This window comes from Vipera ursinii (genome assembly GCF_947247035.1).
Source record: "Vipera ursinii genome assembly, chromosome: 13".
Classification (NCBI taxonomy): Eukaryota; Metazoa; Chordata; class Lepidosauria; order Squamata; family Viperidae; genus Vipera; species Vipera ursinii.
In genome coordinates, this window is record NC_139526.1 from 19,589,472 (window position 1) to 19,651,430 (window position 61,959).

A 61,959-nucleotide genomic window follows, 5' to 3' on the forward strand; every position below is an offset into this window, starting at 1 on the left:
ACTGCTGAACATGGCGCTAAGGGCCACCCTGTAGTTGCAGATGGAGAGCCTGGCTTTGCAAACATAAAGGGGAAGCAGAGAGATCAGCCACCGTAACTGGAAGCTCTCACTTGAGCTTTGGAAGGGCGACGTGAGTTGAGCGGAGCTGAGAATGTGGGATCAGCCTTGCAGGGTCAAAGCAGACACCCACCATCTCTGGGTTCCTGTCAGCAATTGCTGGCAAGAGGCTCCGGAAGCCGGTGGAGTAGACTGCCTCTGAACATGGAGGGGCCATCTTTCAGCGGTACAGAATGTGTCCTTCAAACATTGGAAGGATGGTATTAAAATAGGTCACACCAATTACATTGCCCTTAATTTCATCTGTGGATCTACTTGGGACCAGCTGTGTTTCAGAGAGAGGGCTTATCCAGGTCACTGGCTTAGATGCGCCCGAGGTGACCCAAAGCATCCTGGTTTTCCTGAAATGGACTGTCCCACACAAGGACAAATTGGCCTGGCTTACAATAAAACTACATTTGTTAACAGGAATCCAAACCACATAAACCATCTCCACTTAGAAAGTATGTTACGTGTGTCTGTGGAGGGGAAGGAAATTCAAAGCCAGAATCGACTCTTCCCCCCCCCCATTTGCCCAGAGGAGGCCTGGAAGGCCATGATGGGACCCAGAGACAATTGTAGGGAGCATCCCGAGTGCAGGTGCCAACTCAGCCAAGCCCTCCCCAGAGCCGCCAGACAGCAGCTGACAGGCAACAGAAGCAACCTGGGCACCTGATGCCATGCTAAAGGCTGCCTGGGCCAGAAGCCCCTGAGCTGCAGAGGATCTCTCTGCTGAAGCAGGAAAGCTGCCGATGGTACCCCAAACCAGAAGGGGTCAACTTGCACGCTTTATTAATTTTGCTGTGGTTTTTGTCTCATGCTTTAAGCCTTTGGGAAGCCAGAATGCACCACCTCCACGAGAAAGTTTGAAACCCAGTAACCTTTTTCCCCCATTACAGCCTGAAGCAGCGTATGAAGGAGAGAGAGAAGACGACTTTTCAGCCACACAAGCAAAACGTATGTTTATTCCAACTTCATCTTTCCCTGGAGTAGAGGTGGGCTTGTGGCATTACCTTTAGGTCCACCAGGGATTGGTGGCTGTTTGTGCTGTGGATGGGAACTGATGGCCCATGGGACTCCCCCCCCCCCAAAAAAAAACACCAGGTTCCATGCTCTGGTTTTTCCCAGCCTCAGCAGAGCTTCTCATTTTCCTGACTTAGCCGGCCTTTTGCCCAATCTTGTATTCCTGCAGTAGTGCAACTCAGGTTCAAGACCGCTCCAAAGGTAGCATCAATTCTCTTTTCTCCATCGTTAAAGATGATCGCTTGGCGGGTTTTTCTTTTCAGTAGCAGTTAGTCAAGGCAGCCTTATGGATATTTTAAAAATATTTTCTATAAGTTGATTGAAGTAAAAATAAATTCCAAATATAACTTTTTTTCGGTTATAGGCTCTAGCAGCATTTGTGGGAGGCAACTAACATCTGATTTTGAAAGGTAGGTGAAATCTCACTGTCCTTGTGGGAGACTCTCTCCCACTGCACCGTTTGCCCTCTCAGTAATGGCAGAGGAACTCCTCTGGGGGGGCCACGCAAAGCTGTGAGGACCTGGCTGGGGCTGGGCTCCAGGTGTCGCTGGTCGGGCAGCTTCACCTCTCTGGGCATCATAAAACAATCGCAACAGTTCTTCAGACTAGTTAAGGTCCAAAGAATTTTCTAAGGTGGATGTTTTCCCATCAGGGTAGGAATGGGCACATCTGGAAGTGAAAACACTTTTTTCTCATCTAGCAGTGTAGGAAAATTCTGATTTTTCTTTATTTCTACAGTTACGACCTGCCTTGTCAGGTGCACAGACACCCCTACTATCCACATCAAACTCCACGAAGCGTGTGTCAAGATGAGAACTTACACCAAAAGCATCACCCGTGTCCACCTCCTTTATTAAGGACCACCATGATTCGGCCAAAGCACTCCTACTCCTCCTCTTCCTCCTCCTCCTCCTCCTCCTGCTTGCCGCTCCTAAAACACTTGAACTTGCACTGTCATGTGGCTACAGAAGCTTCCTGGGCAACACCAGATTCCTCGGACGCTTCCGAAACCAGCAGCTCCGATTCTTCTTCCTCAGAATCAGATGATCTTTATTTTCTGAAGAAAAGAAAACAACGTGGGCCATCATTTTTCCCTTTATTCCCGGAAAGACTTCCTGAAATAAAAAGCACACCGCTGCTTCCGGAAAGTCATCCTGAAATTAAGGGAGTCCCGCAGATGTCCTTTGCACAAATAAGCTTTGTCCAGAACTCCACTTTTGAGAAGGAGGATCATGTCATTTTGATGGAGAAATCTCTTGAAATCCGCATGGGACCCCTGCCGGCACCCAGGGCCACCACCTCCCTCCCTGGGCTGAGGATTGGGGATAAAGAGGAAGCAGGGGAGAAACCTTCGCCTCTCCCCTTGCTGGATCAAATGGCCATCCAGTGTCTTGACTTCAGGGTGAAAGAGCAGAAAGAGGAACTTGCTAAAACAAGGGAGAAATCTGCCACCGAGCCATCTTCTCAAAAAGAGGAAGAGTCCGCTCAGCCGAAGGCTACCGCAGGCCCTGCGGGCAGCAAGCCTCCCGATTCAGAGGAAGCTCCAACTGTCCTAAAAGCAATGGATGAGAAAAGTAAAAACGTCTTGGACTTTCACATCAAGAAGAAAATGGTTCAGAGACGGTGTGGGGTTCCCACTGTGGTCATCAACTCTGTGAACCTGTTTCAATCTCTGAAAAAAAAATCCTTCCGTGGGGATCTTAAAAAACCAATGCAGAACATTTTACTGAACGCTGAAGCTCCAGCACGGCCTCCCCTCCTGCCCAGGAACGCTCTGGCTGTCTACATGAAATCTTTTCAGGAATCTCCAAGAGCCAACGGGTACTACATTTTTCACAAAGTAAACCCAGAAGAAATTAGAAAAGCCGGCTTCCCTGCTCCAGAGAAGAAGCTAGGCCTTCAAACAAGAGATTCCCAGAGAAGCCAAAGAAATTACGTTCTTTTCTCAATGGAGCCAGAAAAACTCCGGAAGCTGCTCTTCCATTTAACAGTGAAAATGGTGGAAATTCAAAAGGGAGCCTTCCCTGAAATGGTCGAGAACTCCCTCCGCACCTTCAGTATCCTTTCCGTAAAGCCTCTGCCAAAGCCGATCCGTTTTGGCAACAAAATCTCAAGGCCCAAAGACCTCTCGCTGGCCTTCGTTGCCAAAGAAGCGCTTTGTATCATTGACTTCAACATCAGCCACAAATACATGGTCTTCACCTGGGGAATCCCAAAGCTGCATTCCAGACCCACGGAAAAGGCCACCCCGGCCCTTTCAGAGGCAACGCAGTGTCCCAGTGGCCCAGTGAAAGAAGTTCCGCAGAAGCCCCCTGCTCCCATACTGGTCCTGAAGACCCCCGGGAAGGGGGCCTCACCCCCCGGGGGGGCTGCGTCAAAGCAAATTCTCTTGCTTCCAAAGCCCCAGGCCCCACGTGTCATCCCCCTGGCTCCTGCAAAAGAACCTCAAGATGTGCAGTTCACAGACCTCTTTAAACAGAGTTCTTTGGCTCCCAGCATGCCCTCCAAAAGGGCCAAAGGCCTGCCTCTCTGGTCAATGGCAGTGTTTCTCAGAGATGTCCACACCCAGGAACGTGTTGAAGCAGAAGTACCAGGTGAAGGGATCCCTCCTAAGAAAGTGGCTCTTGCCGTGCCTTCTTCTGAGAGTCAGGGAGCAGTTGATAAAGACAGCACCAGCATCAAGCAAGAAGCTCCGGGGGGGAAAACAACGGACGGTGGAATCAGGACTCTGAAAGCTGCAAACTTACAGGAGGAGTTGAAAGACCGACCGTGCTCTACAGATGTCCCAGCTCCCCTTAAGAAAGGAGCAAAGGCAGATGGAAAAGAGGCAGGAAGCAAGGAAGATGGGGACCGTCAGGAAGGCGCACTGCATTACAGGGGTCTTCCACCAACCACCAAGAAGGGAGCAGGAAACGAAAAAGATGGGGACGAGCTGGAAGGAATGATGCCTTACAGGGCTGTCCCACTCTCCCCTGAGAAGGGGGAAAGCGAAAGAGATGGGGGCCGACCGGCAGAGCTGGAAGGAACGATGCGCTACACGTCCACCCCTGAGAAAAGAGCAGGGACTGGAAGCAAAAAAGATGAGAATCCACAGGCAGAGCTGGAAGGAACGGTGCATTACAGGCCCCTCCACACACTGTCCCCCGAGAAGGGGGCAAGCAAAAAAGATGGGGGCGAGCAGGGAGAGCTGGAAGGAACAATGCGTTACAGGGCTCTCCCCTGGACTCCCAAGAAAGGAGCAGCAACAGGAAGCGAAAGAGATGGGGACCGACCGGCAGAGCTGGAAGGAACGATGCGCTACACGTCCACCACCCAGACGGGAGCAGGGACTGGAAGCAAAAAAGATGGGGAACATCAGGGAGAACTGGAAGGAACGTTGCATTACTCGGCTCTCCCACTGGCCCCCGAGAAGGGGGTGAGAGATGGGGACCGACCGGCAGAGCTGGAAGGAACGATGCGCTACACGTCCACCACCCAGACGGGAGCAGGGACTGGAAGCAAAAAAGATGGGGAACATCAGGGAGAACTGGAAGGAACGTTGCATTACTCGGCTCTCCCACTGGCCCCCGAGAAGGGGGCGAGAGATGGGGACCGACCGGCAGAGCTGGAAGGAACGATGCGCTACTCGGCTATCCCAGAGGAGGCAGGCCAGGCAGAGGGAGAAAGAACCGCAGCTGGGCGGGCCAGGAGCGCGCGGAGATTTCCCGCCAGGGCTGCCCCGTCTTCTCCCAGCCCGAGGGGAGCCGCTGCCGGCGAAAGCCAGGCCAGAGCCAAGAGCAGAGGCCAGGCGGACGGAAAAGCAGCGGCAGAGTTCAAGGAAACGCGCGCCTCTCGGAAGGGCAGGGAACGAGCACCACGCGGCGATGCCCTCGCCCTCTCCCTCGGCGTCCAGGCGGCGGGCAGGCAGGGGGACGCGCCCATCACGCGGGCCAGCCTCTTCCTCCGGCTGGACCTGACCAAGGAGAAGCTCAACCTGCACCTGGAGAAGCGGCTGGAGGTGGCGCTGCGCCCGCGGCAGAGGGCCGGGCTGAGCCTCCGCGTGAAGACGGGCGCGGGGAAGGGATCCCGCCCCTTCTGCTACGTCTGCATGGACCCGGAGCGCCGCGGGGACGCTCTCCGGACCGGGTGCTGGGCGCTCCCGCAGCGCATCCTGGACATGAGCGGCGGCCGCGTGCCGCGGGTGGCCTCCCTCGAGGAGCCCCGGAGAGGCGGCACGCGGCGCCCGGACAGACGGCGGCTCCGGGGCGCTGGCCAGGCCCGCCAAGGGGAGGGCTCGTCGCGGGCCATTAAACCGTTTGCTTGACAGCCGAGTCCGCGGGTGCCTTCCGGGCGGGCGGCGGCGGGGCCTCCTGAGCCGGAGCTGGCCCCCGGGCTTCCGGCGGGCTCCGCCGGGCGAGATGGCTTCCCGGCCGGCCACGAGCGAGGAGCAAAGGCTGACCCCCGCGGGAACGCATGCGCACGAAGACGCCTGCTTTCGTGCGTCTGCGCAGCTTGGTGCCGCGACGCCCGCCCTGCCCTTACTCCGAAGCCCGCTTCGGGGCGGTGCGTCTCTCGCAGGCAGGGCGGGGACGTGCGCGCGCGGGTCTCGGGAGCACCGCCAGCCTAGATGGGAGCTAAGCGACCCGTTCAACGCAGGCGCGGTGGCCAAGTGGTAAGGCGTCGGTCTCGTAAACCGAAGATCACGGGTTCGAACCCCGTCCGTGCCTCGCGAGTTCCAGTTACCCCTCGGCTACCCCGGCGGGAGCGAGAGGAGGAATGGGAGGGGCTCATTTTTAGGGCGGTCCGGCAGCGGCCGTGGCACTTTCCACGTGCAGGCAGACACGGAGCTTTCCTCGCTGCGCGGGCCTTCCAGAGAGGAGGGGACTTATTTCTTGTGCAACGCTCCTTCAAGAAGGACGAGGATCCCGGAGCCCTCCGTTCTGCCCACGCGTGTCAAGGGGGCACCCGATGTCCTCTTCTTGGGGTGCTCCGGCTCCACCGTGCTGCCAGACTCTCCTCCTCCTCCAGGGGGAAGCATCCCGCGCTTGCAGACATCGGGAGGTCGGTGGACATCCCACGCGGGAAAGTGGACGGGCGGCAGTCTGTATCGCGCCCCCACGCGGCGGAGGAACAGGCCTTCCTTGCCAAGCAGCTAGTCCTCAAGGGGCTGTCTTCCTTCTCTCGCGGGCGCCGTCGGGCAGGGGCAGTTTCCCGGCGCAGCGAAGCCGCCCGGCCAGCCTCCCCGCGGCCACACCCCCGCCAGGCAGTCGCTGCCCCGCGGGCGAGGAGCGCCGGCCGAGCCTGGCGACGGAGCAGCGGTAAGTGCCGCCGTGAGCCCGGACGGGTGCCCCGACAGCCAGGGCCTGCTGCCGCCGCCCTCCCGCACGCGGCCGCCCGAGGAAGCCGCGCGCGCCTGGGGTCGCTCGTGTGGCCGGGAGTTGCGCGGGCGGGCACGGAGGGGGGAGGGGCCCTTCAGCGAGGCTTCGCAGTCCCGGGGAGGCTCCGCCCCCTCCCAGGCTGGGAATTCTGGGAGTTGCAGTCCAAACGCCCGAGGGGCTGCGTTGCCCACCCGCCTTCAGCTCTGCTGCTCCGGACGTTTTACTCAATTCGTTTGATTCCGTTGCTTTGCTTGAGCTCTTGAAGCGCCGTTTCTGTCCCTGTTCCCCTGGTAGAGAAAGGGAGGAAGGGCCGAGAGATTGCGCCTTTCCCTGCAGTTACCAGGTCTGGAGGGAGGGCGGCCCCAGGCGGGAGGAGCTGGCGGGGTCCCAGCTGGGAAGAACCGGGACTGACGCCCGCCCGGCTGCGGCGCCCAGAAAGGATGCGCCTTGGGTGGGAGCGAAGTAGGGCCAACCGGCTCTTCTAGGGGAAGTGGCTTGCCGGGGGGGGGATTTTGTCTCTGGTGGATCTGGGAATGTTGTAGGAAGAATTCCCTGTGGGAGGCTGTGAATCCAGAGTCGGGGTTTTGGGGGCGAGATGAGCTTGCTTGGTACCCAACTGGCCCACAAAGTCCCGCTTCTGGGTTCACCTTCTTCTGCAAAGGAAGCCCAGGTTTCTCCTCTCCGGCGCTGATGGAAGGGCGCCCTCCTTTGCTCCTGCACGGAACAAGCGGCGGCTGTGGGGGCTTCACTGTTCCCCATGGCCATTGCCACCTGGAGGGGGACGTGGACCTTAGAGAAAATGGGGGGGAGCAGGGTGTGTGTGAGGAAGGGGCAGCCCAGTCCCTATGCAGATGGAGGGGGACTCCACGTGTTCAAGGTCCCAGCCAAAGTGGAGACTGACCTATGGAAATCAGAGGGGGGTGGGGGGGGTGTGATGGTAAGATCGGTAAAGTGGGCTTTGTGAGTAGCAGCAGAAACGGGGACTGAGAGCCCCCTTGTGGGGAGGAGAGAAGCTGGTGGGGATCTCCTCAGTCCTTGTTTGAATGGGCATCAGAAGGCATATCCGAGTGAGGCGTGTCTGCATGTCATGGGGGACTGGAGAGGTCATGCGTGCATCGTCTGCACAGGGCTAACCCTTCCCTTACCTCGGGGCTAGGCAACCTTGGCTCATTTGTGACTCGTGGACTGCAACTCCCAGAATTCCTGAGCCAGCATGGCTCAGCTTGGAACCCTCTCCCTTTCCCCCTCAGCGTGGTTGGCTCAGGAATTCTGGGAGTTGAAGTCCACGAGTCATAAAAGAGCCAAGGTTGCCAGCCCTTGCCTTAAGTGGAACTACTGGAAAGTCAGCTGGGGGGAGCAGGTGGGAGCCCCCAGATGACCCTTTCACCAGTTGCTCTTTGCGCAGGGAAAATGAGGGGCTTTTGGGGGCAGCTGTGTTTTCCATGCTACCATAATGCCCCTAAAAATCCTTATTGCTCTTGCCATATCTCAAAGCTGGGGTCAAGGAGTGTGTGGACGTTGCCTTTTTTTCACCTGGGGGGCACTGCTGGGATGGTAAATGGCAAGCGTGTGACCCCCTGGTTGTTTGAATTGCAAACTGCAGATTGTTGGGGGCAATAAGCTGACTTTGTAATAATGCCGCTGGGGGGGGGGAAAGCCCTAATAAGCAGGCATATACATAGGATGAAGGCTATTGCAAAGCACATTGGTTTGTGCTTTAGATTGTAAGCCACCCTGAGTCTTCGGAGAAGGGCGGGATATAAATGGGATTAAAAAAAAATCCTGGGAGTGTCTGTCTGGGATCCTGATGATACTTTGGGGGTCGGAGCAGGGGAGATAGAAGTAGTGAAAGGCACTCCCTTTCCAGATCTCCCAGGCGTTGGAGGCATTTCCTGAAACTTCTCCTCCGGGATAAGAGTTACACTTCCCCAGAGCTGCAAAGGGGCTGCTTCTCACTCTGCACTCCAGCAACTGGGAACGTCAGAAACATTCAGGACTGAAGGAGACATTCACCAGTGTGTGTGGCCTGCAGTTCAGTCTGGCCAGAGGGAAGTCAAATAACCCATCTCGCCAGCCTAAGATGCCAGGGCACGTCATACTCCAGAAGCCCCTTGCCAGGACGCAGAAGGGAGGCCGGTCAGCAAGCCTACCCAGGCTGCGACACTCCCCTTCCCAAGGCGGTTTTTCTCTCTTCCCCAGCTGGTGCCTCTGTGAAACAGCTGCGCTTTGGGGGATAGGCACTGCTCACCTCCATTCAGGGGCAGCCGCTGAACTTCCTACTCAAGGACCAGGCAGACTTCAGAATTTGCCTTGGACAACTTCCTGGCCCTTCCTTCCTCCCTCCCTCCCTCCCAGAATTCATTGCTAAAGGGGGCTGCCAAAAAGCAAATATTTCCATCATTTGTCAGAGGCGTGAAGGCTGAGGACTGGGCATCAATTGGCAGGGGCTATCAATTTCTGCAAAATTTCAGTTTTACACTAATCAAACAGTTTGTACGCTCCTTGCACCCCTAAGGCCACACTGGCAATCTGGGACTCTGCAAGAGTAAGTCCACAATTAACATCAATTCCTGTCTGTTTCATTAAAATTCCAACACAGCTTAAATAGGTTGAAAAGGAAACCTCTCAGGAGATTCCTGGCAAAAGCAGCTTGAGAACAACTTCAGAGCAGAAGGAACTGTCCCCTTGACCCACGGTGATATAGGGCAGAGAACTGACCCTGCCCAGGTTTCCCTCCTGTCTGGACAGGGATGCAGAGCAGTGCCCGCAGCTTTCTGGTGGCTGCTAGAAGAGAGGTGAGGAGTAGGTTTTGCGCCATCGAAAAGGAATGGCCTGCTGGCTCCCAGTTCTCATTCTGCCAGCAGCAACGGAAAGTGGGAACTTGAGGGAGAAACTGCAGAGAGTTTCTCGTGGGGATACTACCCTTCCCAAAGGAAAATGGCCTTCTGTGGCCTTGCCAGCTGCCACGGCACCAGCAACAACTGCATTTTCTCCACCAGGAGCCAGACTGGCTGGCTTTTTCTGCAGAGGGATGCCTGGCCCTCCCTTTAATGATCGGCCTTCCACAGGAGGAGCAGCGTCAGTGGGGTGGCCTTTGCTGCAGCGGGCTAGGTGCTCATCAGGCAAACAGAAGCCACTCCAGGTGGAGGATTATATGGCCACGGGGAAAAAAGGGCCCAGCCTTAGAAACATAAACACAGATTCTTAAGAAAAAGATTCTTTAATTTTTCACTTTATGGAAATAACATTTTTCATTCCACGATACAAAAATGTTAAATATCAAACCAACTTTATGAAATCTACCAAAGCGGATTGATTTTTCAGACTAACAAAAGCTGGTGAAGCTGCTGGTTTTAAGTATAGAATGCAAGTCATAAATCAAGGGAAAAGGTGCCCGAGAAGCTTCCCTCCCCTCCAAGTGCAGGAGGCCAGTTCTCAAACTCAGCACGGAGACTAAGACATGCTTTCTTTCCCAAAGTGAAAGGAGTTTCCCTTTAATTTGGGGGTGGGTGGTGGGGGAATAGGATGCACTTTTGTTACTGCAGAAAATGGCAGGGAAGAAATGGTTGAAAGCACCAGGCGCCCGACTGGCCGTTGATGTGCCTGAATGTCTGAAGAGGAGAGGATTTGCGGATCGAGGGGGACCAGCACAGCAAGCTGCACACAGACTCTGTGAAGTTTCTCAGCCACGTGACATGAATGGATGGTCCAGCCCCGGGGGTTTGGCATTTTGATCTAACACAAGTGACGGCAAAAGGCTTTCACGTAATCAAGAAAACGGACATGTACGTACATGCACACACATAAAAACAGTGACCGTGATTGTTCAGTAGAGATTAAAAAATAAAACAGATTTCCAAGAAGTTTCCTGCCTCTTATTTGTGCATCAGCATCCTTTCTTCCTTCAGGGTGGCTTGGGAGGGCTGTGCCGCCAGTTCCTTGGAATGGAAGCCCACTTTGACTGGTGCTCCTGGCAGCTACCACGTGTCCGGCACATCAAAGAGCCTGGTGGGGGTGGACTTGAGCCCCTCTAAAAGAAGCACAACACAACCACACATCTGAACGAACACAAAACCCAACCCACTCAGGCCAAAGTCCCTGTGCATGCTGGCTGGGATGAATCCCATGCTAGCAACCATCTTGCCCATTTTCTCAGCCCCTTTGATCAAGACAGCCATTTCTGATTGCAAGGGAGTCAGGAGGAGGAGTGCAGACCAATCTGGGCTTGAAGCCCTCCGGGGTCTCCAAAAGGAGAAAACTGGGGTTTCCCCCATTCCACCCGGAAGGTAGCAACACAAATCTTCCTGTCCTGAACTTTGGAAGAACTTCCAGGAGGGCCACAGGAGGTTTTCATGGCAGCTTCTCAAATTTCAGGCAATAAGCGTTGCACAGCCTGCATCTGGGCAACAAAGTCCACGGCGGGCATTGCTGCTGACTAGGGGAGGATTTCTGTTGTGCCTTCTCTGTTGGAGGCACCTCCTTGTGAACAAGGCAGCCCCCTCCACTCCTCTGAGAGGGCACAGCTCCCTTGGGAATTCAGCCCTGTGCCACCCCCAAGGAGACTCATCCTCCTGGGTTGATCGGTGAGAGGGGTGCTGGGACTGTCTGGGTGGGAGGATGGGTTGAATCTGAGCAGCCTCAGCAGCTCCATTTGCTGTGCTTTGGTAGCCCAATGCTGGGCAAAATAAAGATGACAACTGGGATGCAACGATCTCCTCTGCCATGTTTTTATCATTCAAAGTTCTCAGATTATGTGGCATATCACAAACTGTTGTACCCAGTGGTTTTCCCTCACTCCAGGCCTGCCAGTCGGCAAACAGGCCAAGGCTGCCCACAGCTGTCAGATCAAGCACCCGGTGGAAACCACCTACCCTCCAACGCTTGCTCCCTTTTGCCCTTCTTGAGCTTCTTGGCTTGCTTCTTCTCTTCTTCGGGGGGCTCCTGGAAGGGGTCATGGTGGACCAGGTCCACCTCTTGCACCGTGGCCTCCTCCAGGTCATCTGTGGTGCTCTCCTCTTGGATGGGGCTCATGCTTCTCTTCCCCACGGAGCTGGGGGTTGAAACACTGGGGTAATGGGAGAAGCCCGGAAGGGAGACCGTGTAGTCATCCAAAGGTCTGTAAATGTCCCCAGGGAGCATCCTGGAGGAAGGAGGGACACAATCCTGCTCTGCTGTCCTTCCTAAGGCCATCTCCAGCTCTTCTCAGAAGGACCAACCTGTTCTCCTGACACCCTGATTACTAACCGGCTGAATCCTGGTTTGTGTCTCATAACAGCTTTGCACTGACAATATAAGGGGCAGCCTTTTGTTTAAACTGCTTCGCTTTGAATCACAGGAGGGAGGGAAACGTCAAACGGCTATTTTGAGAAGATAAGAAATAGCCCCGCACAGAAAGGGAAGTGAAACTAATTGGACAATGGGATTCATGACGTGTAAATAAGGGTGGGAACTGCATATGATGCGATGGGCTAGAGGAGGGGATTTCGGATTCTGGCATCCCTCCATGAGTGCCGATGTTTTATTTTCTTATTAAGACTTTTTAGATAAACAATGCCTGAATTATGTTTGAACTGTCTCATTGATCAGAACCATGACACCCACACGGGCTCTTCTTCAAGCTTGACTGGCCATCTGCGCTAGCCCCAGTCATACAAGCAGATGTTTGTGTCCCCTTGGAAGCGGCAGGTCTGCCGTCTCAGCAGTTATTTTCTCGCTAAGCCCCAATCGTCACCCTCATTCTTTTGCCAGTTCAATATATTAATTCTTCAAATTTCTGTTTGGCCCTTGAAATGGCAGAGCAGTGTACTGAGAACTGCTTCTTCACCTGCATTTTTAAACTCATATTTTGTTAGCGGGATAGGGGTGGCCCTATTAGTTCCCTTGTGGGGCATCTGCGCTGCCCCGACATCTGGAGGACCAGACTCCTCCAACCTCTCCAATCTAGAAAGAAAGTGGGGAGGCTGGCACCTCAGTTCTGGCGCAGACTTCTTTTCCCAGAGTGAAAAGTCCCAGGAGGCAACTGGGCTTCGTACTTTCCCAGCCGAAGTGGCTGGGTTGGTTTCTGGCCATGGGGATTACCAAACTGAGTCATTCTCTTGCCCACGAAACCCGCCTGGTGCAGAACCGGCCGGTGCCCCAACGTGCCTCACCTGCAAATACTGTAATAGCGGTTCTGGAGTGCGAAGGGGCTGGCCTGCGTCTTTAACCGCTTCACTTCCATCTCCTTCCAACTGTCTTCTGCCCATTTCCTCTTCGCCTGCCTCTTCTCCTCCTGCTTCTTTTCAACATATTCTGCATAGGTCTGGATGCGGTAACTTTCAGCATACTTGCTGGTATTAACGGCTGTGGAAACAGATCAATACAAAATCACTCAGAAGACCCTAACCCCTCCAGGACGGCCTCCACTCTTCCCAGGCCAAGAAGTTGAAGGGAGGGACGCCCCCTCCTCTTCCAGGGAGAGGGCAGAGGAGCCCTTTTCGGGGGTGGGGTGGGGCGTTCAGGCTACATTCAGAATATAACCACGATGCCGGTGAAGGAAGCCAATATCCTGTTCCTAGGAAAAACACCAGAAAGCTCAAGGTAGGCTTCTGGTAGAAATTGTTCTGGGGAGGGGGGGAGCTGTACAGCTTTGTCACCCTCATGTCAGAGACACCTCTAGGGTTTTGTTTTTTTAAGACAAATTGTCCGCAGCCTTCAAGGTAGATCCAAGAAAGAAAGTCCTCTTTCTCTCTCCCCCTCCCTTCCTCCTAGTGGAGGAAGAGCTAAAAACATAGGGAACTTCATTAAACATTCAGACTATTAGCAGATGTTTTGTAAAAATAACCAGTTGTGAACCCTACTTTTCAAGGTTTTAAGGTACTCACCAATCTGTACTTGTTCAGGCTGACTCAAGGACACAAATGCTGATGTGTCGTCAATCCAACACACGTGAATGTTTCCTAAAATTGGAAGGGGAACGTAAACTCTGTTCTGATTGAATTGAATTTATTAAATTTATATGCCGCCCTTCTCCCTAAGGACTCAGGGCGGCTCACAACAATAAAAAGTTAAAAAAAACATAAAATACAAAATTTAAAAAAGAATTAAACCATAAATGTAATAAATACATAACAATGAAACCAATAAAACCAAATTTAAAACTATAGTCAGTCCAGGCCCGATTGTTGGGACATCCATATCTTCAGGTCACGGCGGAAGGACCAAAGGTCAGGGGCCGTCCGCAGCTCCGGAGGCAACTCATTCCAGAGGGTCGGCGTGCCCACAGAGAAGGCTCTCCCCCTGGGGGTCGCCAGCCGGCATGGCTTAGCCGACGGAACCCTGAGGAGGCCGACTGTGGCAGCGAACTGGGCGATGGGAGGTTGACGACGGCAGCAGGTGGTCTCACAAGATCCGTTCAAGCACAGTGAAAACAAATCATGGTGGACAGCAGCAGCTCTCAGCCTGAAGAGAAAAGGCTGATGCCCCTGAAGCAGGGAAGGCTGGAGGGAGGAGCGACCCCTCCCAGCACAGGGATGCATCAAGGGAGGGGTGGGGGCTTTGCTGAGCTGTCCTGCCCAAAATGGCTCCAGAAACCCCAGCCCCACCTACTCTCCAGCCACCAGTGTCAGGACCCTTTGCTTTTTGCCTTCCATTTTGGCCCCTCTGCCACATTCAGCTGCTCTTTCATAAGAATTTGTCACTGGAACAGCAGGTCTACTTACCGAAAGCACTAAAAAGCTGGTACAGATCACTTGTTTTCCACTCTTTGGGAAAGGTAACGTAAAGGACGTGATCACGTTTTGGCTGTACTGCAAAACCAGAAGAAACTGATATGAACTCCGGAAGTGATTTATATTTTTGGTAAGCTCTGATGCGCCCAGGAGCCAAAGGCAAGTGGCTAAGATCAAGGTGAGATTTTCCCCACTGGGCTAACCGTACAGAAACATCACTCTGGGGAAGGCAGATTTAAATCCAGAGACAGTCTTGAATCGGCTCATGCACATTTTACCCAACCCTTCCTTGCCAACCTTCAGTCAATTCCTCCTTTTCCTGCAACTCAGTCCCCACTAAAGGGAGAAACGTTTCTCCTGGGCTGCTGCAAAATGAAAAACGTGTGAACCATCCCGCTATTTTGACGTGTCTTAAAGATGGGGGGGAAACACTTACAATCTGGTCCTTCCAAATTAAGATATGGAATGTCCATCACCCTCATCAGGAATAATCTGAAGCAAAAGTAAGAGAGTCACTTGGATATTATACTGGGCTCTTATGAAAACAAAACAAAACAAAAAGGTTTCTTCCTCTCTGCTTAACTAGCTCCATGAAAAGCTAGCAAAAAAGCACCTCTAAACTACGCGGCAAGATCAAGGTGCTGCTGGCCCTGGGCTCTGGTGGTCTCAGCCTAGGGCGGCAGCTTGCACTAAACGACGGGGCAAGAAAATCTCTAGCAAACAACTAGCAAACAGATGGTTGTTACTTACTTGTTGAAAAAAGGCTCTATCAGTTTTGAACTGGCAGAAACATGATTTGCAGGAGGGCTGAGAAATGAACCTGATGAGCAAAGGATATGACAAAAAACCATCACGAGGAGCCGAGCAGAAAGGGAGAAAGAGGCCGCCGCGCAAGTGGGAGGAGGTCAGAGTACCTAAGAAGTTTGCCATGGATATGAAGCAGAGGCCCGTGATGTAGGCATCATAACCAGCTTCGTGAAGCTGCTCTGAAGCCGTGTTGTAGCTGGGAAACCCCTTGGCGCTTTCTGGGGAAGGAAAGGATGCTTTTACTCAAAGTCACCTGGATGGGAGGAGGAGCACTTTAGCCCAGACAGGTGCAGAAACTGCTTGAGGTGCCCAGTTTCCTCCCAGAGACCCCATCCCAGCAGACCCAAAAATGTCTCTATTTTGACATGTTCTATTCTTAAGAAACGGAAACGATTTCACACGGAAAGCTCTGCCTCTGATGAAACGGTAGCCTTTTTCATCCAGCTCCTAGTTCAATAGTGCCACTAGTTTTGTGTTTCTGAAGCCCCGATCTAAATTCCCCGATCTAAATTGAATAGAAATGTTAGCTAGAGAGAATCCTCACCAGAGCAAAAGCAAAAGCACACCCTGACGTGCTCGTTGGCCACATCCACTCAAAGCCAGATTCCAACTGCTCTTTGATTCCTTACCAACTCTAGGAGGGCTGAAGGGCGTCTCCTTCAAACGCTTTTCCAACTCTGCCAGCGAAGTGTTCTTAATGATTTCCTGAGAAGAGAAGAGAAGAGAAGAGAAGAGAAGAGAAGAGAAGAGAAGAGAAGAGAAGAGAAGAGAAGAGGAGCACAAAGCATCTCTGATTCCAAGCTGATGTCAGCAGACAGGTATGAAGACCATACAAGTGCTCATACCCTCTTCCTGTCTCTGTCTCTCTCTCTCACACACACACATACACACATACACGACACACGCACACTTCCCAAAGCCTTGGCCTCCTTGGAAAGACCACAGTGGTTGCAAAGTCTTTTAGAAATCAAAACAGAGTTTGAGTTTTAAAACCAACACCATCTCAGAGGTTTTAAATTGTGCCACAGTCCACTAATGCAGTTTGGGCCATGATTATCAATACCAACTGATAACAAGAAAAAAAGAAAGAGATTAAATCCCTTCTAATGTCTTCAGCAATGTCTTAAATATTTGGAATTAACCAAAATATACATCCACCGGTGAGCGCTACGTAAAACGCTTCCAAGGCAAGCTCACTGGTATTATTCTTGCCTTCGCTCTACTGAGCAAAGACAAGTAAAGGTCCCCGGCAGCCAGGAGCCCCTGCTCCCAGCGAGCAACAGGTAGGACTGACAACAGGTAGGACTGACGACGTCAGGGGGCACCCAGAGCTCAGGACTTCTCCCACGGCACTCTCGTCCCCCCTCCCCCTCCCTCCCTCCAAACAGCCAGGCATTTAGGCAAAGGTTAGCTTTTGTTTGTGCAGTTAGCAGTTTTGCCTTCTGGCAAGCATCGATACCTCCCTCTTGAGGACAGCATTCTGTGACCTGCAAAAGGCAGTTCACTGGATGCATAAATGGCATGTTATCCTTGTTGCAAAACAGTCTTATTTTATCTGTCTGTTTCACTTCATTAACTTTGCAAATTACAATATTATTTTAACAGATGCTATCAAAAAATGCAAATGTCCTACCTTGAATGGCTGAGTGCTTGCCATCAATTTAGTGTCCAATAGTCTGTAAAACAGATTTTAGAGTTATAAATTCTGGAAAACTTATAAGGGGTGGCAGGCCTGAAATAAGATGGCTACACGAAAGAATCAGCAGGCGATTCCTAAGTTCGAATATTCCACAAGAGGATTACGGTGGTGGCACAGTGGTTAGAATGCAGCACTATAGGCTACTTTTGCTGACTGCTGGCTGCCAGGTTGACTCAGCATTCCAGCCTTCCAAAGTCAGTAAAATGAGGACCCAGATTGTTGGGGGCAAATAGGCTGACTCTGTAAACTGCTTAGAGAGGGCTGTAAAGCACTGTGAAGCGGTATATAAGTCTAAGTGCTGTTGCTACTCGTATTACAGCAATACTTTAACTGAGATTCCAGCTGCTTGTGGGCATCCACAGCTCTTAGCCTTGATGGGCAGAGGGGGCTTCTTTGGATGGTTGGGGGCCCCCTTACAGAACAGACTGCTGAACTGAGCTGGCTTATGTTCTTACCCAGTAGCAAACAGAAGCGCTCACCTTGGGAAGACGCATGCTGCTAGTTCTTTGAACTCACTGAAGTCCTGAAATTTAAAAAGAGCCAGATTGTTGAGACCAAAAGAGATGATGTAAACTCCATCAAAAGCAAAGCTTACAATGCCAAAGAAAAGGTTGGACATTACACTCAAATGTCCATCAAAAACATGGTTTTTGGTTTTTTTTAATACTACAGATGGTTGCAGCTTAACAGAACTAATGAGATAAGTTTGGGAAGTTAAGAAATCTAGCAAGCTTCCAGGGAAAGGCAGAGGGAATGTCACAGAGGAAAGCAGTCTCCCTTTGACTACCAACTCCTGGGAGGAACATATTGGGAGCTGTTCGCATCCTGGACTAATCTAGTCGGTCCCTTTGGGAGGCAGAGCGTCAGTCTCACAAGACCCAGGATGGGTGCTGGTCTCCACCTTCCATCCAGAGCCACCGGTCCACGTGTGCCCCAGGCAGGTGGGCCTCTGCTGAACGGAGGGGGGAAGAGGTGACCTTCCTGCAAAGGGCATTTCGAGGAAAAGCAGATTTCAGTGCAAGGAAGAAACCACCAACCTCGGGGAGAAAGCAGTAGAACTGGTGGATGGTGTGCATGACGTCCAGCAACATGTTATGTCCGACCACGAGCTTGCCCTGTGGAGAAGCAACCCAGTCCAACGCTCAGGCAGAGGCAGAGCATGTCGTCCACCCCACCACGGTACCCTGGCTTTGAGTATGTTCCTGGCTAACTTCAGCTGCCGATGGCATGCATACTTTTCCTAATGATTTCAAGGCACTTTACAAAAAAGAAAAGCCTTAAAGTGATTTAAAGAAAACAAGTAACAGAAAAAAGCCACAGAATTAAAAAATACTTTGGATGATCCATTAAATCACCCAGGTGGCTACCTAAATAAACGGGTCCACAGCACAAACCAAGCACTGCCAGAGAGCCGCCTTGGATGGCCACTCCGTGCCTAGGGCACAGTTCCCCATAACCCCCTTGGAGATGGGAAAGTGTTCCTCGCCATAGGTGGGGCAGCTGCCCTGGAGATTCATGCCCTTGTCACTCTTTTAATCCCAGCCCCCCTCGCCCCTTTCCAAGGCCCTGCCTTATGTCCCACCTCAAGGCCTGGGAGCTTTTCTATTACAGAGACACTTGGTTTCATTTTACACATACACACACCAGAAAGCAATAAACGTACAGAATTTGCAAGGGCATGAATGACTCGGGAAAACCCCACTGCATCCTTCAGCTCTTCCTGCAAGTGAAAAGCCCAGGGTGAGTCCCTTGCCTGGTTCAGCCCAGCATTCCTATGAATCAGCCTCTCCCCCTGGAGCTGAGAGACTGTCCGCAGCCCAGCAAGCCCATCCCTGTCCCGACAGAGGCACTGGGGGCACCTGCCTGCTCTCTTGCTTGCTTCTCCTGCTCTCTTCTCTTGCGCTCCTCTTCGTCCACTTTGCTGATGATCATGTATCGCTCCTTCTAAGAGCCACAAAGGTTAATGCAGGCACAAGCAAGAGCACAATGACCGAGCGCTCTTACACAGCGCTACACGTCAAATCCCTGGGTGGGGGAGGAGGGAGAATCAATCCAATTTTCTCACATGCTTTTCCCAGTCTAACTCGACATCCTGCATGAGAATCCTGCAAGTTCCCACCCCAGCATATCTGGTGGGCAGCAGGCCAGGCAAAGCTATTTTAAAATACTGCTTCTCAGCTCTAAGGTTCGGAAGCGGCAGGCGAATACATGAGCCATCCCCCTGGAGGTCTCTCTTTCGTAAGGGCTTTGCCCCAGATCAGACCAGCAAAGGAGCAGCTGCCACCTGCCCACTGAAACTCTCCTACAGATGCCTGGAGAATCCCACTGTCCTGCCAAGGTGTGAAATGGAAAATGCAGAAATGCAGTCACCTTTTCTGTTTCCACAGTTTCAACATGGATGCCTTTTGGATACCTATGGTGAAATTGGGGGAAAAAAGGATTAATAATAATCCTTAATCCTCCTTAGGTTTGCAGAAAAGAAAATAATCAAGAAAATGCCACATTTGGCAATAACATCAGAAACAGAAATATTAATGTGAACTCCATGCTTGGTGAATAAAGAAAAAAATGCCCGAAGGGAAAGCAGACTTGGCGGCCTGGCTCTTTGGCTCTGGCCAGGAGGTCAGCATCAACACCCACCCAGGAGATGGTGGCACACACCCCCCCGCCGCCCTCTCAGAATACAGCACTCCCAGCCGTGGCTCCCCAGATGCGGAGAAGGTTGCTTCGGCTACTTCTCCTCGCAGCAAGGAGTGCAGGGGCACCACTCACTTCCAGCTCAGCGTCTGATAGATCAGCTTCCTCTGAAATCTACAGAAAAGAAGAAAAAGACATTAAGGTTGCCATTTGCCCTCTTTGCTGCCCAACCAGCCTCGTCTACTCAAAACTCTGCCCGAGACCCAGAGGAACGAACCCGGTGCACGGTTCCAGCTGCACGGTGGTGTTTTCTTCATTCTGCAGGAGATCTTCTATCCTTTCCCTGAAGAGGGGGAGAGAAGCAGGAGGCATCTTCTTTCTGGCTGGCCTCCTCCCACAATGGGGAGGGCGGAACCATCGTCCCCCTGCTAGCGCGTGATGGCTCACGTTCCCCAAAATGGGAGAGCTGACAGGTTTTCCTATTAACTGGATCCTCACTGTGCACATTATCACAAATTACCCACTCACCCCATTTACTTTGAATTTCTGAAAGCACGGATTTAAAATCGGTACTTTCAGAAATTCAAAGTAAATGGGGTGAGTGGGTAAAACAAGGAAGGAACCAACATAACCAAATCCCCACAAATGTGGCATCAGCAAAAACAAAGAATCAAGGGACACCAAGCAGGCAAATGCAGATGGATAGGTTTCGTAACAATCTCCTCCCGAAGGGCCTTGTGGGTACCACGTGTGTGAAGGCCCTAGTTAAAACTCCCACACCCCGATCCTGCAGGAGCCCAAACCCCAAAGCAGGGCCTTTACGGCTGAAAGTGCTCCAGAGAAATGTATTGAGGTGGTCAGCCTCCATCAGCCTCCCCCCTGCCTGAGATAAGCTGCAAATCCATTTCCAGTCTGGCAGATGGCAACGGGAGGATCCTCTTCCTGGCAAAACTTTGTCCAGCCCAGGAAATAATTGAAAACCTAAATGCAACAATTACCAGCCTTGTTCTGAGTCCCTCTCCAAGTAGAGTCTGCATATTCACTTACACGACTTTCTCAATGAATTTCTTCTGGTCCTCAGGAACAGCCGATGGACGCTTGGCAGCACCAGGTGACATATAGGCCAAACCCCCTAGTCCATTGGCTTGAGAGCGCTTCTCCTCATATTGTTCCTGTAACTGTCTTTCCTCTTCTTGATTTAAGTAAGGGATACCTTAAAAACAGGGGGAAGGTGGGGATGAGTGGGTGGGAGGGACTCAGATGAAGTTCTCAGTTTAAAACTCTTCCAATTTAAACAGCTGGGCATCTAGTCATCCTTTCCTATCCTAGTTTCCTCCAGATGCATTGGAATAGAACTTTTAATTCTCTTGGTGGGATAGAATTCTCAGTGATGGGAATTAAACTTTAACCATAAACTACTATAAAATATGATGTTCTTCCTCTATTATCAGTTGCACACTACTGGAAAGAAAGAAGTTGAAGCTACATCTATAGAAATGCAAAGTTATTTTAAAATACTTTTAAAAGACTTACCATTTCGAAAAACTTTATTAAAATCAAATCCCTGGTTTGCTAAAAAATCTATACTTGAGCTCTGGAAGAAAAACAGGAAATCAGATTTATGGATAATTCTACAAGTGATTTCAGTCTAATGAAATTAATTTTCACTACTAAAAGTGCCAATTTGTGGTAGGTTATATATATTTTATTCATTTGACAAAGCAATACATTTACAATCTCCCAGATTCAATTCAAATTGCTCGTCTTGGTGCAAGGCACAAGGAAGCTTCCAAGCAATTTACCTTTTTTCCAACATCAGGCTAGAAACCCCATCTGTGGGCGACACTGAAGTACTGAGAATGCAAAGCGAAAAAAACTTTCCTCTGCAGCTACTTCAAGCTTATGAAACTTTTTCTTAAATTGACAAGATCCTTCTGATTTTAAAAAAACCATATTTTAATAACTTATAATCTAGCTTCCTAACAATAAATAAAACATTATGCAGCTTGCAGCACTATATTTATGTAAGATTGACTTGGTAGTGGAAGATTTTGCTTTGGATTGGAACCAGGGAAGTGGGGGGGGGGGCGAATACATATATACCTGACAAACAAACTTGACATCTGGTGATGTTCTGTTGAAAGGTTTGGGGAAAATATAGAAGTTAAATGATTTCATGATATACCTAAAAGAAAATACGGTTGAAAATCAGTTTACAAGTTATGCATGCTACCACACTTAATTTTAAAAAGCAAGAAGACATACTTAGATTCTGCGTGATCATATTTAAAAGTGCATAGGCCAAACTGGAACAGCAAGAAATCCATGGAATGCTGGGTGGAAAAAGAAATGAACGTGAATTCTAAGCAACCATTCAGAGAAACTGGAGGATTATCCAAACTCTGGAATGTTTTGCTGAGGGCCAGAGGCGGCTGCTCTAGTTTCCTTCCGATTTTCAGGGCTGGGGAAACTTCTGGTGCTTCAACTACTAAAGCCGGATGAAATCGAGCAGCTTCCGGAAAATAGGCCTGGAAGGATTCAGAGCCACCTTACTGGCAGCAGCCCAAGCGCGGGATTATTCAAGGGGGAAAGCGGCGAGCAGCGCCTCTTCCGAAGGGAGGAGGGCGACTCGGGTCCAGCTGGGCGGGGGGTGGGGGGCGCAGCGCACATTCCCCGCGGGAGCAACGGAGGGGCTCGAGCGAGGCTCCCCCGCCCACCGCCCCTTCACCTTCCGCAGCTTCTGGTACCGCTCCTCGGGCGTGTCGAAGCCGTTGGTCAGGGCGCTGACGGAAGGGCCGTCGCTGATGCCTGCAAGCGGAGCAAGACCTGAGGCCTCGGCCGCGGACCCGGGGGAAGACGGGGGGGCTGGGGGGGGGTCGGCCGCGGTACCTGAAAACTCTCCGTCGATGGCCAGGAAATCGGCGTCCTCCACGGCCTGGCAGACGCTGCCCAGCGCGCTCTTGAAATCTGCGGACAGAGCGGGGGTCAGCCGGGCCCCCCCCGCCCCCCGCCCCCCGCCCCCCGCCCGCCCCCGCCGCCACTCACTGCCGCGGGTGATCTCCATCCCGCCGGGCGCCGGGTCGCACCCCCGCCGGCCGCGCCAGCACTTCCGGAAACAAAGGCGGCGACCCGGCGCGCAGGCGCGTCACGGGCACGTGGCCGGAGGGCGTCGCGGCCCGCGCATGCTCAGGAGCGCCCGTCCTTGGGCGGGGGGCGTCCGGGGGCGCGGCCCCTCCCTCCCGAGCAAGATGGCGGCGGCGATGGCGGCGGCGGCGGCGGGGAGCCTGGCGGGGCGGCTGGCGGGCCGGGCGGCCGGTCCCGGCGGGGCCCTTTGGCTGACCCGCCTGGCCTTCCCTGCGGGGCCGAGGCGCGCGATGAGCGGGGCCAGCCCGGTGCTGGTGGAGCTGGACGAGCGCGCGGGTGGGCAGCGCGGCGGCGGCGGCGGCGGCGCGGGGCGGCGGGTCTGCGGCGGGCTCTGACGCGCCCTTCCCCGCAGGCGTGGCGGTGGTGCGGCTGCAGCAGCCGCCGGTGAACGGGCTGAGCCTGGCGCTGCTGAGCGAGCTCTGCCTGGCGCTACAGAAGCTGGAGGACCGCCGGGCCTGCCGCGGCCTCGTCATCACCTCGGTAGGTCGGTCCGGTCCGGGGCGGGCGGCGGCCTCGGGCCGGCCGAGAGAGACGCGCGCGCCTTTCCCCGCAGGCCGTCCCCGGGATCTTCTCGGCCGGGCTGGACGTGACGGAGATGTGCGGGCGGAGCGAGGAGCGCCTGAGCGAGTTCTGGAAGGCCGTGCAGCAGCTCTGGATCCTCCTCTACGGCAGCCGCCTGGCCACCGTGGCCGCCGTCAGCGTAAGCCGCGCCTGGGCTGCGGGAAGAGCCCAGACCCGGGGCGGCCCTGCTCGCCTGCGAAGGGGCCCCTCCGCTCCGCTTCCCCCCTCCCGAAAATGGGAAAGGCCGCTGCTTTGCTTTGATCTGGGCGGGCGCTGCGCCCCTGACCAGCCGTGAATGGCAGCAGTTCCGCTCCCCCCCAGGAAGAGGTTTTTCCTTGCTGGTCCGTTTGCAGCTGCCTGCAATAGTCCGCTGAGCTCTCCTTTTCCCTTGAAGCCTGCCTTCCTCTTAGGCTCTCCGCCCTTAGGAGGCTGGAAACGGGCACCGAGCAATGGTGAAGCAGGGAGGCAGGCCTGGCAGGGACCCCCGCCACGGCCGCTTGTGGGCCAATGCATCTCTGTTCCTCGTAGGGTTCCAGCCCCGCTGGAGGCTGCCTCATTGCCTTGTCGTGTGATTATCGGATCATGGCTGACAACCCGAAGTATACCATTGGTCTGAATGAGACAAGATTGGGCATTGTCGCCCCTTTTTGGTGAGGGATGGAGGAAGTTGTGCAAACAGTAGGATCTTTCCCAGCTCTTGTCAGCCTCTTTTTAAGCCAAACCAGCTTTGGCTTGGCTCCAGTAGCTGGAGGACACTTTCTGTATGAATGTCTCTTTTGCACTCAGGTTCAGGGACACTTTGCTGAAAACTGTTGGTCATAGGGCCGCTGAGCACTCTCTCCAGCTGGGACTCCTGCATTCTCCACAAGAAGCCCTCAAAATTGGTCTTGTGGATGAGTTGGTGCCTGAAGAGAAGATCCAAGCCAGAGCTGCAGAAGTCATGGCTCAGTGGCTAGCCGTTCCAGGTGGGAGACCCAGGCTCGAAGTCAGGACTCTAGGCCACCCCACTCCTTGCTTGTGCCTAGGGAGAACCTAATTGCCTCGGAGCCCTCCTGTTCATTACTCTTCCTGTCCTTGTGTCTAGATCACGCCCGACAGCTGACCAAGTCCGCCCTACGGAAGCAAGCACTTGACCACCTGCTGATGCATCGCGAGGCTGACATCCAGGACTTTGTGCGCTTTATTTCCAGGGATGCTATTCAGAAGTCTCTCCAGAAGTACATGGAGATGTTGAAACAGAAGGCCTGAGGGGTGAGCCTTTCTGCTTGTCAGAGCCTGAGGGCTGTCTCCATGGCAGCTTCACCGTTGCCCCATTCTGGCCTCGGAAGACTGAATGTGTGGTGTCTGACTTTAATGGCTTTTGCATAGTTTGTCGCTGGAGTTTGGACTGCAGGGCTTAGCTGATGACGGGACAGGTTAAAAATGGTTGCGGGGAGGCAGCTAAGCTACCCAGGGGTATTTAGCTTTTTGTCTTTCTAAGAAACAGGCGGAATGCCAGTTGCCAATAAATCCTTACACTAGAGACTGTTTACCTCGTTGCTGGTGGGAATATGTCTGGATCTGTTCCTCTTTAAGCCATCTTTGCCAAGCAAGCAAGCCTACTGTGGCTGCTCTGGCCACCCCGCTGTCTATGTGGGCTTTGACTGCACCACCTTTTTTAGCTCGGCCTTTTGCACGCTGGTGGCCCCCTTCTCTACAGCAGCAGCCTCACTGGTTCAGAGAATTGGAGCTGCTGTGGTGGTCCTGGGGTGGTGGTGGTGGGGAGCAAGGCACCCATTGGGGCCTCTGGTTGTGAAAGTAGAACGATATGGATGGCCACTGCCAGAAGCTTCCCCAATTTTTTATGTGTGCAATTTTCTATTTGACTGGTCTCTTTTTTTTCCAGCCTGTGGGGAATTCATATCTAGGGATTGATTCTCTGTGGGTGCATCTAAAGCAATTTCTCCTTTGGAGGCAATCTTACATGTTCTAAATAGCTGCTCAAGCTGCTTTCTTTGCATGGGGATTGTTCTTATCAGTTAGGGGAACTGGGGAGTAGAGTTTGCCTTCCCCAAGCAGCTTGAATGGCTTTTAAAGTTCACCAGGTGGCTGTTTGTTTGTACTCTGCACCCTGAGCAGAAATTCCTTGAGTTCTGCTGTTTTCTGAATGGATGGCTCTGCCTGTTAAAAAAAGCAGAACTCAACTGTTTTGCTGAGTCAGTATTCTTTATTATCACGGTGTTTGTCCAAAAGCTGTAGGCATAGTTGCACAACCCATCATTACACAAGGTAGGTTAAGCTGAGTGTTACGCTCTCAAGAGCTCTCAAAAAACTTTTGTAGCCAAGTAAGGATTTATGCTGTATATCTCCAGCCTGTTAACACCGCAGCCTTCCCCATTTGGACCCCCTCCTGTTGTGTGAAAGGACAAGGCCTGTCCAGTTGGCTGGTGGGAGACCTGACCTGCGAAGCGAGCATCCTGGTCTTTCTAGCGTCCTTTGCTTGCCTTTGGCTTAGCAGGGGCTGGGAAGTAGAAGGAGGCGAGGGAGACCCAGCAGAAAAAGAGCTGGAAAGATGGGCTTTTGTTGGAGGCAGTGGCTGCTGCTCAGGCTGAAGCAGTTATGCAGGACATCCAAGCGCATTTCCAACTCGGAAACCTGGAAGAAGCCCTTCCTTCAGGATCCCAGACAACACGAGGCCCAGAAGGAACCCAAGTCGCTGGAAATCTATAGGTGACTTGCAAGGCAGGATGTGTGGCATTGGCTCCTGCAGGGTGGTTGGAGCTGTGGCATGATGCCCCGTACCCCCTCTCGGCTCACCCTGGTAAGGCGGCCAGCCTGGCCATAGAGCACTTCAGGGGGATGTCAGCTCCACTTCCACTGGGAAATGATCACTGACAGCCAGAGCCTGCAATAAGGAAAAAGCAGGAGAGGTCAGGACAGCATAAGGAGGCTGATTGGGGCTCTGGGGCAGCGGGCAGGCCAACACACACACACGCTCAGCATGAGGAGCTTGGCTGCCCAGCTGCTGGGAGATCTGATGCGCCTGGCTCTGAGAGGCCAAGCTGCCCCTGGAGGCAGCCCTGAGGTGGTTGTGACAAGCATGAAAGAGGCACGGAGCAGAACTGAAATCGCTAGAGGGGCTGCTTGTGTGATGCAGGGCATGGAGCTACACCCAAGGGCTGATTCCGCATCCCTGATTTGAGGGGGCCACATCAGGTAGAAGTACAAAAAGAGCCTTCGTCACCCCCACCCACCCAAGAGATGGACACCAGGATAAGCGTGATTACAGACTTCAAATCACTGGCATCATTTTGTGGTGACCATTCTCCTCTGCCTGGGATCTGAAATACCCAGGAGGTAGGCAGCATTTTTAATTAATCCTTAGTTGTAGATTGGCATCTTTCTGGTTCTTAGGTTGGAACACTAGAGTTAAAGAATTGTGTTTCTAGGGTGACCATTTACCTCTTCTTGGCTCAGCTTGAAAGCCCTCTGGAAGTCAAACACTTTAGCGGACTTGGGCACAATCCACTTCCTCAGTTTCGAGCCACTCACAACAATCCTAAAAGCACAAATACGATGCCAGTGAAGGAGAGCTTTCCTTGGGGGTCTCTGGGAGCCAGAGGGCAGGAGGGGGGGAAAGTCCATGGACAATTGGGTTCTGATGCTGGTTGTCCTGTTGCCCTCGGCATTTGTGAAGGGCCGCTGCCCCCCCTCACCTGTCATAGGCACAGTTGGAGTTGCCCACAGTGGTGTCCATGTCATCTGAGATGAGCCACTTGAAGACCTCGCTGGTGCGCAGACGGATGGAGCTCCAGTCTTTCTTCGTCACATAGCTGCAGTCGGCATTAAAATCCCCCAGGAACATGATGTTCTGCCAAGCAACAGGTCGTGGGAAAGGTGCGGAGGTTGACTTCTTGTGTGTTTCCTGGATTGCCCAGGTCGGGGCTCTCCCTGCCTCTGTGGATGGCCAGCTGGCTGCCCTGGTTAACTCTCCTCCTGCCCTCTCCCAGCTGTCCAGTTGGGACATTAAAGGCTGATGCTGCTTTTGTTAAGACTGCAACGTTGGCACTCAACCTCCTGCCATCCTCCAGATTGCGACTGTGACTCCCTGCACTTCTGGAGGAGGCCAGTTTGGAGAAAGCAGTTGAGTGGATCTATCAGAAACCCCTGCACGGGCCAAAAGGTGTCCTGAATAATGGCTTGTTTTTTGAAGCCTTGCCTTCTACCAGTGCCCACGTCGTTCTGCTGCGGCAGAGCAGTCCTCTGCATCAGTCCTTTGCATTTGCTGCTGCGGCAGCAGAACGACGTGGGTCCTGAGACCGGACGAGGGCTCGCCTCTCCGCATGTAATGCACACAGCAAGTGGCAGGGTCTCTTCTCACCCTGTGGAGCCCAGCTACTTACATCCGTCTGCCACTTGTCAATGATCTTCAGGTAGACGTCGTAGAGAGCATCGATTTCTGCCACAGCCTCATTGGGGGGGGTATGCAGGGGCACCAGCACCAGCTCGTTCTCTGCAAAAGAACCAAGTCAGTGCCCCAAATGGCACGGGTTCCACGATTGTCCCCAGGAGAGAACAGGATCAGCGGGTGATGGGCAGAATCCGTGCTCCGAAGCCTTAAGGGAAGGAACAGGAACGGTGCTGCCTTGTGGATCTGTTTTCTGGGCTGTTGTCTTGGACCCTTGGCTTCCTGCCTGCTTTCCCAGAGCATTCCTTCCTTAATCCTATTTGTTCCCTGGCTTGGACTGCAGGAAAGGACCGCTCTTAATCTGGTGTGAAGCTGGTCCAGCCTTTGGCTTCACTCACTGGAGCCAGAAGCAGCAAACTTTACGATGAACGGAGGCCTGCTGAAGGTGCCGTCAGGGTTGGGGTACTGGTACTGGTTCACAATAGAGAAGCTCTGCGTCCTGGAAGGAAAGCCGAGGCAGTGAAAGGAGAGGAGTGGGGAAGGGGCCAGCTCCCACAGTGAGAAACATTATCAGAAGCTTTGTCTGCATCCCAAATTAAATTATCCTTGACTCGCCCATCTCGTTTTCTGAGAAGGGCACCTGCAAGTCCTACCTGTACAGGAAGAGATACATCTCTTTGTAGTTCTCCCGGCCCAGTGACTCGCTGATCGCGTAGTCGTAAGAGTGCTTGGAGGCCCTGCAAGAGAAGAACATGGATGCGCCAGGGTTGTGATTTGAACAGGGCAATCAAGCAACCCCCCACCCCATTCCAGGCTGACCCTTTCAGCACTTGGGGTATTTTTTCCAAGCCGGGCAGGGATCACGACCTGCCCAGAGTTCCTCCTGTTCAGTCCTTGTTGTGTAAACCAGGTGGGCACCACTTCACTCCTGAGTACAGTTGGCAAGGGAGAAAACCAGCCATGAACCTCACTCCTTGTCCTGCCGATCCCAACCCGCTTCATTACCTGTTGAGTCGCTCCAGCAGTTCCTGGACTGCACTGAGATCAGCATCCCTCACCTCTTGCACTAGGACAAGGTCGTACCGGGACAGGATCTGAAATGGGCGAGCAGAGCTTGGGTGTGAACAGCAGGTGCTGGCATGGGAAGGTGGGCAGAAGGGCCTCCTAGCCAGGTGTCAGCCAGCAGCCCCCAGAGGCAGACCTCTGGCAAGGCCCTTCTTCCCACCATACTTTTCAGCACCACTGCTCCATTTGACAAGTCACCTTCTGAGCTGGCCTGCCATCTGACCCCTAATGTACGAGTGGTGGACAATTAACCTGCCCTCACCTTCACAATAATTTTGGAAACACTCAGGTCCGACAGTTTGGTGTCTCCAAAACTCCGGATGTTGAAGGCAGAGATTTGCAGGGCCACTGCTGTCTGGAGCATCAAGGCCAGCCCAGGCAGGATGGCCACTAGCTTCATGCTGCTGCCTGAAGGAGGGAGGAAGGAGGAGGGGTGTGGGCGAGGCGGAGAGTGGCTACCTGCAATTTGACTTCTTGATCAGCTTTCCCAACCTGTGGTGGGGCTGCACTGACAGGGTACAGATGGCACTCCGTTGCTCTGTCCTCTCTTAGTCAAGGTGTGTTCCCAGTGCAACCCATGACATGCAGAGCAGCAGATCACCTGAAGAGCCACTCCAAAGCTCCCCTTAGGGCAACTCGAGAGGGAAGCCATTCTGGGCTGCCTGGGGTTCTTGCAAAGTCAGCCCGGATCTTCCTGAATTTCCCGAGGACGCAGACTGGGAATCTTGTTCGTCTGACCGTGTGCAGCTCATCCCAGTTCCTCCCCAAATGGAGAGCCTGAGACATTCCCTGGGTGGGGCTCGGCTTTGCAGCCCTGGACTATGGCTCCCCTGCCCATCTGGTGGCAGATGACATCTCTGGCCTCTTTAGAGATTCAGCAGGGAAGACCAAAAAAGCCCAGCAGGTTTCACTGAATTAGGGCCTGATGTCCTCATCTGACTTAATGTATTCACTGCCCACAATAAATGCCAAAGAAACCAGTTCAGTAACATAATGAAGGATGCGTGCTCAGGTTGACCACCCTGCTGCACTGCCTCTGTCTTCATTTCCCCAGCTCTGTTCCCCCCTCACCCACGACACCTGGGGAAAGCAGCTAGCTGAGCCCTTCCTGCTGGCACTGCCTCGCTTTGCTGCTGGGCCCCTTCCTTGCCACCGGTCCGCAGCTTGGACTTCGGGCTGCCTCCCTACAACGGAGGGCCTCTGGTGCAGGGCACCTTAGGGCTGAGCAAGGAACTAGGATGGCCAGAGGGTTACTTTCCCCCTTCTGTGAGAGAGCTGCTTCTTCATTAGAGCCATCCCAGCTGCTGGCTATTCCCAGGTTTTGTGCCAATCCTATCAGCGGTTCATTTCCTTGAAGGAACCCCCAAAGAAAAGGGAGCGAGAAATGAGGAACGGCCATTCCCTCCCCCAGGGGCAGAGCCAGGGAGATTCAAAGGCCTCCAGCAAGGAGGCGCCTACCTTGAACTCAGTCCAAAGGTGCCTTGGAAGAGCCTCTAGACTCCCTCCCAGCCGTGGCGTATCCGGGTTTCTCCCTCAGTTTGAAACTGCACCAGGTATTAAGGGGAGGAGATGTCCCCCCCCCTACCGCTACTTGGCTGCAGTGATGCAAGGGCCCTGCCTTGGTGGGGGCGGAGAGGATGCTCCGAGTGTGGCTGACTCCACCCTGGGAAGTGAAGCCTCGGCAGCTCTTGGCTCATCAAAGCCACAGGAGCTGTTGCGCAGGGCTTGCTCTTCCTTCCCACACAAAACCATTGCTCAACTCTTGGATGCTCAACAGGTTGAACTTGCTAAGCATGGAGGTTTGCCGAGAATTTACCAGTTCGATTATAGCTGGAGACTCATTGCCTCTTGCCCAAAGCACTGAGTCTATCCTGTGCTTGCCCAGTGACTTCTCAATTATAGAACTGTCACAGATTTTAAAATTGGGTTGAAATGTTCTCCCAGTTTTAAAATGGAGCGTGGAAAAAGTGCTGAGCAGGAAGACTGCCGAGGGCTGAGTGTGCCGTGCAAGAAGCTGGCTGGGGTGGGACGTGGAGTAACCTAACAGCAGCCTGGGAGGGAGACCATCCTGTGGATCCATCCTTGAGGTCAGTGGAGTCATGCCCATTCGGGATAGGAGAGGTAGAGCCCGCTTGCTCTTCCCAGGCAGGGATAAGGGTCCTGATTCAAAACAGAGCAATGGAGTTGTTTGTGGACCAAGATGGCCGCCCCCAGTTCCAAAATGATCAAATTGTGCCTGAGGGAACCCAGGTAACCCCTGGGAGCTCAGCAGGGCCTGCTTAGAGATGTCTACCCAGACAGACCCTTTGCGTTCACACATGATGTCGCTGCTTTGGGCTTGGTGTCGCACATGAACCCAGTCATGGTGGGTGCTCCTTAGATTACAGTAACTCAGTTGTGGTGTCCAGAGCAAACCATGGTCTCTCTCACCCGATGTGTGCGTCTAGCCTTTGTCTCTAAGATGTCCATTTGCCTGACAGGTGGACAAACCCAGAAGCAGGGTGGATGCTGGCCGGGTGAGGGGAATGGAAGAGCTGACCGGTGAGAGCAACTGGAAGCGGCCAGCCATCTTTCACAACTGCTGTGGCTGCTGCGCCTTGTACAACTGGCTGCTCTACGGGATGCGAGTGGCCTTGGGAAAGAGCCCTTGGTTTCCAATCTCTGGAGCCGGTGTGGGTGGCACCTCCGGTCTTGGCCCCGATGACTGGCCCACAGCAGCCCTGGAGTTTCCCCCATCACCCAAGGCCTCGGAGTCAGGCTAAGGACCTGGGCTCAGCTTCCTCCAGGGCTTGTCAGGGGCGAGGACTCTTGATGAGCAGCCAAGACCGCAATTGGGGGGCAGCCCCTCAGCTCAGGGAGTGGAAGGGCATCCAGGATGAAGGTAACCTCCTGGCACCCTTCAGGAGGCTGGGTGGAGGTCCCAATGACCAGCAGCCAGGCCAGGGTGGGCAACAGGCTACATAGCTTCTCACTGCACAGTTCCTGGGCCCAGAAGGGCCTGGGCACTCTCTGGAAGGTGGGTGGCCAGGCAGAGGCACCTTCCTCACAGCTGGGAGCCCTTCATGTTCTCTGGGTGCTCATCTGCCTTCTGTAAATGTTTCCAGTTTGGCATCTTGCTCTCGCTCATCAAATCCATAAAAGCATTTGAAGGCAGCTAATCTTTTTATTATTTAAGATTCTGTTGTGTCAGAAAGAGAACCTGCTGAGGTTTTGCCTGTCGCCTGGGTCTCTGAAGGGTCATGCTGGGCTCCGAGGCCATCCGAGCAGCATCTCTGAACTAGTTGGGTAGGGCTGCAGGCTGGATGTGGTCTTCCTGGGCCAGGGGGACTCAGCTGGATTTCAGGGTCACCTCCACTGGAAAATGGTCACTTACAGCCAAGGCCTGCCAAGGGCAAAAACACGTCAGAGCAGGGGTCAAGTTTCTGGAACAGTCTCAGCACTGCTGTGCGAAGAGGGGTCCGAAAGGGCAGCAGGCCACAAAGCAAAGTTTCCATAATTTGTCTCCAAAACAAGACTTGGGGTGAAGCTGACAACCTTGGAAACCCCAGCCGTCTGTTGTAATGAGGGAGACTATGGCAGAGCTCAGAGTCACATTCCAAAATGCAGCTTTCGTCCCCTGGTCTCAAACTGCTTCAACTCACAAAGTAGTTTTTCTCCTGGAAAGGGTCAAGAGAGGCCGGGGGAGGGGGATGTTCCGAGGATGGAGGCAGCTCTCGGGTTCAGATCACCTCTCCTGACCTCTGCCAGAAGTTTCACCCCTCCTCTCTCCTCTCCCCCAGAGGCTGTGAAAAAACTCTCACATCCTTGGAGCTCAACTTCAGGGTCTTCTGGAAGTTGTCCACCTTGGCTGTTGCAGGCAAGATGCTCTCTCTCAGCTTTGAACCCACTGCCACAATCCTGCAGCCAGACACGGTTGGAGAAAGAGCGCAAGGGTGACCGGAAGCTCAGGGAGAGCAGAAAGCTTTGGGAAGGGAACTGGAGGTGGGGTTGCTAATCACAGACGAAGCGAGGGGAGATGGTTTTAAAACGGAACCGTGCCAGCTGATGGGGCAGGAGGCCCTTGCTGGGCACCTCCCAAATAAGAGTGCATTCCTCCTAGGACCTGGGCCTGGCAGGTAGGTGCTCTGCGGCTGCTCCTGGCCTTCCCGGGGAGGTCTCTGATTAGAGCTGGGCGGTGATAAGACTAGTCAGCCCCAGCACGGCTGGCTGGCAAGCACTGAACGCAGCAGCTGTCTGCGCGGGAGACGGTAAGGAAAGGGCGCATGCCATCTCCCGCTCTGCTACTTCCTGCCCCCACCTGTCATAGGCACAGGCGGTGTTGGTCACCGTGGTATCTGCCGTGTCCGGGATGAGCCACTGAAAGTCCTTGACGGAGCGCAGGCGGATGGAGGGCCAGTCCTCCGGCCGGACGTACTTGCAGCCGGCATTGAAGTCTCCCAGGAGGAGGGCATCCTGCCAGGGGAAAGAGTAGGATGTGCCTGCCCAGCACCGGGGTGGATGGCAACTCTTCCACCAGTTCGCAGCCCCCCACCTTTGTGTTGAAGGAAGAAGGGCCCTAGAGCCCCTCCAGGAGAGGCGCTTACCGTGGCCCCCCACCTGCCTTTCACATCCTGGTAGACGTCGTAGAGAGCATCAATCTCGGCCACTGCAGCTTCAGGAGCTGCGTGCAGGGGCACCAGGACCAGCTCTTTCACTTCTGAGGGGGGAGGGGGGGGAGGAAAGATGGCGTGCAGAAGAGACATCCCCCCACCCAAGCCTCCATGCCTCCCTCTCCCAGGTGCTTCCTGTGGACTTCTGGGTTGGACGGCCCCTCCCCCAGACGTTGCTTGGCCTGCCTTTTCGGGGAGGGGTGTCCTGCACCGGCCTTTACTCCTTGCTGCACTGAACTGCAGCAAGAGGCCAGCGGGCCACAGCCTGCTTTGCCACGCCTGCAGGCTGCCCGAGAAGCCCAGCAAGACCACAGGGCTGCTCACCTGCTTGAGGGACGGCAAATTTGACAACGAAGGGTTTCCTGCTGAAGGTGTTGTTGCTGCAGGGCTCACAGCCGTCCTTGTAATAGTAGCTCTCCACCGGAGAGACCCTGTCCTGCCTGGGCCAAGAGAATCAGCAGCCACCGGTTTCTCCCACTCCAGCGACCCTTGTCCTCCCCCCCCTTGGAAGCTGGAGGGGCAGATGGGGAAGGGCAGGGAGGGAGCGGAGCAGAGGAGAGCAGGGAAGGCAAGATGGAGGGCATTTATTTTTATCTCCCATCTCTCCACCAAGGATGCCCAAGGCCATTAAGAACAAAGCAGAAAAATAATTACTTTATACAAAACAAAGCAACAACAGTAAAGGACTTCAAAGCATGGTGTGTGTTTGTGTGTGACTAATGCACAGAATAGTGAGCAAAAGGAGACTTGCTGAGATCCAGAAACTGATTGGTGGGAGATGCAGCTTTTAAGGATTTCTTTGACAACTGCCCAGATGATCTGTTTCTACCTGGCCTTACCTGAGTCCTCACCTGTAAATGAAGAGGTACTGCTCCTTGTAGCTGTTGTGCCCCAGAGGCTTGCTGACCAGGTAGCCGAAGGCATTTGGCGATGCCCTGGGGAGGAAAGACCATGAAGGTGTGTAGGACTCATCTCCACCAGGCCTGCTGAACTCTGTAGTTCCTCAAGGCACCCCCCCCAGGAAAAAATCCACCCACCGGGAAAGTGTCCCCAAGGCTTTGCCCTCTTTCCCTCTGCTTGTGCAGGGGCTCCACATTTTGTCGTGAAACCCACCAATTGACTAGGTGCATCAGCTTCTTGACTGCACTCAGGTCAGCGTCTCGGACTTCCTGGATCAAGGCAAGATCGTAGGCGGTCAGTATCTGGAGGGACAAAGCAGAGGAACCTGTCTGTCTGCAGCAACTGAGGGCAGGCAGCCCTGGGTCAGCAGGGAGAGAGAGAGATCTGGCCAAGCTCCAAGGCAGCTGGGGCTGCAGCCCAAGGAATGCTGCACCTGGGCCATGAATGGGCATGAGAGGGCAGTGGGCCAGGCTGCCAGATGGGAGTCTCCCCAGTGCAGCCAGGGCGACTCACTCTGACAATGAAGCTGGAGATGGTCTGATTGGAGAGCTTTTTGTCCCCAAAGGCCCGGATGTTGAAAGCGCCGATTCTCAGAGAGAGGGTGAGCTGCAGGAGTGAAGCCACCCCAAGGAGTGCCAGCAAGAGGGTCTTCATGCCTCGTCCTGTAGAAGAGAAGGGAGCAAGGAGGGTGCCATAATGGCGCCCCCAGGAAGCAGCTGTGCCTTCTCTTATGCTGTGCCTTGCACACTCTGCCGTTCCCCTCCAGGGCAACCAAGAAGCATTCCTGGTGCGTTGACAGGACATTATGCAAACAGGGTGGAAAGGAAAGTTGGGCTAGCACAATGCTCGTAGTGACATGAACCTCCTGCAGCAGGTGCACTCGGCCACCAGTCAAATGCAAGGGGAATTTGCTTGATTCGCTTGTAAACTTACAACAGGGGCATTTGCCAAGCTCAATAACTTCAAGTCTCCATAAATGCCACAGAATTGCTGCAAATTGCAGAAGGTGGCACTCCACTGGACTTTGGGAGCTTACATATGGGGCAGGGGAGGGTGCTTCACCATCCCTGGGGCAAGTCGGAAGAGAATTTGGAAGGCTTTCACTTGGTTAGCTGGCAGAGCTGGATACCCCAGGGCTTGGCGGTTACGAGCATCTCAGCCAGGCTGTGAATGAGCTAAAAGGAAGCTGAGAAAGGAAAATTTCTGCCCAGGAAGATTTTGGACAGATGCCATCTTGTGCAATACGTGGCTTAGAATTTCTGAAGGCAGCACTGCTGCGTCCAGTTGTTAGGGCCGGTTTTCCAGGCAGGCAGGTAGAGAGGCAGCCAGGTGAAGGCACAGAGAGGCATGCCAAGAACTGGGGACCAAAGGACCAATCTGAGAGGCACTGGAGGCCAAACTCACCCTGTCCTGGTTCTTAGGCCAGCAACTTCACCACTGCCCCCAGCTAGCTCTCTAGGTGGGTCTAGGGCAGCGATGGCGAGCCTTTTAGAGACCGAGTGCCCAAACTGCAACCCAAAACCCACTTATGTATCATCGGGTGCCAGGTGGGCATGGCCCTTTGGGTGGGTGTGGCCCATTGGGTGGGCATGGCTGCAGTGGTAAGGGCAGACTGGGTGGGACTAAAAAGTTCAATCAATCAATTCCAACTTTGTGAGAACTCCCCCCCCCCCAGGTTGAAATTGATTGATTGAACCTTTTTTTTTTTTGCACATGGCAGCAGAGCCCTAAAGCGAAAAAGGTTTTATAAAGCCCAGCTGAAGGCCTAGGCCTTGGGCGACAGCATGCGTGCCCACAGAGGGCTTGGCGTGCCACCTATGGCACCCGTGCCATAGGTTCGCCACCACAGGTCTAGGGTGATGTCTAGAGTGAACATCATCCAGCTCCCTCTGTCCAGCCAAGGAGTCAGTGCTGGGGTCCCCTTATGCTCTGGGTTAGCCAAAGTGGGGCTTTGAAATCTGTTCCAGGAGAGACAGAGCTGCTCCTTACCTGCACAGGTCCAGTCCCGCTAGTGGGGTAGTTGATTTCCCAGCTCCCTTAAATAGGTTGGACCCCTGGCCTTGGCAGCTGTTTGTTCCTTATCTCAGCAGGCGCTGGCATTGAGCGTGTCCCTTCTTGACCACGTCAGCAGCGATAGTCTCGCAGCAGACGGGCATTGCACCAATAGCAGAGAAAATGTGGGACAACGGCCCAAGTGATACGGACGTGTTCTACAAGCAGCACCCAGGCCGTTGCTTGCATGCCAACCACTTTAAGACTGATGCCAAATGCCCACACGGAAGACCAGAGCAAAGGTGGCAGGACACAAAGCGGGCACGAACACCCTCCACTTCGATGGGCCAGCTGAGTCTGATCACGTGGACTGGCGTTCATTAATCCAAAACGGGGCCAGCACCCGTGGAAAAGCGCCAGGCTGAAGAAGCAGCCCGGAGCGAGCAGGTGCCGAGGCTGCCCGAGGGGCGGTTTCTGCCAGCGGACGACCGAGGAACCGGGGGGGGGGAGCCCTTCGAAGGGGCAACTCCCGGCCTCTCCTGCCCCTGGGCTGGACCACCTCGCCCACCACTCTCTCCTCGCAGCCGCAGCGCCGCACCAAGGCCCTTATCGGGGCGACCCTTATCGGGGCCTTGAAGCGCATCTGCCGGCTTCTCAGCTCCCGGGCCGAGCCGGCCAGCTGGCAGCACCCCAAGGGGCCCGGCAGGGCCGGCTCCGCTGAATGGCGGGGACACGAAGGCCGAGGCATCGCCGGGACCTCGGAGGCGCCGGGCTCGCTCGGGGCTCCCCGGATCCCCGGCGGGCGGACCGGCACCGCCCGCTCCGCGCCACCCGCTCAGGGACCGAGCTGCGGAGCGCGGCGGGCCACGTGCGCGCGGCGGGCGGCGCTGCCGGCAGGGGGCGCCGCGGAGCTCCGCCCTTTTTGGCCCGGGCCGGCCGCCGTCGGCGGGCGGGCGGGCGGGCGGGCGGCGAGGTCGGCCATGAGCGAGGTGCGCCACGCGCTGCTCCGCCGGGACGCGCTGAGCGCCGCCAAAGAGGCGCTCTACCACCTGGACGTGCTGGTCAGCGGGCAGCTGCAGAGCGCGGCGGCGCTGCCGGCCGGGGACGCGGGCCCGGTGGAGCTGCTGGAGGAGTTCGTCTTCCAGGCGCTGCAGGAGCGCGGCGGGGCGCAGCCCAAGGTGGGCGGCGGGCGGGCGGGATGGGCGCGAGGGGGCCGACGGGGCCCGGCCGGCGCCTGACGCCCCGCTGTGTCCGCAGAGGCTGACGGCGGTGCAGGAGCTGCAGCTGCTGGAGACCCTCTGCGGCTACTTCCAGGAGCAGAGCCAGGAGGCGGTGCGGCAGGTGGTCTTCTCGGCGCTCTTCGCCCCGCAGGGCAACAAGGCGGACGACAGCCGCATGGCGCTGCTGGGCAAGCTGGTCTCCGTGGCCGTGGCCGTCGGCCGGGTGCCCGTGCTCGAGTGCGTGGCCTCCTGGCTGCAGGTGCGGCCCCGGGAGATGGGCGGGGGGGGGCATCGCTGCCGCCCACCCTGACCCGGGCCTGGCCCCTCTCTTGCAGCGCACCCCGGCCGTCTACTGTGTGAGGCTGGCCCGGGCCCTGGTGGACGACTACTGCAGCCTGGGGCCCGGCTCCGTCCAGACCCTCCGGCACATCTTCAGCGCCAGCCCTCGATTCTGCTGCCAGTTCATCACAGCCGTGGTCATGCTCTACGACCTGTCCTCAGGTACCTTCCTCTGCTGGAGGGACCACGGGGGCTGCTTGCGCAGGTCCAGCCATCCTGTATGTGCTGCATGGTCCTTCCTCTGAGATTTCCGGCCGGTCGCAATGCGTGCACCTGGCTGGGACATTTTGATGTGTGTGTACAAATGCTGGCAGATTCCTGGGCAGGGCCAGGGGTCAACCACCTCACCCGTGGCCCCAGGGCTTCTTCCAAGGATCCTGGTTTCTTCAATGTGTGCTGGTGTGTCCCCACTCTCCGGGTACTTTCATTGTAGTGGCTGAGCAGTCGGCTCTTCTGGTCTATCAAATGCCACTTGTATGAGTGTTTATGTTCTTTTTGCTTCACTAACACAGATTCAGTCTTTGTTAACTTTCCTGCCTTATTAGCTGCCTTGGGTGTTTCACAGGGAAATGATACTCAGAGGTTCTCACCAGTTGTAGTGAAACAAATATGGGCATTGTTGAAAGGCCGTGACAGAACAATGGCAGAGGCAACATCTGGAAGTAAGGGGATGCTGGCGCCCCAGTTCTAGAATATGTAAACTTAAACCATTCTAGAACAAACGAGATCCACTTTGGCGTAGCAGTTCAGATACTGGCCTAGAAACCAGGAGATGGAAGTTCTAGGCCTCCCTCGGGGCATGAAAGCCGGCTGGGTGGCTTTGGACCAGTCGCTGTCTCTCAGCCCAATCCAGGTCACAGGGTTGTGGTCGTGTGGAAAATACGAGTATTGGTTATGTTCTCCACCTTGAATTACTTAAAGGTAAGATAAAAAAAATCTAAATATTTTCCACCCAAGAGTTCCTACATGTTAGCCGAGTCATATGTGGATCAGCTTACCTCCCCGCCAACATTTTACCCCCTTTTCCAGATGATCTTATCCCTTCCCCTGATTTGCTGGAGATGGTCGTCTCCTGGATCTTCGAAGATCCCCGATTGATCTTGATCACCTTTCTGAACACACCAATTGTAACAAGCCCCCCTCCTGGCTTTCTGGAGCTCACCCCACTCTGTGGCCTTATCTGCTGGTGTGTGAAAGCCCCGTTGGCTTATAAGAGACGGAAGCCGCCTCTTTCCAGTGGGGCCCTCGGTGGGAAAATGGACTTGCTGGACAGCCTTGACGGGGACTGCCACCTGCTGTACTCCAGGCTGCACCTCAGCATCCTCCAGGTGCTGATGCTGCTTCAGGGCCACTTGACCGAGAAGAACCTGTATGGACGCCTGGGGCTGGTGACTGGGGAGCAGATGGCTTCCCTGGTGGAGGACGTGCGCCTTCTCTCTGACAAGCTGAACCCTCTCCACGCGGCCAAGGAGATCGAGCTGGCGCTGGACCGGCTGGCCCAGGTCTTGCAGGTGGCCATGGCCTCCGGAGTGCTGCTTTGGACAAGGGGTAGGTATTCATGTGAAGGATCGGCCCAAGGCCTTGCTCTTAGGCGGAGGAACAAGGAGGGCAGAGTGGAGCATCTCCCTTCCCTGATCTGCTCCTTCCTGCTTCTGATTTCCCCTCTGCTCCTGAAGCCTTCGGTCAGGCTGCCTGGGGCAGCCTCTGGTGGGGCAGTGGTAATGCAGCAGATGGACCGTGTTGGTTTTACCCTGGTAATGTCCATTATTCTGATTACTCTGTCCTCTGCTTTCAGAGAATCTAAGGACAGTGTGCTCTGGGCTGCCGCATAACAAGTAAGGAAGCGTGCCATACTTGACAGAAGCGGGGCAGGGGGACGATGCTATCCCATCCCACACTGAGGCATGTCTCTTCTCCTTCCTCCGCAGCTTGCTCCAGCTGGTGATTTCGGGTCCAGTCCAACCTCCAGCCCACGCTGCTCTGCCGCCAGGATTTTATCCCCCCATCCATACACCTCCACTTGGATACCCTGCCCATGCCGCTCACACTGCTCAGGCCTTCATGCCAGGCGTGGCATTTCCATACCGGCCCATTCGCTGAAGCACTTCATCTTTTCCATGCCTTGTGGAAGCCTTAGAAAGAGAGCCCGTTATTTTAGGAGGTGGGCATGGGGTGGATTTCTATATTTATTAAAGAAACAGGTCTTAGAGAAAGAGATTGTCTTTTCTTGGAGGTGAGAACCGATGGTGCTGGCCACTTAACAAGGGGAATTAAACCCAATTTACGTGTAATGGATTGGCCATAAGATGTACAATTCCAGCTTCTGAATGGGCAAGAGCCTTTTCCTTCCTACTGTTGCCTTGGTATCATTTCTAACTGTAGAGGAAGGCAAAATTGTGGGGTTTGTTTGTTTTGCCAAGAAACTTTTTGGTAACTTTTTTCCTGTCCACCCAAAACAAAATGGGTGGATAGTTATGTAAAATTGGCAAAATGATAGCTAGATAACATTTTGTAAGCTGTTTTGATGAATTTTTATGTGAAAAACCTGAGCGCATTTTTAAACATTTCTGCTTCAAAACCTGTGGTCTCTAGCATTTTCTATAGGAGTTGGATAGTAAATCCAGATTTGATTAGAGAAAATGTTCACTGCAAACATCTTTTTACTTAGCTGACAACTTATAATTAGGAATATTTTATGATAAGCTGTGGCCCACTTTGAAGAGTGTACATTCTGTAGCAAAGAAACACACACACACACACACCCCTTTAGTGTCTGATATCAAGAGATGCCTTTCCAGTCTAATGGATTTCTTGGTTATAAGGAGAAGGAGGTGCATTCTGGGCCCTGATTTATCACTGAACTTGAGACGTCAATATTACTGTTTGTTGGATCCTTAAAAGTTGCACAGAAATCACAAATTTGTTAATAACTTGTTTTAAAGGCCAGATTGCTTCTTGACTTAGCAATGCTCTTTCATTCTTTGAAATATGCATGCATGGCTCATATATTTCTTAATCAAAATGGAAGGAATTGGCTTTGCAGCAGAGAAGAGTAGGCATTTGCCCAAATCGCTTATGGGAAGCAGCCTTCTGGTCCCATCCATGAATAATTTGGACGTGTAGTTAGGACAGAGGTTCCAAAGTGATGAAACTTATTTCTCTCTTGAGATGCAACAAAGTTTAAAGATGATGTTCATTCCAGTGGCCTATTTTGTGGTAATTCTGAGGGTCGCTTCTGATGCCACCGAGGCCTGCCGCATTTACTGATTTATTTGCAGTTGGAGATGAAAATTGATAGGCTGCATATCAGTGCCAGTTGGAAGGTCAGACTGATTTATTCCTTGGCTTCTGTTTAGAGCCATTGGACTAAGAGCTCCGGGATTTCTCTGCCGATGAGCGGGGCTGAACTGCCCTCCTGGGCGTCAGACCCCATATTCATAGATTCCCTATTCCTCTTCCCCTTTCATCCTGACCTGATCGTCCATCTTTCCTTCTGGGTTCTGCCATACTCCTAGGTGGGAGGGGGTGCACTCAGAGGTTATTGCCTTGGTTTCCTCTATCGCTACATTGTGACACCGCTTTCCTGCCTTATTTCTCTGAACTTTTCCATCCTTGGATGTCAGCAAATGGAGAGGAATGCTATCTCTGGCAACTGGCTTATCTCTGCTCTCAAGAGCTGCCAAAACATTGCAGTGAGAAGCAGAGGCAGGCAGATGTTATCTCCCGTTTCCCAAGAGGAGTGTTAACACCTAGGGATCGGGTCGTTTGAACTGACCATGTGAACTATGGGGTGGGGTTTTGCTTGGGACACTATCGCTTTAAGCGGGAAACCCTCATATCCTGTCTAGTATGTCTGCTATCAGCTTCTCCTAATAAAAGATCCTTTTGGAAGAAACGGCTTCCATGAGTTCTACTTTCTCGGGATGAGGTTTTGAAGCCGGCCCTGACATTAGACAGGATCTGCAGTAACAGTCAACTCAGAAGGAAGACCCTTGCCGGGGAACTTTGCAAGACTATGTCTGACACCGGAGCAGGGAAGGAAGGATCCACCGCGAAGGGAGAGCCCCCCTGCCGGTCAGAGACCTGCCGGCTATCCAGCTCGGAAACTTCCATCTCAGCGAGGATGACGAAGATTGCCCCGGCCATTCAACCTGGAGGTTAGAGCAAGCCATCGACCTGATGAAGACGGCTTTCAACTCCCTCAGAGAGGAACAGCCCGACCCGCGTGCTGGGACCATCCGGTTGGGTCGCAGCAAGGAGGACATCGAAGGCGAGTCCGAGGCGGAGACCCCAGGGACGTCTAGCGGTAGACTGCTTGCGGCTGGGGAGGCTCGCCCGGGCGGAGCGTCGCTCACGGCGGAGGGACTGCGCCTGCGCCTGCCCGCCTCCCCGGGTCACGCGAGTCAGGTGTCCCTTTGCGGCGGCCAATGGGGCGGCGCCTTATTGCAGGGTCCGCCGCCTGGCCGCGTCTGGTCCGGGATGCGCTGAGCGAGGAGCCGGGGCAGCCGCCGCCCCTTCTCAGGTGAGGAGCGCCGTCCCGGCGGGGGAGGCTCTGGCCGGGGACGGGGCGAGGGCCGCGGTCGCTCCGCTCACGGCCTTCCGCCCCGCAGGCGCCCCGCAGGCGCCGGCCTTCGAGGGGTCCCGGCTGCCGTGCAAGGCCGTTCCCGGGAGGGACGGGGCTTCTCCTTGGCTGCCCCTCTTCGCCGGCCAGGGGTTTTCCGAGGTCAGGAGGACCCCCTCTGCCCCGAAGGGATAGGCGAGGAGAAGAAAGAAGAACCGCGGAAGGTCCCGGGGCGGCCGAGGGAAGGCGGAGGCCGAGGCTTCCGCCTCGGGGACAAAGGGCAAAGAGAGCAAGCGGGATAAAAGGGCTTTCGGCCTCTTTGAGCGTGGCTGCTTCGCATCAGGCGGGGAACCTGGCCCGCCCGGTGCGCTTTTCAGGAGAGGCCCCTTCTGTAAAGCTTGTTGGGAAAATACCGGCTTAATGGCAGTTTTGTTGCCTGACCCCCGGGGGTATGGGGGACTTGGCTGATTTTATAAGAAAGCGGCGGTTCAGTTGTGTTATGCGGGCAATAGAAATTTACATTTAAATACATCAACGGTAAAACGTTCATGCTTTGAATAACTAGAGACGTTCTGGAGAGAGTAAAGATGAGCAGTGTTGCTGTTTTCCTTTCCGTGTATCTGTACAACTGACCGCAATGTATTTCTGAACTCATGCATTTTTAATTTCCCTCAATCCTGACAGGCAAGTGTCTGTATTGCTGTAGGTGTACATGGTTATTTATAGTGCTTTATGCAATAGCAACATACCTCTAATCATCTAGCTTCCTGGCTGGGTTTTAATTTTATCATGTAACGTGGCTTTTTGGCATTTTCATTCAAGAAGGAAGTGTTAGTGTACCATCTCATGTAATATGCATGCAGTCTTGCTCTTTTATATTTGGTCAGTACTTTAATCTTACTACAACATTTTGTTAAGCATTGTTTTAGCCATGCCTACTTAGCCTATTAGACCTTGCTGTATTAATATTTATCAGTAATTTCCTGTGGAAACGGATTGTAGCTCAAAAGAAGCAGTGGATAAATTGCTTGAGCAGATAACAGCAGGTTTGTGGCTTTGGAGACTGGACTCCTGCAGTATTAGAACATCTTGATTTGGGCTAGGGCTGATGAACAGGACCCTAGCAACAAAACCCTCAACCCCACCAACTGCATCTCTTTTCCTTGCAGGTGTGAATGACAGAGGAGGTGCCTCCAGCTGCACTCAGCGAGATATACCTTCGCCTTTTGTGTCATGATGACATAGACACGGTCAAACAGCTCTGTAGTGATTGGTTCCCCATTGAGTATGTTGCATTTGTCTGCCTGCAGCTACTTGCTGGGCCAGAATGAAATCTGTCCTTGAATTGTGTAAAAGGGAGCATAGAACTAGGTTTCCACTTAACATTGACAATTTGGAGGTGATAATGTTTTTGTGAAAATATCATCTCATTTAATTCCCTATCCAGCAATAAGGCCATTCAGTCTGTCCCTATCTAGATCTTATTGTCTTGCTGGGACCTGTCATGAACACAGAATTGGGCACCACTGGGGAGGAAACCCACATGTTTTTGAAGGTTTGCTAGAGAGTGCCAGTGAAACTGCATGCAGAATTGTGCAGTTCCTAAAAGACTGGATTGGAAACATCTTGCATTTTCTGATAAAATTGTAACCTGCATGATATATTTAGTAAATGCTACTAAAATTTAGTATTTTAAAAATTTTAAATAGTAAATAGATTTCTCAGAAATTTTCCTAGTAAACAAAAATATTTTGATGGGAATTAATTAGTGCAAAGATTGTCTCTACTCTGTTTAATGACCAACATTTTCTTTTCATTGGGATGCTTGCGGTTTGAGATAGGTATCCCTGTATATGTGAAATTCGTTGATTTCTTCCTTTCATTACTGTGCTGTTTTTCCATAGATACCCTGACTCATGGTATCAGGACATCACCTCCAACCAGAAGTTTTTTTCTCTGGCCGCAACTTACCGTGGCATCATTGTGGGCATGATAGTTGCTGAGATCAAGAGCCGAGCCAAAGTGCACAAAGAGGTAAGTTGTGAGGCTCTGTCCTGCACAGTCTTTGCTTCTCTTAGGCCTTTGCACATCCTGCTCTCCCATCCAAATCATTCTTGTGCTTTCCATGATGGTGTAACTCACTAATCTTCAGGGTTTTATTGTGAAGCTTTAAAGGGTCCAGCTTGCATCAGTAACTGAGACTTGGGCGAACCTCATGGTCTGCCCTTTTAACTTTATCCTCTTAATGTTTGTTTGGAACATCCTGTTTCCTTTCCTCTTTTTTTAACCCTTTGAGCATAAGGGGAAATTTGCCAGTGGGCCCCAATTCTTCCTTTCCTGCCTTCCTGTTCCAACCATTCCCAGACGTTCAACAAGCAATGAGCAGGACTGAAAAAAAAAAGGCTTGGTACATCTGTATCCTCACTGTGTTTTTCTCTTGAGTTTTTCTCTAGGATGGTGATATTTTAGCATCTGGTTTTCCAATTGATACTCAAGTTGCTTACATTTTAAGCTTAGGAGTGGTGAAAGAATTTCGAAAACATGGCATAGGTAACTGTATTTTTAATATTTGTATTGTTTACAATTATTTAAATGGTATAGAAAAAACTGGCTACATATGTGTCAGGAGAGTAAGAGCTGCATTATTATGCACACGGTACTTTTTAAAATGCAGATCTTAACTGTAATCACTGTACAGTACTTACTGTACTTACTCTGTAATTGAATGGTGTGTCCACTGTCCTGGCAAGACCCTGTCCTATGTGCATTCCTGGTGTGACCTAAAGGTTGTCAGGATGGAAATAGGATGGCCTGGAAGCGGAGAAGGAATATTCAGCAATTCCTGCTCCAGATAAAGAACCAGTTATCCATGAATCGATCAGTTTACACCCTGTGCCAATATAATGGCAGTGGAGAAGGAGGGTTGGTCCTTTCTAATATGGCTGCTGGTCTGGTGGCAGGTTCTCTTCTGTTGGAAAGCCTGAAAGATCACATTTCGACCACTGCTCAGGATCACTGCAAGGCCATTTACCTGCACGTCCTGACCACCAACAATACGGCAATACATTTCTACGAAAACAGAGACTTTAAGCAGCATCATTACTTGCCCTACTATTATTCCATCAGAGGGGTCCTCAAAGATGGCTTTACTTACGTCCTCTACATCAATGGGGGACACCCGCCGTGGACAATTTTATATCCTTTGCTAATGATCTGGCTGCCCCTCAGCCAGTCTGAGTTTTGAAAAATGTCCTCCCAGATCCAGGTGAGGAGAAGCCAAAGTCTGAGGGTCATTTTTTTACAGGCACATGATACTTAGAGCAAAATTGTCAGGTTTGGGTTGCAACACTTTGCCATGGCACTCGTGGGCAATTGCTGGCCCACATGATCCCCTCTGGGCTGCTGCTTCTGACTTTTAGCTGCTCTCCTGGTCTGGTGAGTTCCTTAACAGCAAGGCACTGACTATCTTCAGCACATCGGCTCAACTTTGGCCAATCTGAGCCCCTGCACAATTCCCCAGCGGATTTATCGCCAAGCCCAGAACATCCTCTGCAGCCTATTGCCGTGGTCGGGCATTTCAGCTAAGAGCGGCATTGAATATAGCCGGACCATGTGACCCAAAGGTAGGCAGTGACCCAGCCCCCCCCCCCCCCCCGGTCTTGGTGGATCAGGACATGCAAGGCTAATGATCATCACTGCCATGTTTCTCTTTTCCAAAAGCATGGCCTTGCTAGCCCTTCATAAGAGAAAAATAATTTGCTTTTAGTAATACATTGAAATGGGGCGAGGAACTAGAGAGGTTTGTATTCATGACAATAGATCTGGAAAATAGTTCCTGCCTGGCTCAGGCCAACAGTTTGGCTGTATTCTTGGAAGGCTTGCCCTCCATGACCTTTGCTAGCTAATTTATCAACAATCTGTGTCATAAAAGACTCCCAGATTGGAACAAGCAGGAGGCACTTCTCAGCTCCTGTGGAGTTTGTTTATGCTTGCTCACTGATGGGCCTAAATCGTGGTTCTCTTCTAGGGAGTCCTTCTCGGCATCCCTGCGGTTGCACAGCTCTCATGGCTCCAGCCACTCCAACCCTCAACCGTGTGTGGACTTGGCAGAATTCCTCCTCCTCCTGCTGTTCCTACTGTCCCCTCTTCAGCCTGAGCAGAAGGAAAATGGGCAGTTCTGCTGCCCCAGCACTGCAAGGCAACAGCCTGGCTGCTCTGCCCCCAACCAACCTCTCTGCAGTGGGGAAATGCTTGGCACGAGGGGCGCCTTAGAACTGAGGGGACTGTTGGCAGCTGAGGCCTCCCGGGTGGTCATTGCTCGGCATCTCGCTTGCAGGAACGCCTCCCTTGGCTGAGCAGTTGATGCCCAGGGAAGCCTATGGCTCTTTCATGCTAAAATGTATGTGTGCTGAAGGACATACGCACCCTGTATCTCTTGCTTTCCGCTAGTCTAAACTTGGCCTTCAAGTGTGGACTGGAAGTTGGGGAGGAGCTGGGAATGGGGAAATGCCCCCATGTCAGGGCCCAAGCTGCTGACCTGCTCTCCCTCCCTCCCTCCCTCTGCCTTGGGCCCCAGTGGGCAACTGCAGTGGGGCTCCTCCCCAGCGGAAGCAGGAGGTTTGAGCAGAGCTCGCAAAAGGGGCGTGCCATCTTAAGCTCTTTCAGCCCATTGGGGCCTCTGTGGGGCCAGCTGCGTTTTGCACAAGCGAGTCCCCTCCCCGTGTAAGCTCTTGGGACAAAGGACCAGGTGTTCAGCCTTGCAGGACTCTTCTGGCTCCTCGGTAGCCGTGGGAAAGCATGGCTGCTCCCCCACTCATCCGTGAGCTCCAGCTGTCTCCAGGGCCAGCAGAGTGCTGAGCCTTTCTGAAAGGTGTTGTGGGGGAACCTCCCCCTCCTGTACCTGCAGCATAGATAAGTAGCATCACCTCCAAGCACGGGCAGTTTACGTAACGCAATTGATCCGGTGCAAGCAAGCTTCCTTCTGGAGGGCGCGTGCTCCTGGTCCCACCTCCTGCACACCTGAGCAAGCAGCAGGCTCCCTTCTTGAGTGCTACAGAGGAATCCCCGTCTTGTGTCTGTGGTGGGAAGAGCCTGGGAAGCTCCCTCTCCTGCCCTGGGCGGTTGCGTTTCTAGGTGCTCCAATATCAAATGAGTTTCCTCACCTTGGCTCTTCAGCTGGCACTTCTAAGAGGAGCCCTTCTTTGGAGCCGGGGTGGGGGTTAGGCAGATCATGTGTGTGTGTGGGGGAGCAGGGGAGACTGAATTAGGAAAAGAAACCCGGGGTGGGGGGGAACGGCACTTGCAGGCCTCTCTGGTCTTGCTTATGGCTGGCAAGCTTTGCCTCTGGCTAGCTGCATGGAGCAGCGCTGTGCCCTGCAGAGCTTGGAGCAGCATGAAGCCGCTGCTCTTTGCTCCCAGTACAGGGGCTGGTTGTACTGCCAAAGGTGAATTGGCCTACGTGCTTCAGGTGGAGCTTGCCCTTCTCCGGGGACCCCTTCATCTTCTTAATGGCACCATCTGCGGTAAAAGGTTAGGAAAGGGCCATCATGATGTCATGAACACCCTTCAGAATTTGCTCAGTTGGTGAGGCCACACTGTGATGCCAGCAGTGTTGTCGAGGTTTGTGCCAGAGGCCTGTGGCATCTGGTCTTCCAAGTGGAAGAACCATCTCAGTGCCAGGCACAGCGTAGCATCTTCCTGAAAGGTTTTGTGCATTTGCTTGAAAATGCCGACAATGCAGTGTCATCAATGTTTCGGTTTATGATTTCTGAGTAGCACATCTCCATCTTTCTGTATGCCTGCCTGTTGTGCAAGCAGATTCTCCCCCTAAAGGCGTTTGCGTTGGCCGGTCTCCTTATTTATTGAACAGCACGTCAGCCAGTCATTTTAAATGTCTTGGATTAAAGGGGTTTGTTTTGTTCGTGATTCTCCAGTGTTGTCTTTAAACCTGGTGGAGATGCTTCGGGAGCAGCAAGTCACCTGGGCAGCAGAGGTGGAACTTTGTGGAGCTTTTCTTCCATTTTTGCACCGAAGTATATCTAGCTGGTAATTCTTTCAGAAATAATCACAGGGAGTTGAAGTCTGTCTTTAAATAGTGGGCTGTTGATTCCAGGAGATGCAACTGGAAAGGCTCTTCTTGCAAATCTCCCCAGCAGCTGAACCCTCAGAAATAGAAGCAGTGAAATTAGGGTTAAAATTTTGGCTGTTGAAGGAGAGCGCTGAATTTTGCCAAGGGTGTGAATTGAATGGTACCGAGGGGAAAATTTGGATCATATTCATCTGCAGCGTGCTGCTCTAGAGGGCAGGATTTAGGGGATGGAGTAGGTAGCCCTCCCCAGCACTCAGTGAAGCCAGTTTTAGCCTTGCTGTCTGCCAGAGGGACGTCTCAGGTGTGGAAGTGGTTGAAGTCTGACATTTTCACTCAACACACCTGCAGTCACCCACTTGCCAGTATGCAGAAGATGAAGGGCAAGGCAGGGAATGGCTAAGTAAGACTTGTGGTCTCTGAGCAGCTTCTCCGCTTTCTACAGAACAGGAAGTCCAGCTTTTTGTAAATCTGAGTTTTGTCCATTAAGAGATGGTTAATAAAGGAAAATACCATTTTTGCCCACAATGCTAATGGTGTTGCCTTTGCTTACGGAACAGCCTTGGCAACCATTGTTCATTATAAACGCAAATCCCTCTTGGCAGTTCAGTTGCCAAAACCTCTTACTTCCGCTTCCAGGAAGGCCTTGGATGTGGAAGTGTCCACGGTCCCTTTTGGTTTCCTGCTCTGGATTATCTCAAACAAGTGATAAGACAACACCTCCATTCCTTTGCTCCAAATGATGAGCATCACCAGAAAGTGACACCAAAAGGTTTATTACTATAAATATAGGAACACACCTTCTAGGTGTGGAAAGAAGACAGGCACTAGAAGAGACTCGCTGGGAGGTGGGGGGGCAGGGGAGAGTGGCTGGCAGCAGAGTAAGGGATGACCTGCACAAGTCATGAGGGCCGACCTGGAGGGGGAGAAAGTCCCAGAACCATGGTTACAATCAGCAGGTGGCAGGTGCTGCATCTGGCAGGGAGATGGGAAGAACAGCCCTGGATGTGGGGAGCCACTTCACCCCAGCTGCTTTTGCAGAGGCCCCAAGTGGCTGGCTGCATCCAGGAACGGCTAAGCAAAAGAGCAGAGGCTTGAAAAGGGTCCCCACTGGGAGAGGACAGTCCACGGTACTAGACCGGGAAGGGGTCATGCATGTCCATAGAGAGAGACATATCCAGGAAAGAGAGGGTGCTGGCCTGAGGCCGGCCCAAAGGAGAAGAAAAATGTGTCCATCTTGCTGTGTCGAGCTGTGTCCCTTCTGGGCAGGAGGGAGGGAGGGAAAAGAGGGGCAGGCTTCTTGCAGGTGGGCGGTCTCAATGCTTGGAGTTTGATTCTTCGGCCAGGAACTTAGGACAGGTTCGGCCCACTTTCAACACAGAGGTGAGGCTGAAGGAAAAGGAAGGGCTGTCCGGAACTGCTGCTCCCGTGGTTTGGGAGGGCACCGGTGACATCAGAAGACCCTGGAGAAGGGAACAGGCAGCTCGGCAGTGTGGTCGCCCTGATGCTCCTGGGGCTGCAGGGAGCCAAACTGCTGAGAGAAGCTGTTTGGGTACTGCAAAGCTGCTGGAAAAGCCGGGCCCGTTTCATCCTCCCTGGATGGCGGTGGGCAGAAGGGGCCAACCAAACTCGAGGCTTCCTGCAGTCGAGAATGAGCACCCACCCAGTTGTGGCTGCCCTTTCCCAGCCCAGCCTCTGCAGACGCGCGGCAAGGAAAGTGAAGACCTACCGGCTTACTCCTCTATCCCAACAGAGCAGGCATCCGGGCCAAGGGCTGCCCAGGCGGGGCAGGGCCGGAGGGCAGACAGAAAGGAGGGAGATGTTAGAAAAAAGACTCAGAATAGATGACGCCCCTTGTCTGGCCAAACATGGTGCTCCAAGAGGGAACGGTTCCCATCTGCCCCACCCTGCCCACAAACAGACACTGACCAGGCCACGTCGTAAGCCACTGCTTCTCGCCCCCTTCGGACCCAGAACAAACAGCTGGGCCTGTTGTATTGATCTGCAGGGCGCCTGCAGAGGCTCGATCTTCCTTGTGGAGGAAGGCTAGAAGGGCCAAGTGGGCAGACGCAGCCCTCCCCAGTGAGCCCCCAGGAAGTTACAGAAGCAAGGAAAGCAGGAAAAGGAAGGTGCAAAGAAGCTGGGCTCTTTCCTGCCAGCTGCAAGACCCAGGGTGGACTCCTTACATGCTCTGCGGGCCCTTACCTGGCAGGTAGACATCAGCAGGCAGCTCACTTCCCATTTTCCGGAGGACCTTGGCCTCACAAGATTTGCTACTCTCCTGGACAAAATCCTGGCTACCTGGGGGCAGCAGAGGAAGCCTATTGGGACTGGAAAAAACTGAGGCAGGCCCCAACCCACTCCCTCTGGCTGCCCAGCAGCCTCCCTTTGGCCCGGGGTCTTTTGCACACAGCATGCGTCCCTGCGTCTCTCCCGTCTTTTGTCCCATCGCTCTTCTCTACCAGGGCCTTTGGGCTCAGCTCCACAAGAGGGAACTACCTATCCCCCAGCAGCCCTGGCACAAAGCAAGCACCCTTCCCCAAGACTGCTTACCCTCCTGAGTCCCTGGCAGGCTCACCTTGTGGCAGGGCAGCAACTGCCTTAGCTTCTTCAGCTGCCAGGCTCTGGAGGAGACGAGAACAGGGCAAGCTTAACTCTGCATCTCTCGTCACATATAGGGAGCTCTACTGTGCCAATATTTCGTTTTACGTTGTGTGCCTGTGTCCACCCTCCCAAAGGAAACACTTCCGAGGCACAAGGGAAAAACTCCAGCAGTGTCTTCCAGCACCTGTTAGGAGGGCCTCCTGCAGCCCTTGGGAGGACTCCGAGCCCAGAGAAAACTATCATCTGCCCCTCAATTTCTGCCAGGACTTGGGCTGCAGACTTAGAGAAGATCTCCTGGGAATCAGGGTGATCCCCGTCCCAAGTGATAAGGCTCCCGAAGAAAGCAAATCCTTTTTGACCCCATGGCCCATCGGCTTGTGCCCACGGTCTCCCCGTTCAGGAGCAAACCAAGAAGGCCCGGCCCTGCACCAGGGAAGGCCTGGGGGCCCCGGTGGGGGGGCAGAGCTCAGCCACGAGATACAGTGCCCTCTGGCCTGCTTCCAAGACACACCTGGCTGCTCCTCAACATGGCCCTCGTCCTCCCACAAACCATGGTGCTGGGCTGACCGTTCCAAGGACCGCTCCCTTCTAAAACAGGGATGTTCACCTCAGGGGAGCTGTCTTCACACAGGATGTGCCCCGTCCCAGCCACAGGCGGCTCCAGGGCCAGCTCTTCTGAGAATTTCTCCTCGTCCTCTTCATGGATTGGTGAGGAGGGGGACCGGAGAGCACTGCAAAGGGGAGGTTGTAGCGGCCATCAGGGAAAGGCAACAGCTGCCCCTCGGGAAGGGAAGCAGGAGGGACCTGTGGGAGCAGCTGGGCCAGGCCAGCCCTCGGCCCACTCACCTGTCTGGAGACTTGCTGCGTTTGCTCTTTGAGTGGCTGCTCTCCAGGCCTCCTCGGTCCAGCCCCACCAGGGGCCTGCTGGAGGGAGGGAGGCCGTCCAGCACTCCGGAGTAGCTGATCTCGTCATAGAGGGGAGCCGAGGGGATGGAGGGCGAGACGGAGCGCAGGCCATTCAGGGCTTCCAGCAGGGAAATGGGCTCGTACCCTGGGGGGATGTTGTCCGAGCACTGGTAGAGCAAGCGGGACAGTCCAATTGGTGAACGGGGACCAGCACCCGGCTAGCTCTGCTCTCGCAACCACAAAAGAAATTGCCAAGGCCTGAATTTGTAACGCAAATCCCACCCAGAAACATCAAGGAAAACTCAGACAGGGAGTGAAACAGAGCAAAATTTAAAAAAAAAAAATCTTGGCACCCTAAACGTCCTTGCAAAGTGGGAGCGGCTTCTGACGTCCTCAGTCTTTGGCCAGACAAGGAACAGAGCCTCCCTGCTGACCAAGGAAAGTTGGGGGAAGTGCGGAGCCTTGGCGGGGGGGGGAGGGCCCTGCCGAGGCTCTGGCTCACCGACTGCTCCTCTCGATCCAGAGTCTGGGCCAAGACGGGGCTGAAGGAGAGTGGCGACAAGGCGCCCGGCTTCTTCCTCACTGCTCGGATCTGCAGCAGCGCACGGAAGGCTGTGGGAGAAGATAGAGACGTCCTCTGGCTGTTTGGCGGCTGAAGCACCCACTGGCTGAGGCATCAGGGGAGGCAAAGGGTCAGAGCTCTGGAGGACTCCCGCCCTTCTGGCAGCCTCTGCTGCACACCTGAAAGGGGACCCGCCCTTCGGCCTTTCTGGGGAGTTTGTGAGGGGAACGCCCAAAGGAGGGGCGACCTCTTCCATGGGCCCCTTTCCCCCCACATACGCAAACGGCAGATGGGACAGTTGTTGGCCTGGTAGCGCAGGGTGTCAGCGCAGGAGTTGCACAGGCAGAGGTGCCTGCAGGGCAGGATAAGAGTGTCCCGGAGGTCCGAGAGACACACCACACACTCGTTGCTGTTGTCGCTGTTCTCATCATCGCAGGGCTGTCAGGGGACGTAGTGGGGGGTTAACTGGGAGCCTTCTCAGCTTACTACCTCCACATCTCCCAAGAGGTCGGCCCCTCCGATGGACACAGCTAATTTGATGCAGGGACCCCTCGGGCCATCCAGAGCCTCCACTCACCAGGAGAGGCAGAGAAGCCGGAGTGCCCCCTCCCAGCCCTACAGGGGTCCTCTGGGCAGACTGAGAAACCTGGGACAACTAATCTAGCATTTTCCTGGCTGACAACTGCCCGGGGTGGGGAGGGTTAGGGTTCCCTTCCCTACCTTGGTCTCTTGGTTGTTCTTGTTCTCAATGCCGTAGATCTCCTGCAGTAGGTAACTCACCCGGTCCACCTGGGGGGGGCAGAGGGGGGGAGAGGAAAGGACAAGCAGACACTGAAGCACTGACTACCGGTAGACATGTCCCTGCCCATTCCAAGCAGGTTCCAAATTCTTGTTTACGTAGGAAAAATGACTAAAACCCACTAAAAAAACTTTTCTAAATAGCCCCACAAGATCTGGGTCAAAAAGAATGTTCGAAGCCGCCTTTGAACCTGGAACAAGAAGGGGCCCAAGGTCAGCCCCAGCAGCAAAGGTTGCTGTAGTCCAGGCCTAAAATTAACCCCCTCTAAGGCAGGGACCCAAACATTCCTGACCCCCAGACCAAGTGGAGAGGGAGCTGTGGGTCCCGCCCCACCTCCCTGCTGCCAGGCCCAGCTCAGAGGCTCTGGAGCAGCATGCTGGCCAGTACTGGTGTGGTGGTGAGGGGGGCAGTCTGGGCAATTCCCTGCCGCCCAGTTATGAGGCCAGAATCCCCAGTGCCCACTGCTGCCCTGCCAAAACCAGGGAGTAAGTGAGCGTGAGGAAGGGCTCCCATGGAGCAGCCCACTGCCACTACCCCCTCACACACACCCCCCCCAGGATTGCAGGAAAAGACTTACAATCTGCTTCTGTTTCAAGGGCTTTACAGAGAAGCTGCCATCAACGTGCTAGTGAGCAAGAGAGGGAGACAGATTAGCCCTGCTGGAAGAGAATATAAGTAGCCCAAGTTGCCTGCAACGGAAACCCCCAACCCAATTTCTCAGGTTGCTGCAGAAATTCCTGAAATTGCAACAAGACCCAAAGCTCAGGAGATGCAAATGTTTCCAGCTGTAGCAGAAAAACACAACAGTCAAAACACCACCTGGAATGTTAAGAAGCAATCCAACCCAGTTTACACCTTCAGCCACTAGAATGCAGACCACCAACTCTCCAGATACCAGGCTGCACTTTAAAGGTACACATCGAAGCTCGGGACAAGGCCACCATTAGTCAACAGGGGAAGGAATCCAGAATCCTGCAAGAGAACTTCTTACCTTCTCAAAGGCTGCCAGGAGGATGTGGGCATGGCCAGTCACTTCCACAACAACTAGGAGGCAATTATAAGGCCTGTGAGAATCCAGCTAGGAGTCCAGCAGCTGGGCCAACTCTATGCCTCCAAGCCAGGAGGAGACAGTCGGGCACCTTTTGCTGGGTGAAACCTCTGCTGGAGACCACTTGGGCTCTCCCAGCCAAGATGGGGGTGGGGGGGCGGCGGCAGCAAGGGATTCCCTTCTTGAGATGGGGGCACAAGTGGACAATCCCAAGGATCGAAGGGAGCAGCTAATGCTGGGATGCCTCTCTGCAGGACTGCAGGAGGCTGGCAGAACGGGAAGGCTCTTCTTTCCAAACATCCCAAATGACTGAAAGGCACTCTTGCCAGTTTTAGTAGAGTTCGGACCACTCAACAAGTGGCCGTCCAAGCCTCTTTGGCCTTCCTTTTCAACCCCCTCCCCCCCCATCTGACATAGCCCCAAGGGGTGCTGCCCAACTACAGGCACAAATCTGCCTCATACCATCGCCTTCGTCTACCGTGGCTTGGATGACCACTGGAAAAATTCCCCGGTCAAGATCAAAGTTCAGCTGGAAGAAAAGGCCAAGATATTAGCCACAGACTGAGAGCACAGGAGAACATTTATCTGAGAGACATCCGAGTACATGCTGGCTCATTCTTCTGGTTTGTGGTGGGGGGCAAAATCACTTCTCGGCAGAGCAATGGAGCCGTGGCAGATGCAATCGAAGCCAGGCCGACACTGCCTTCCTGCCGGCTCCTCCCTGTGGGTCCAACAACTGGACTCATTTCCCAGAGCCAGGCAGGTTGGCTCTGGTGCCACATGAACCCAATGGCTTTGCATCCAAAGCCCTGAAGAAAGACCAAGGAAGCCAAACCTCTCCAAATCATAAACTGCTCTGACTCTCATCTATTCGGGAAGCAGCTAGAAGGCGGGGAGAGTCACCTCTTCATCCTTCCAGTCGGAGAAGTCAATCTTGAAGGACGGCAGGGAGAACTGCTGGCTCACCCCTCGCTTGTAGTGCACCGTCTCCGATTGCAGAGAAGGGTTCTTTGTGCTGTAGCTGCAGGTGAGGAACAAGGTCAGAGGTGCCACCCCAGGAAGCAGCGCTTAGCTCTACCTGGGCCCACAGGCACCAACCCCTCCTAATTTCACCCCACCCCCCAACCATCTCTGCAAATGAGTCTTGGAGCTGCCACTTGTCAGCTGCACACAACTGAGCAACATTCACATTTCCAGAAGCACCACCAAAAGAAGCCAGACTTAGGACAAAGTTAATCCAAGAGGTTCATTCATTACCCAACCCCACAGTCCCTGTACTCACACAGCCATGCCACCAATCAGCTCCTCTGTTGCTTGACAGTAGATGGTGATGGCCACCCGGGCATCTGCATCAAAGGTGAATTCAAGACTGTATAAAGCCTTCTGCTTTCCATTCTCCTCTGTGGGGCTGTCAACATCTTCTTTGTACCTGCACCAAGGAGAGTTAAGTCAGCAGAGGAATAAAAACCACCCATTGCATCTCCTGGATGGGCAAAAGGTTGATTCGGCAGCTGAAATCTCTCAACCTCCTTACATTTCTCAGCCTTTTCCAAATACTGTCGCAGTAACTGCCCTGCAATTACACTGTTGGCAATTTCTGCTAAGGTGCCTTCAAAGAGTTGTTACTCGTTTTTGTAAATATAAAATAGTAACAAGACTAGACAAAAAGGTGTTTTTTTTTTCTTAAATAGCTAGGGACAGAGTCCCTGATCAGCATATATGCCCATCTTATCTTTCATCTTCTCTTAATTTCTCTGCAAGGCTCTACTTGGGTCTCTTGGGCGCTTCCTTCCCAACTAACTGGTGCAACTTCCATATGCCTGACCATTTATGAGAGGCCTTCAGACAGGAAGAGCCTCAAAGGCTGGGCAGCACAAGGAGAATTTGGAATGCCACAGCTCAAACCAAATCGATTCTGGCCACAAGAGTCTGCCAGTCACTGGCAAAGAATGAAAAACATGGCAAGGGAATTCCGATGCAAAAGGAAAAACAACCCAATAGGCAGCCCTGGCAGGAATTGGATCATAAAACCTGTCAATCCCAGGAGCCAGAAGAATTTCCAACCACCACAGTCTGGCTTGAAGTACCTGACCAGACGCAGGGAGTCTTTACGGATGTTCACCAGGCTCCGAAGGGTCTTTACTGGCTCATGAGGGGCTGGGGTCACATAGGGAAACTGGAAAGACAAACCAAGAGTCTGTGAGGCAGGGTGAAAGGCAGACAGGTAGCACGATGTGGTCCAAACAAAGGGGATGGGAGAATTCCCCACCCCACCCCCAGACACAAAAGGACTACGTTTGAGATGGTTTGGCTTCCCTGGGGATGCATCCGTGTAACAGGCACATCCCTGTCAGTCCAAGACTTTGAAGCTCAATTAGCATTATATGTTAGATTCACTCCTGGCTGGACTCTCTAGTTGGTGTGACGCCAACTCGTTGAGATATGTTCCAGCACACTATGAGTTTACTGTACCATTAACTACAGAAACAGTACTCCATTTAGATTCATAATTTAGAAAAAAGCATCAACTGAAATTCAATATTTCCCACATTCAATTTTTTTAATGGAGTGCAAATCTTAAACAAGAACTATTTTTTGAAACACGTACGTAAAATTAATATATAAATATTAATTTATCCCCTAGATATACCTTCCCCCAGTTCATTTGGATCACGGAAAAAACCCCAGGTCCTGAAGACAAAAGTTCCCGCGGCTGCCTGCGCTGACCTGGACGGGGCGGTTGCCCAGAAAGTTGAGGTCCGTGTTCTCCCCAAAAAGGTAGCCCTCGGGGTGTGGCATGTCGAACTTCTCGCCGCCCATGAAGAAGTGGCTAGCAAAGTAGTTGCCTGATGTCCAGAGGGAGGAAGGAGGGAGGGAGGGAGGGAGAGAAAGAAAGAAAACCTTCCAGGGCCGACCTCCCCGCTTCCCCGCAGCCCAGACCCGGCTCCCCCCCTCCCCCGGTCCTGCAGCCGCGGGGAACCCGGCCCACCGGCGGCTGCCGTCTGAATGCGGCCCTGCCTCCCAGCTCGCTCGGCGGGGAGCCCCGCGTTCCTTCCCCTCCGCGGCCGCGATTGCACCCCGGTACTCGGGCTCAGATAGACTGCCCCACGCCACGGAAGCTCTGTCCCGCCCCGCAGCGCCGTTGCCCGGGAGGCCACGGGGCCCAGGAAGCCCGGCCGGCGCCCAGCCCCAAGCGGGGAAGGATCCCCGGCCGGCGCCCGTGCGAAGAAGCCCCCGCCGGGACTCACCGGACTTGGGCGGGTAGCGGTAGGCCGAGTTGGCCTGGATGTCGATGTCCTCCACGCCGGCGATGCGGCGGCTGAGCAGGGAGCCCATGGCAGGGCAGGAGCTGGCGGCGGTCGCCCCGTTGTGTCGCCGTCAGGCAGGCCTGCAGGCCGCTGCCGCGCAGAGCGCCACGGGAAAGCGAGTCATCACTCCCCGCCCGCCCGGTAATCGTTAGCCCGCTCGCCTATCCGTGGACTACGCTTCCCAGCAGGCAGCGCGCTCCTCTGGGAAAACAAAAAGCTCCCGTCAGCTCGGGCGGCTCTAAGGAGAAAGGGCGGGAACTACGGCCGTCAATCAAGCCGGCGAAGCCCCGAGAGCTAGGAAAGGGCAGATAGAACTGCGGCAATGGACTAGGACAGAAGCCGCGCTCTGGCAAAGCACGATGGGAGTTGAATCCCGCCTTCTACGGGGCTGCCCGACTCCACAGCGCGGCCTCTATCCAGGGTCCTGAAGACCGTGGGCGCCCCGCTTCCATGCCCTTCGTCGGCCCGCGGTGGAATCCCCGGCCTCTCCTCCGCCCCCAAACTGAGGCTTCTCACCGGCCCTCCGCCTCAACCTCCGGCCACGGCGACCCCCGCCCCCCCCAAGGAAAGCCAAAGGTGGCCGGAGCCGGGCTGGAGCAGCAGCACCACAGCTGCCCACCAGGCCACCTCTCCCCAGGAGGCCGTGGAGGGGGGGCGCCCTGTCGCAGCTTCTGCAGTGGCCCTCTGGGAGTCACTCCCAGAAAGGGCTCTGGTGCCTTCAAGCACCCCTGGCTTTCATCAGCTGAAGTGGGCCCTAGAGGAAGAGGGCAAGGATGGAGGCCGCCTGCCTGCCCCTCCGGAGCCTCCTTTGGCTTTGCACACACCCCCAGCCACCACCCCCCACATGGGAAAGGGAGGAGGCAGTTCTCTGCCCCCAAGGGCCTTTGGGTTTGGAGGGTGATAGACTGTTGCAAGGAAACACGCCCAGGCTCACCCTTATTGGGGAAGGGACCTGTCCTTATGCAGAAACCCCCACGCCTCCAGTTGACGACATTTAGGCTTCAAGCACCAATAGGGTAATTTCTTCTTTTTTCAACTGCCCACCAGCCTGGACTGATCTGCTTTTTACCAAGACATCCAATGACCATCGCCAGTTACCCTTTCTGGCACTGGGGGGCCTTTCCCTCTCTTGCTAACCACCCACCAAAGGGAACTGCTGAGGCTGGAGGAAGAATAACCAAGCCCCTTTGTTGCCTGCTTGCAGAACAGAGGCAGCAGTTCACAGCATGTAGAAAAAGAATATTTATAGAATCATTTTCTCCCTAGATGAATGGTTTCCTGTGCCATGGCTGAGACAGAGACAGTATCAGGAATATCTCCGAGATCCCATATGGAGAGGGAAGGAGAAACACATTGGTCAGGTTTCTGAAGATTCCAGGGCCCAAACAGGAATCTCTGGCAGATCTTGGCCCCTGGAATACTTGTGTTCACTGTCATCATAACGAATGTTTTGTTCGGGAATCCTGGTTCACCATGGAGAGAAGCACCAATCTTAGCCCATGATCTGCTGCACATCTGACGTGAGTCGGGCATGATGGTAGTTGTGGACACAGCCGCTCCCCTTTGAAAGCCAGGCAAGTTTGTGGCTTCTGTTTCAGATGGGTGGGAAGCAGCCTCTTCTGTTACAGTATCAGCAGTCTGACAGGGATGACCAAAATCTTCAGGGAAGGAGTCTGCTAAAAGCTACGGTTGCCCCTAGGAAGACACCATAATGGAGATTGGCTGAAGGGCCTGGCCCAGATAACCCAGCTGAGAGGGAAGGGAACCCCACAAGACACCTTCGCCTCTACCACTTCCTGTCACATCTGGCAGGTATTTAAGAAGAGAGAGGAAACGAGGTGGGGCTTGTGGAGAGTTGAGCTTACAGGCCCGGAACCTCCCGTTCGTTCTGAACGTGGCTTTCGTCGAGGGTCGCGCCAATAGCTGTTCTGTGCACAGGGTCACAGCTAAGCTCCTGCGGTCGCTGGTTGCTGTTGGCTATTGCAGACCCCACTCGACGGAGGACAGAGGCTGGAAAAGAGAGAAACCAGACAGAATCAGGATTCCTTCCCAAGAGACATTTTCCCCCATGCTACACTGGCCCCCGCTCATATTTAGAACAACTTGAACCCTGTCAGAAAAGAGGCCAACTCACAGGGGTAGGGCACTGCACTGATGTCTGCAAAGGCAGAACGAACTCTCTCCATTCGCACCCCCGTCGGAGGCCGGGGAATCTTCAGAGCTGTGTGGGGAAGAAGCACAACATCCAGGCTGTGAGGAGATTGCCCAAGACTCTCGCCATGTAGAATGTGGTGCTCAAAGTGAGGAGCGACTGGGGAATGAGGAGAGCAAGCCAGAATACTCCACTGGGTTTTCCTGCGGCTGGGGAGGGGATTTCCAGCCACTTGGTTTCCACTAGGAGGACAGGCATGCCTGCCCCCACCAGGCCCTCTGAAGAATCTGGAGGTGCCAGGCTGGGAACAGGTGATAGCCCTCCCTGGCATGCAAGGCAGCCAATTCACCCACCTGCAAATTCCTTCTGCAGGGCAAATGTCCGCTCTGCTGCATGTGAGCTCACTCGGCCTTTGTAGAGGACCCCGTTCACGCCGAGAATGTCTACCTCTGTCTGAGACAAGAAATGCACAGAAAGAGAAGGAGCCACCTGTGAGCCACAGAGAGCAGCTGGGTCAGTTCCTCTTGGACTGCTGCTGAGAAGGAACCTCCATCTCCAGAGGCTTCTTCTGCCCTTTTCTCCCCTGGATGGGCCCAGCAAATCCCTCAGGAGAGGACTTCTCCCTCCCTCCCTCCCTCTCTCCCTCCCACACAGGATGGCTCACGTTGTCGTAGGTGATGGCGTTAGGGTCCCCATAGGGGTAGAGGGTGGCGAAGTCTTGGGCCCGAGATAGGTGCTTGAGGGCGCAGGCTTGCTGCTGGGCTTGGCATTGCCAGCAGGTCTGCAAAGCGGGGTTGCCACTCAGTTCGCTTGGATCCTGATCCCTGGGGAGTCAGAGGCCCCGCTCAGCACCAGCAGCAAGTAGGCGGGCTGCCCTCTTGGTCCCAGAGACAAAAGCACCACTTGAGAGGCAAGCAACAAAGGGAATGCAGCGCTGGGGTGAATGGAGACATCTCCGATGGCTGGGAATGCAAAGCCTCCTATCCAGCAGGGAGGTGCTGCCTTTGGGCGTGTGAAAAGAGCTGCTCCCAGAGTTCCCATCCAGCTGGTCCAAAGAGCCCGCCCTCCCCACTGTCTCCAGCCGAGTCACTGACCTTTTCTGCTGGTGGAACAGGTATTCATAGCCACTGGCACTGACTGGACGAGGCTTCAGTGTGGCTTTCCGGACAGTGATCATGTGCCTGTGAAGAAGCACAGGGCGAATACAGTAATTTATTGCTCCTCCATCCGCTGCCCAACCCAGAAAGGCCCTGGGGATACTCACGGCCCGGTCATCATGGTCACTGGCCGGTCACAGGAGATGCATTTCACTCTCTCAAAGAGCTGCCTGCAAAGCACAAATCAACAGCTGTTGCCCCAGGGCTGGGGCTGCATTCCCAGCTCCACCATGTCTCCCTCTATCACTGCAGGGGTGAAGACCCCCCCCCCCCACACACAGAGATAGGGTCTGCCATCCCCTCCTCACTTCTTGAAGCCAGCTGCGCTGTCAGCGTCAAAGCGGGGCCCCTCACTCAGGTACTTCTTGATGAACTTCCACACCTCCTCCAGCTGCCGGCTCACGGGATCCAGGGCCAAGCGGTCCAGCTGTGGGGCAGCAAGGGAGACTGAGTGGGCCCGCTTGCTCAACAGGAGGGGTCTGCTCTGCAGCAGCCAAGGTCCCCCAGGAGGGTGCTGGGCAGGGAGGGGTCACCTTGCAGTCCATGTCCACAAAGAGTTTCTCGAGCGCCTTCTGCCAGTCCTTGTCCTGCAGAGACATCTTTTGCAACAGATCCTGCATCATCTCGCTGAGTTGGCTGGTGGCCACCTGCAGCTGCCCGTGGTTCACCATTGCCTTCAGTGCACTCTTATCAGCTTTCTGGGGGCAGACAAAGCAAGTCCTCCCTGCACCCCAGGAGCTGACAGAGGGGGGCAGGGGAGATCACCAGGCCAGGATTTCCTCAATGTGGGTAGATCTTGGAACCATTTTTCCTGACAGCCACTGCCCAGATGAGGGAGGGAGAGAAAGTGCCCTTTGCTTCCAGAAGAGCTCCTGTGGTTTGAATGCCTGAATTTGAGGCAGGGAATCAACTCCCTGAGCTGCTGCTCACCACATGCAGGCCCAAAAAGAAGCTAGATCAGTTGAATGTCTGCCCCTTAAAGGCACAGACGCCCCGTGACTGCCTCTATCTGGAAAAAGTGGCATCTTTTCTTAAGAAAGGCATTTCCTTCACACGAATAGTGACATGAGTTCACTTAATCTGTAGTGATGCTGGAGCAGATATGTCAAAATCTCTGAGATTTCTCTTCTGTCTGAGACTGAGGTGACTTCAGGTAGGAAAGAAGCAACCAGAGGCTTCATCCAGCCCAGTT

The 61,959-nt window shown here is 53.9% G+C and overlaps 9 protein-coding genes across 25 annotated transcripts in view; 4 read left to right on the forward strand and 5 right to left on the reverse strand.

Annotated features, from left to right (window-relative positions):
- The first annotated feature begins 1,043 nt into the window (after positions 1-1,043).
- Positions 1,044-5,549, forward strand: LOC310646343 (uncharacterized protein). The gene is made up of 2 exons (XM_083372723.1): positions 1,044-5,339; positions 5,375-5,549. Exons 1-2 carry the CDS (start codon positions 1,985-1,987, stop codon positions 5,407-5,409), a joined length of 3,390 nt encoding a protein of 1,129 aa, XP_083228849.1. The 5' UTR covers positions 1,044-1,984; the 3' UTR covers positions 5,410-5,549.
- Positions 5,550-9,677: 4,128 nt separating this feature from the next.
- Positions 9,678-22,500, reverse strand: PARN (poly(A)-specific ribonuclease). 8 transcript variants are annotated; one of them, XR_014493661.1, is made up of 25 exons: positions 22,374-22,500; positions 22,218-22,295; positions 22,057-22,136; positions 21,594-21,661; positions 21,432-21,513; positions 20,862-20,922; positions 20,376-20,541; positions 19,606-19,671; positions 19,464-19,502; positions 19,062-19,104; positions 18,551-18,635; positions 18,355-18,407; positions 17,729-17,806; positions 17,171-17,214; positions 16,626-16,668; positions 15,622-15,697; positions 15,100-15,210; positions 14,936-15,005; positions 14,622-14,677; positions 14,177-14,263; positions 13,340-13,414; positions 12,626-12,818; positions 11,348-11,616; positions 10,349-10,506; positions 9,678-10,211 (listed from the first exon to the last, which is right to left on the reverse strand). XR_014493661.1 is itself a non-coding variant. In XM_083372604.1 (24 exons), exons 1-24 carry the CDS (start codon positions 22,390-22,392, stop codon positions 10,454-10,456), a joined length of 1,992 nt encoding a protein of 663 aa, XP_083228730.1. In that variant the 5' UTR covers positions 22,393-22,500; the 3' UTR covers positions 9,678-10,453. The 8 variants fall into 8 exon arrangements, 6 of the variants coding, with proteins under 6 accessions (XP_083228730.1, XP_083228732.1, XP_083228731.1 ...); XR_014493660.1 differs by lacking the exon at positions 11,348-11,616; XM_083372604.1 differs by having other exon boundaries at positions 9,678-10,506; positions 18,551-18,632.
- Positions 22,501-22,516: 16 nt separating this feature from the next.
- ECI1 (enoyl-CoA delta isomerase 1) lies at positions 22,517-24,555 on the forward strand. The gene is made up of 6 exons (XM_083372610.1): positions 22,517-22,748; positions 22,825-22,952; positions 23,026-23,172; positions 23,562-23,683; positions 23,820-23,998; positions 24,118-24,555. The coding sequence occupies exons 1-6, from the start codon at positions 22,577-22,579 to the stop codon at positions 24,279-24,281; spliced, it is 912 nt and encodes a 303-aa protein (XP_083228736.1). The 5' UTR covers positions 22,517-22,576; the 3' UTR covers positions 24,282-24,555.
- A 674-nt stretch (positions 24,556-25,229) lies between these two features.
- LOC310646288 (deoxyribonuclease-1-like 2) lies at positions 25,230-30,128 on the reverse strand. 4 transcript variants are annotated; one of them, XM_083372613.1, is made up of 9 exons: positions 29,944-30,125; positions 28,748-28,889; positions 28,426-28,514; positions 28,074-28,157; positions 27,819-27,919; positions 27,416-27,525; positions 26,729-26,883; positions 26,475-26,571; positions 25,230-25,917 (listed from the first exon to the last, which is right to left on the reverse strand). In XM_083372613.1, the coding sequence occupies exons 2-9, from the start codon at positions 28,883-28,885 to the stop codon at positions 25,864-25,866; spliced, it is 828 nt and encodes a 275-aa protein (XP_083228739.1). In that variant the 5' UTR covers positions 28,886-28,889; positions 29,944-30,125; the 3' UTR covers positions 25,230-25,863. The 4 variants fall into 4 exon arrangements, with proteins under 4 accessions (XP_083228739.1, XP_083228738.1, XP_083228741.1 ...); XM_083372612.1 differs by having other exon boundaries at positions 28,748-28,893; XM_083372615.1 differs by lacking the exon at positions 26,475-26,571 and having other exon boundaries at positions 28,748-28,893; positions 29,944-30,128.
- A 248-nt stretch (positions 30,129-30,376) lies between these two features.
- Positions 30,377-36,789, reverse strand: LOC310646287 (deoxyribonuclease-1-like). The gene is made up of 9 exons (XM_083372611.1): positions 36,024-36,789; positions 34,548-34,696; positions 34,248-34,336; positions 33,986-34,069; positions 33,459-33,574; positions 33,069-33,181; positions 32,783-32,937; positions 32,286-32,382; positions 30,377-31,867 (listed from the first exon to the last, which is right to left on the reverse strand). Exons 2-9 carry the CDS (start codon positions 34,686-34,688, stop codon positions 31,814-31,816), a joined length of 849 nt encoding a protein of 282 aa, XP_083228737.1. The 5' UTR covers positions 34,689-34,696; positions 36,024-36,789; the 3' UTR covers positions 30,377-31,813.
- A 195-nt stretch (positions 36,790-36,984) lies between these two features.
- Positions 36,985-40,163, forward strand: INTS15 (integrator complex subunit 15). Of its 2 annotated transcripts, XM_083372656.1 has the most exons (6): positions 36,985-37,204; positions 37,284-37,505; positions 37,582-37,747; positions 38,615-39,133; positions 39,381-39,420; positions 39,514-40,163. In XM_083372656.1, exons 1-6 carry the CDS (start codon positions 37,007-37,009, stop codon positions 39,683-39,685), a joined length of 1,317 nt encoding a protein of 438 aa, XP_083228782.1. In that variant the 5' UTR covers positions 36,985-37,006; the 3' UTR covers positions 39,686-40,163. The 2 variants fall into 2 exon arrangements, with proteins under 2 accessions (XP_083228782.1, XP_083228783.1); XM_083372657.1 differs by lacking the exon at positions 37,284-37,505.
- A 1,853-nt stretch (positions 40,164-42,016) lies between these two features.
- Positions 42,017-48,066, forward strand: NAA60 (N-alpha-acetyltransferase 60, NatF catalytic subunit). Of its 3 annotated transcripts, none has more exons than XM_083372692.1 (7): positions 42,017-42,107; positions 43,316-43,431; positions 44,051-44,180; positions 44,600-44,696; positions 45,107-45,341; positions 45,606-45,769; positions 46,174-48,066. In XM_083372692.1, the coding sequence occupies exons 2-6, from the start codon at positions 43,322-43,324 to the stop codon at positions 45,760-45,762; spliced, it is 729 nt and encodes a 242-aa protein (XP_083228818.1). In that variant the 5' UTR covers positions 42,017-42,107; positions 43,316-43,321; the 3' UTR covers positions 45,763-45,769; positions 46,174-48,066. The 3 variants fall into 3 exon arrangements, with proteins under 3 accessions (XP_083228818.1, XP_083228820.1, XP_083228819.1); XM_083372694.1 differs by lacking the exon at positions 42,017-42,107 and adding an exon at positions 42,226-42,308; XM_083372693.1 differs by lacking the exon at positions 42,017-42,107 and having other exon boundaries at positions 42,972-43,431.
- Positions 48,067-48,991: 925 nt separating this feature from the next.
- Positions 48,992-57,613, reverse strand: MGRN1 (mahogunin ring finger 1). Of its 4 annotated transcripts, none has more exons than XM_083372690.1 (17): positions 57,399-57,613; positions 56,878-56,996; positions 56,238-56,326; positions 55,433-55,579; positions 55,054-55,171; positions 54,613-54,679; positions 54,094-54,146; positions 53,680-53,727; positions 53,024-53,092; positions 52,582-52,741; positions 52,244-52,353; positions 51,682-51,908; positions 51,443-51,566; positions 50,810-50,855; positions 50,437-50,532; positions 49,961-49,972; positions 48,992-49,694 (listed from the first exon to the last, which is right to left on the reverse strand). In XM_083372690.1, the coding sequence occupies exons 1-16, from the start codon at positions 57,484-57,486 to the stop codon at positions 49,965-49,967; spliced, it is 1,569 nt and encodes a 522-aa protein (XP_083228816.1). In that variant the 5' UTR covers positions 57,487-57,613; the 3' UTR covers positions 48,992-49,694; positions 49,961-49,964. The 4 variants fall into 4 exon arrangements, with proteins under 4 accessions (XP_083228816.1, XP_083228815.1, XP_083228814.1 ...); XM_083372689.1 differs by having other exon boundaries at positions 49,961-50,005; XM_083372688.1 differs by lacking the exon at positions 49,961-49,972.
- Positions 57,614-58,715: 1,102 nt separating this feature from the next.
- Positions 58,716-61,959, reverse strand: part of LOC310646452 (uncharacterized protein C16orf96) — a 4,979-nt gene continuing 1,735 nt past the window's right edge. Inside the window, exons 5-13 of the mRNA XM_083372930.1 lie at positions 61,301-61,465; positions 61,076-61,194; positions 60,875-60,937; positions 60,705-60,791; positions 60,275-60,434; positions 59,964-60,063; positions 59,593-59,679; positions 59,324-59,468; positions 58,716-59,153 (exon numbers count right to left, since the gene is read on the reverse strand). Of these exons, the coding sequence (XP_083229056.1) occupies positions 59,135-59,153; positions 59,324-59,468; positions 59,593-59,679; positions 59,964-60,063; positions 60,275-60,434; positions 60,705-60,791; positions 60,875-60,937; positions 61,076-61,194; positions 61,301-61,465 (945 nt within the window). The 3' untranslated portion in view covers positions 58,716-59,134. The remainder of the gene's footprint in view (positions 59,154-59,323; positions 59,469-59,592; positions 59,680-59,963; positions 60,064-60,274; positions 60,435-60,704; positions 60,792-60,874; positions 60,938-61,075; positions 61,195-61,300; positions 61,466-61,959) is intronic.

What these genes read in the sequence shown, in the direction of transcription:
- LOC310646343 (XM_083372723.1), top strand. Translation starts at nt 1,985, where the DNA reads ATGATTCGGCCAAAGCACTCCTACTCCTCCTCTTCCTCCTCCTCCTCC. An exon ending in CCGGAGAGGCGGCACGCGGC is followed by an intron (nt 5,340 to 5,374) that starts GCCCGGACAGAC and finishes GGCGCTGGCCAG; the next exon opens with GCCCGCCAAGGGGAGGGCTC.
- PARN (XM_083372603.1), bottom strand. An exon ending in GGTACCAGAAGCTGCGGAAG is followed by an intron (nt 21,662 to 22,056) that starts GTGAAGGGGCGG and finishes TTTTCCACCCAG; the next exon opens with CATTCCATGGATTTCTTGCT. An exon ending in TATGATCACGCAGAATCTAA is followed by an intron (nt 21,514 to 21,593) that starts GTATGTCTTCTT and finishes ATTTTCTTTTAG; the next exon opens with GTATATCATGAAATCATTTA.
- ECI1 (XM_083372610.1), top strand. Translation starts at nt 22,577, where the DNA reads ATGGCGGCGGCGATGGCGGCGGCGGCGGCGGGGAGCCTGGCGGGGCGG. An exon ending in GGAGCTGGACGAGCGCGCGG is followed by an intron (nt 22,749 to 22,824) that starts GTGGGCAGCGCG and finishes CCTTCCCCGCAG; the next exon opens with GCGTGGCGGTGGTGCGGCTG. An exon ending in GGCATTGTCGCCCCTTTTTG is followed by an intron (nt 23,684 to 23,819) that starts GTGAGGGATGGA and finishes TTTTGCACTCAG; the next exon opens with GTTCAGGGACACTTTGCTGA.
- LOC310646288 (XM_083372613.1), bottom strand. Translation starts at nt 28,885, where the DNA reads ATGAAGCTAGTGGCCATCCTGCCTGGGCTGGCCTTGATGCTCCAGACA. An exon ending in TCCAACTGTGCCTATGACAG is followed by an intron (nt 26,572 to 26,728) that starts GTGAGGGGGGGC and finishes TTGTGCTTTTAG; the next exon opens with GATTGTTGTGAGTGGCTCGA. An exon ending in TCAAGCTGAGCCAAGAAGAG is followed by an intron (nt 25,918 to 26,474) that starts GTAAATGGTCAC and finishes TCCTTATTGCAG; the next exon opens with GCTCTGGCTGTCAGTGATCA.
- LOC310646287 (XM_083372611.1), bottom strand. Translation starts at nt 34,688, where the DNA reads ATGAAGACCCTCTTGCTGGCACTCCTTGGGGTGGCTTCACTCCTGCAG. An exon ending in CAGTACCTCTTCATTTACAG is followed by an intron (nt 33,575 to 33,985) that starts GTGAGGACTCAG and finishes CTCTTGGCCCAG; the next exon opens with GCAGGACAGGGTCTCTCCGG. An exon ending in ATTTGCCGTCCCTCAAGCAG is followed by an intron (nt 33,182 to 33,458) that starts GTGAGCAGCCCT and finishes CTCCCCCCTCAG; the next exon opens with AAGTGAAAGAGCTGGTCCTG.
- INTS15 (XM_083372656.1), top strand. Translation starts at nt 37,007, where the DNA reads ATGAGCGAGGTGCGCCACGCGCTGCTCCGCCGGGACGCGCTGAGCGCC. An exon ending in GCTCTACGACCTGTCCTCAG is followed by an intron (nt 37,748 to 38,614) that starts GTACCTTCCTCT and finishes CCCCTTTTCCAG; the next exon opens with ATGATCTTATCCCTTCCCCT. An exon ending in AGTGCTGCTTTGGACAAGGG is followed by an intron (nt 39,134 to 39,380) that starts GTAGGTATTCAT and finishes CTCTGCTTTCAG; the next exon opens with AGAATCTAAGGACAGTGTGC.
- NAA60 (XM_083372692.1), top strand. Translation starts at nt 43,322, where the DNA reads ATGACAGAGGAGGTGCCTCCAGCTGCACTCAGCGAGATATACCTTCGC. An exon ending in AGTGATTGGTTCCCCATTGA is followed by an intron (nt 43,432 to 44,050) that starts GTATGTTGCATT and finishes GTTTTTCCATAG; the next exon opens with ATACCCTGACTCATGGTATC. An exon ending in ATTTCGAAAACATGGCATAG is followed by an intron (nt 44,697 to 45,106) that starts GTAACTGTATTT and finishes GTCTGGTGGCAG; the next exon opens with GTTCTCTTCTGTTGGAAAGC.
- MGRN1 (XM_083372688.1), bottom strand. Translation starts at nt 57,486, where the DNA reads ATGGGCTCCCTGCTCAGCCGCCGCATCGCCGGCGTGGAGGACATCGAC. An exon ending in CACGGTAGACGAAGGCGATG is followed by an intron (nt 54,147 to 54,612) that starts GTATGAGGCAGA and finishes ATTGCCTCCTAG; the next exon opens with TTGTTGTGGAAGTGACTGGC. An exon ending in CGCAGCAAGTCTCCAGACAG is followed by an intron (nt 51,567 to 51,681) that starts GTGAGTGGGCCG and finishes TCCCCTTTGCAG; the next exon opens with TGCTCTCCGGTCCCCCTCCT.